The 72,089-nt window shown below is 39.4% G+C and overlaps 1 protein-coding gene across 1 annotated transcript; it reads left to right on the top strand.

Annotated features, from left to right (window-relative positions):
* Positions 1 to 27,253: 27,253 nt before the first annotated feature.
* Positions 27,254 to 67,229, top strand: EEIG2 (EEIG family member 2; the record flags this gene model as incomplete). The annotated part of the gene is made up of 10 exons (XM_032155198.2): positions 27,254 to 27,379; positions 33,733 to 33,762; positions 39,719 to 39,835; positions 44,264 to 44,310; positions 52,676 to 52,779; positions 56,234 to 56,329; positions 56,462 to 56,651; positions 56,744 to 56,871; positions 57,658 to 57,727; positions 63,003 to 67,229. Coding segments are annotated over 10 exons (951 nt in total), but the record flags the coding sequence as incomplete, so codon positions are not given.
* Between the last annotated feature and the right edge of the window lie 4,860 nt (positions 67,230 to 72,089).

Raw genomic sequence — 72,089 nt, 5'->3', positions numbered from 1 at the left:
AGCTTTTAAACCCTAAGCTTGAAAGTAGAAGAGTTACAGCCTGCAAGTGGCAATGAGAGTGCTGGCACTGCCTCTGGACCTGTGGAAGATGGGGGTGGAGAATAAACATCACATCTCTGCTGTAGGGGTACAATACAGCTAGTGTCCTCGTGATATAGCCAGGTTTCAGTAAGACAATAAGAGGAGTGTTCTGTGAAGAGACTGAGAGTATGAGGGTTTGTTTAATCCTAGAACAGAGGTTTCAGGTGGTATCGTGGAATGAGTCGGGAGAGAGAGGAGCAACAGAATGAGTCAGAGTGAGGAAGAACAGAACAGTAGGACAGAGAAGATTGAGGATTAGGGAGAATAGGTGACCAAGACTTTCATCTTAGATTTTTCCTACAGATTACAGGGATGAAAGGTATAATTTGAACTGACTGGCCTCAAAATTTTCAGTGTGGATATGAAATAATTTAATGTCAAGTGATACGAGACAAGTTTCTCTGGCTGCTACTTCTTGGAGTGTAAAAATGAGGTTGTGTTGGGTCCTGCCGCCTACTTCCTAGGAGGTCGTGCCTTCTTTTATTGTCCATCCCTTCTCCTTACTGTCTCACCCCTCTACTGACAAACTTAATCTTCATCCTCACCAGTCTTTTAACTGTTATTTCAGAGGATGAACTATTCTTCCTCCTCTTCCTTGCCATTTCTCTGTATCTTTGATCCTATCCTTGTTTACCTTCCTTCTCCTTCTCTATGCAATTCTGATACAAACTTCATGAGAAAAATAACTACATTTCCTGTCTCTTAAGCATTCCTCCTCTCCCCTCAATCCTGCACTCTGACTGCTGCCCCAGCACTCAACTAAAACTGTTTTTGATAATACCATCAGTCATCCCTGATTGCCATGTCTAATCAGTATTTTCTCATTTGTACCTTTGTGCTGTGTTTGAAACACTCTGAAAATTACCTGTTTCTTGAAACTTGACTATCTTGACTTCCATGAATCCTATTCTTCACATCTCTAATTCTTTCTCTGAATTGCTTGAAGGCACATCTTCTGCTTGCCCTCTTTTTTAGACTTTATTTTCAGAGCAAAATTGAATGGAAAATACACAGAGTTTCCATATACCCACTGCCTCCCACTCACATAGCCTCCCCCACTAGCAACATCCTGCCACACGGTCGTACATTTTTGCCAGTAGAGAACCTACATTGACCCATCATTATCACCCAAAGTTCACAGCTTACATTAGGGTTTACTCTTGGTGTTGTACATTCTAGGGGGTCGGCAAGTATCTAATAACATGTATTCACCAATCTAGTATCATACAGAATAGTTTCATTGCCCTAAAAATCTTGTGTGTTCCACCTTTTCATTCGTCTTTCTCCTCTAATCCTTGATTTATTTTATTTTTTTAATTTTTTTATTTTTTTTATTTTTTTATTTTTATTTTTATTTTTTCGAGACGGAGTCTCACTCTTTCACCCAGGCTGGAGTGCAGTGGCGCGATCTCGGCTCACTGCAACCTCCGCCTCCCGGGTTCAAGCGATTCTCCTGCCTCAGCCGCCCAAGTAGCTGGGATTACAGGAGCGTGCCACCACACCCGGCTAATTTTTTTTGTATCTTTAGTACAGATGGGCTTTCACCATGGTTTTGCCTTTTCCAGAATATCATATAGTTGGAATCATGCAGTATGTAACTTTTTCATATTGGCTTCTTTCACTTAGTAATATGCATTTAAGGTTCCTCTTCCTTCATGGCCTCGTAATTCATTTCTTTTTAGCACTGAATAATAGTAATTATCTGGATATACTATGGTTTATCCATTTATCTACATATCTTAGTTGCTTCCAAGTTTTGGCAATTATGAATAAAGTTGCCATACATTTGTGTGTGCATGTTTCTGTGTAGACAAAAGCTTTCACCTCATTTGGTTAAACACTGAGGAGCATGACTGCTGGGTCATATCAGAAGAGTATTGCCCACCCGTCTTTAAAGGCTTCTACAGAATTTGTGAGGCAATGAGGGCAATTGTTAGGATTCTACTTTGCAAATAAATAAAGATCAGAAAAGGCAAATGATTTACCCAATATTATACTAGTAGTAAGTGATAGAGCAAGTCTAAAATTCAAGATTCCTGCCAATTTGTCCAAGACTTTTTCATTATCTTATGTGACCTCTTTATTACGTAACAGAGAAATAGAGCTTAGATTTCTCACCTGGAGGTCCAAGCCAAAAACTGCTACACAACCCTTGAAAAACTGCAGTACCTCATATAGCCTTGGCTGGGAAAGGGAATAGGCTGGAAAAGTAACTACAGTCTTTGTTAGAGCCTTTAGTGATGAGGATATTAGAGTCTCCAATAAATCCAAGAATTTGTTTGTATTTACAATGTATTAGGCCAAGAGTGAAAAGGCAACTCATAGAGTGGGAGAAAATATTTGCAAATCGTGTATTTCATAAGAGATTGATATCAAGAATAAGTAAAGAACTCCTACAACTCAACAACAACAAGAACACCAAACAACCCAACAAAAACTGGACAAAGGACTTGAATAGACATTTCTCCAAAGAACTTATACAAATGGCCAGAAGCACAAGAAAAGGTACACAGCATCACTTATCATTAGGGAAATGCAAATCAAAACCACAGTGAGGTATCACCTCTTACTCATTAGGATGGCAACTATCAAAAACAAAAAAAATAACAAGTGTTGGCAATGATGTGGAGAAATTAGAACCCTTTTGCATTGTTGGGAATGTAAAATGGGGCAGCCGCTATGGAAAACAGTATGGTGGTCCCTCAAAAAACTTTAAACCAGCAATTCTTCTGAATGTATACCCAAAGAATTAAAAGCAGGGACTTAAATATTTGGACACCCGTGTTCATAGCAGCATTATTCTAAATAACTGAAAGGTGGAAGAAAACTGAGTGTCCATCACAGGATGAATGGATAAACAAAATGTGGTATATACATACAGTGGAATATTATTCAGCCTTAAAAAATGAAGGAAATGCCAATACATGCTACAACATGGGTGAACATTGAGGACATTATGCTAAATAAGCCAATCACAAAAAAAAAGACAAATACTTTATGATTCTGCTTAAATGAGGTACCAAAAGTAGTCAGAGTCATAGAGATAGAAAGTAGAATGGTGGTTGCCAGGGGCTGGGGTAGGGAAAAATGAAGAGTTTAATGGATATAGAGTTTTGGTTTTGTGAGATAAAAAGAGTTCTGGACATTGGACACTACTGAACTGTACACTTAAAAATGGTTAAGATGGGCCAGGCATGGTGGCTCATGCCTGTAATCCCAGTACTTTGGGAGGCCAAGGCAGGCAGATCGCCTGAGGTCAGGAGTTCAAGACCAGCCTGGCCAACATGGTGAAACCCCGTGTTTACTAAAAATACAGAAATTTAGCTGGGTATGGTGGCAGGTGCCTGTAATCCCAGCTACTCGGGAGGCTGAGGAGGAGAATCACTTGAACCCAGGAGGCGGAGGTTGCAGTGAGCCGAGATCGTGCCATTGCACTCCAGCCTGGACGCCAAGAGCTAGACTTCTTCTCAAAGAAAAGGGGGGTTAGATGGTCAATTTTATGAGTATTTTACCACAATTTTTTAAATGAATAAATATTTCAGCCCCTCCAAATTTTTATTAGGCCAAACCAATTATTTGTACATTAGTATATTCGACTAATGTAGACTCCATTAAAAAAAAGTTTTCTCTTTTTTAAACTTCATAATTTAGGAACATTTCATCATGAATTTTTCTGCAGTAGCAATGATGAGTCCCTGCAATCTTTCTATCAACTAATGTGATTTAGTAGAATATACACATATGGGCTTAAACAGTAATTGATTTTTATTTAACAGTTTTAGAAAAATCCCTCTGTCATATGATAACTGTTTAACATCAGAGGAATTGCCAGACTGTTTTTCAAAGAGGCTACACTGGAAAATGCTTTCCTGATGAAGATTCAGTGTTGCTATAGCACTCTTTAAAGTGGTTTTTCACAATAAGCACAAGTCAAAATGTTATTAGAGTCAATGTCTGACATTCTATCATCCCATTTTTCCCCTTCCTGGTTAAATCCTACTAATCCTTTAAAGCTTATCGATGCCACCTCTTCTAAGGAGTCTTCCAGAATTTCTCAGCTAAAATTAATAGCTCCCTTCCTTCTGGGAACTTTCAGGGATTGGTAGGACTTAAACAGAAAAGGGAAACAGTTACCATATGACTCAGCAATTCCACTGCTAGGCGGAATGAAATTCTGTATTCAAGAGAAAAGAAAATATAATGTCACACAAAAATGTGTACATGAATTTACTTAGCCCCGTTATTCATAACAGCCAAAAAGATGAAACAACCCCAGCGTCCATCAACTGATGAATGGATAAATGAAACCTGATGTATCCATAGCATGGAATATTACTCAGCAATAAGATGAAATGAAGTACTGCTAAATGCAACAACATGGATGAAGCTTGAAAACATCATGCTCAGTAAAGAAGCTAGTCACAAAAAAAACACATATTCTGTGATTCAATTGATATAAAACATCTGGAATAAGCAAAATCTACAGAGACAGAAAGTAGATTAGTGATTGGCTAGGGCTGAGGGATTGGAGAGAAATGGGCAGTGACTGCTAGTGGATATGAGGTTTCTTTTGGAGCTGATAAAAATGTTCTAAAATTGACTGTGGCGATAGTTTCACAAACTGAATATACTAAAAGCTATGGATTTGTAAACTTAAAATGAGATATGATATGTGAACGATGTGATATGTGGACTATATCTCAATAAAGCAGGCTTTTCCATTTTAATGTTACTTGTTTTGTGTGTGTGTGAGAATGGAGGTATCACTCTTTGCCCAGGCTGTTCTCAAACTCTCGGGTTCAAGCAATCCGCTCGCCTCAGCCTCCCAAGTAGCTGGGACCACAGGCACGCACCACTGTGCCTGGCTCCTAATAAAGCTTTTTTTAAAAAGCATTTTCTGACAAAATTCCCCTAAACTAATATAATTCCTGGGCAAATTCATTTTTTAATTTAGCAAATACCTGCTTACGGTAATATCTTGTTTTATTCTGCTTCACTTTATTGTGCTTTGCAGATACTGCATTTTTTTAATTGAAGATTTGTGGCAACTCTACACCAAGCAAGTCTGTCAGTGCTGTTTTTCCTTGTTTTTCGTGTGTGTGTGTGTGTGTGTGTGAGAGAGAGAGAGAGAGAGACAGAGAGAGAGAGAGAGGGAGAGAGAAAGAAACACGGTCCCACTCTCTATCACCCAGGCTGCAGTGCGATGATACATTCATGGTTCACTGCAGCCTTGAACTCCTAGGCTCAAGCAGTTATCCTGAGTAGCTGAGACTACAGGTGGATGCCACCACCCCCAGATAATTTTTAATTTTTCTGTAGAGACAAGGTCTTGCTATGTTGCCTGGGCTGGTCTCGAGCACTTGGCCTCAAGCCATCCTCTCACCTAAGCCTCCCAAAGTGCTGAGGTTACAAGTGTGAGCCACCGTGCCTGGCTCAGTGCTATTTTTCCAACAGCGTGAGCTCACTTCATATCTCTAGGTCACTTTTTGGTAGTTTTCGCAACATTTCAAACTTTTTCATTATTGTTATAGCTCTTATGATGATCTGTAATTAGTGATCTTTGATGTTACTGTTGTAATTGTTTTGGGGAGCCATAAACTGCACCCAGAGAATGTGGCGAACTTAGTAGTGTTGTGTGTGCTCTGACTGCTCTACTCACTGGCCATTCCCTCATCTCTCTTCCCCTCTGGGACCTCCCTATTCCCTGAGACAAAACAATATTAAAATTAGGCTAATTAACTCTGCAGTGGCCTCTAAATGTTCAAGTGAAAGGAAGAGTTGCACGTCTCTCACTCTAAGTCAAAAGCTAGCAATGATTAAGCTTAGTGAGGAAGGCATGTTGAAAGCTGAGATAGGCCAAAAGCTAGGTCTCTTGCACTGAACATTTAGCCAAGCTCTGAATGCAAAGGAAAAGTTCTAGAAGGAAATTACAAGTGCTACTCCAGTGAACACATGAATGATAAGAAAGTGAAACAGCCTTATTGCTGATATGGAGAAAATTTTAGTGGTTGGACAGAAGATCACACCAGCCACAATATTCCCTTAAACCAAAGCCTACTCCCTAACTCCCCTCAATTCTATGAAGTCTAAGAGGTGAGGGAAGTGCAGAAGAAAAGTTTGAAGCTAGCATAGGTTGATTCACAGGATTTAAGGAAAGAAGCCATTTCCATAACATAAAAGTGCAAGGTGAAGCAGCAAGTGCTAAAGTAAGAGCACAGCAGCTTATCCAGAAGATCTAGCTAAGATCATTGATGAAGGGGGCTATGCTAAACAACAGATTTTCAGTGTAGACAACACAGCCTTCTATTGGAAGGAGATGCCATCTAAGACTTTCATAGCTAGAGAAAGTCAATGCCTGGCTTCAGAACTTCAAATGACAGGCTCACTCTCTTGTTAGGAGCTAATGCAACTAGTGACCTTCAGTTGAAGCCAGTGGTCACTTATCAATGTGAAAATCCTAGAGTCCTTAAGAATGATGCTAAGTCTACTCTGCCTGTGCTCTATAAGTGGAAGAACAAAGCCTGGATGACAGCACATCTATTTACAGCATAGTTTACTGAATATTTTAAGCCCACTGTTGAGACCTACTGCTCAGAAAAAAAAGATTCCTTTCAAAATATTACTGCTCGTTGGCAATATACCTAGTCCCCAAGAGCTCTAATGAACACGTACAAGATAAATATTGTTTTCATGCCTGCTAAAACAACATCCAATCTGCAGTCTGTGGATCAAAAAGTAATTTCAACTTTCAAGTCTTGTTATTTAAGAAATACATTTTGTAAGGCTGTTGCTGCCTTAGATAGTGATTCCTCTGATGGACCTGAGTAAATTAAATTGAAAACCTCCTGGAAAGGATTTACCATTCTAGATGCCATTAAGCATGTTTGTGACTTATGGGAGGAGGTCAAAATGCCAACATTAACAGGAGTTTGGAAGAAGTTGATTTCAGCCCTCATGGATGACTTTGAGGGGGTCAAGACTTCACTGGCTGCAGATGTGGTGAAAATAGCAAGGGAACAAGAATTAGAAGTGGAGCCTGAAGATGTGACTGAATTGCTGCAATCTCATGATAAAACTCGAATGGACAATGAGGTGCTTCTCTACGTATGAGCAAACAAAGTGGTTTATTTAGATGGTATCTATTCCTAGTGAAGATACTGTGAAAATTGTTAAACTCACAGCAAAGGATTTAGAATAGTTCATAAACCATAAACTTAATAAACAGCAGGGTTTGAGAGGATTTTTAATTTTGAAAGAAGTTCTACTGTGAGTAAAATGCTGTCAAACATCACATGCTACAGAGAAATATTTTATGAAAGGAAGAGTCTATTGAGGCAGCAAACTTCCTTGTTCTCTTATTTTAAGAAATTGCCACAGCCACCTCAACCCTTAACAACCACCACCCTGTCAGTCAGCAACCATCAACATCAAAGTTTGCTACCAACAAAAAGATTACTACTCACTGAAAGCTGAGGTGATTGTAGGCATTTTTTAGTAATAAAGTATTTTTAAATTAAGGTATATACATTTTTTAGACATAATGTTGTTATACACTGCATTTTTTTAATTGAAGATATAGTATAGACATATCTTCTTTATGCACTGGGAAACCAGAAAATTAATGTGACTCACTTTACTGTGATATTTGCTTCACTGTGGTGGTCTGGAAGTGAACCCATAATATCCCTGAGGTGTGCCTGTATTCCAGGCCGTTGAACTATTTATATTATTCTTCACTGCAATTTTCTTTACATTATGAGATTATTTTTTAGTGTTCTATTATCTGCACAAAGTATAAAGATTGTAATATCTATCTTAATTTGTATTAATCTGTCATAATATATATAGTGGCTATAATTTTTATTAAATTCAGTTTTTCAGGACTAGATTTTACATATCTAAATTCTGTTAAGAATTCTTAATTTTTTTTGTGGCAATTTATAGTCAAGAGCAAATGCTATCATGTGTCATTTTAGCCAGTGAGTTTTATGTTTGTTATTACTACCAATAATAATCATCATGGATTGGATAAAAGACTTAACGGAATTTTTTTCTTTCTTAAGCAAATCCAAGAGAGAATTTTGAGCATTGCCCTCCAGCTCTGTAGCAGGGTTTAGGCAGCAAAGATCTTCAGGGTAGAAATGTCCTGCTTTGGGGTAGGACAGAAACAGACTTGATAAGCACAAGAACAGATACATTGCAGAGAATATGGTGGCTGAGTGGGGGAGCAGAGTAGAGCATATTTGGGGGATGCAGTGAAGGACAAGACTGGAAAGGTCCATTGGGAACAAGAATTTGGCAGGCCTTGGATGCCATCACATGAAGATTGGATTTTATTCTTTAGGTAATATGATTTGAACCCCCCCTACACACACTTTTTCCTGATCAGCATACAAAATGTGGAAAATATATAAAATAGAAGAAAATGTTATCTATCAGAGGTAATCACTGCTAATATCTTAGAATATAGCTTTCCAGTTTCTTCCATTTTGTGTTTTACACAGTTGAAACCAAATTACATACATAATTTTTTATCCTGCCTTTTTTTTTTTTTTTTTGAGACAGGGTCTCACTTTGTCATCCAGGCTGGAGTGCAGTGGCACAGTCATAGCTCACTGCACCCTTGACCTCCCCGGGCTTAGGTGATCCTCCTGAGTAGCTAGGACTACAGGTGCACACCACCACACCTGCTAATATCGTATTTTTTTGTAGAGATGGAGTTTCGCCACATTGTCCAGGCTAGTCTTGAACTCCTGAGCTCAAGCAATCCACCTACCTCGACCTCCCAAAGTGCTGGGATAGGAATGAGCCATCGTGTCCAACCCTCCTGCTTTTTTTTTTTTTTAACTGAACATTGTAATATAAGCATGTCCCATGTTACTGAAAACTTTAGTATACTTATTTCGATAATACTATGCATATTCTTTAATGGATGGAGTGTAAATTAACAGTTCTTCTGTTTTGGTTATTACTGTTGTTTCCTATGTATTCCCTTTATTGCTAATTCTGAGCTGTTAAACATTTGAGTGTAAGGAGCAAGCAAGGTTTATGACAGTATGTGGTAAGTGGCTGAAAGTTTAAGTCTGAAAACAGACAGAAACTGTTAGGATTGCAGAATAGTTAGGATCGCAGACCTAGATTTTAAGATAATCCACTGGGACAAGATAATAAAGCCAACGATAGTATGCAGAACAAAACACAAGGGCCAGAGGACAGAACCTTGGTAGAAAAAGACCTAATTAGGGCCAATGAGACCAAACATTGGGAAGGTATGTGGTATCACAGAAGCTAACTATGGAAAGTACGTTAGAGGACAGGGTGTTCAGCTCTGCCATAGTGTGGAGAGATGGGGTAATATGAGAGATGCTTTGTTTATTTGGCAATCAGCAAGTCTTCAGTGAATTCTGAGAGAAAAGTTTCAATGGAGTTGTAGGAACAGAAACCAGGTTTCAAGGGGTTAGAGAGCAAGCAGATGGTGAAGGAGCAGAAGCGTGGAGTGTAACTTCTTTTGGAAGCCTTGTTAATGAAGAAAAGGAGAAAAATGCAATTGGGTAAAAGACAAGAATAAACAGCAATATTTTATTTATTTTTAGGAGAGGGACTTGAACATGATTATACGTTGAGGCAAAGGATTAGTGTAAATGAAAATAGGGATACAAATATTAAAAATAAACTCATGATTGAGAGTCTGTATGCTTTCTTAAAAAATATTTTTTTTTCTGTCTTAAAACCTGATTACTAGTTTAAGAAGAAATTCCCATACTTTTCCTAATCAAATGCTATTTCCAAGCATTGTGGGTTAAAAAATGGCTTACACCCAAGGCTTATTTTATCTTACTGAAATGAGGAACTACCCATAGTATCGATTTTGGACTTTGCATGTTTGCTTTGTTTTATTTAAGTGAGTCATCGCTAGCATAGCATGAGAATAAACGCATTTAGTGACATTTTATTTCTAGTTAACATTTTCTGTATTTCCTTGTTCGCAGATTACAACCACTTTTCAATGGCAATTTCTGAGAATTCTCTAGTGCTGGTGTCTAAACATGGTTATTAACATTTTATCTGCTATTGTTACCTTTTTCAGGCCAGTTCAGGTTACCATAAGGTTTTGTATTGTTAAAGTGTCACCTCTGTATACCATCCCAGGCATCTTTATGGTTAAGAAATGACTTACAGGAAGTGCACCTGAATATCTTATGTGGACAGTTCTGTGGACATCACTATTTCCTTTATGTATGAGGCAGAAATACATAGAAATAGCTTTAGAAATAGCCTCAGGAAATAGTTAGGAAAGATTATTCATCGTCCTTCCAAAAAAAGGTAATTGGTTGCAAGATTTTGCTTTAAGTTAAATCAATAATCTCTTATAAGCAATCATAAATTACCTTTATAATTTCTGTTAATAGAAAAGTAAACAATCATCAAACTAGTAATACAGATAATATGCATTTGTAATTATACACAATTGAAAACTGTAACTTCCGTCATTATGCTAATCAAGTGTAAGCCTTCCTGAAGCAACTAGGAACTCAGTAATAACTGCAATATTAGCTCTTACTGTTTGCTCATTCAAGAAACTGAAAATTATTACCAACTGGTAGTAAGTCAAAATGAATTCAAAAGCTATTTTTGCTAAGATAACTTATATAAACCCTAGCTGCCACATGACTCTGCTGGTACTGTATTGCCTTCAAAGGAACATCAATCCAGCATTCAAAATAGAGTTTCTCTAATTCACCTACCCTGCTCCCTCTGGGGTTTCCTTCTATGTGAGGAGTGGTGTCAGATAGGTCAAGTAACACAATATAAGGCATAAACATGAAGTCTGTTTACACTGGCTATGATCAATATCAGCAGGAGATACCACAGCAGGTCTGTGCCACTCAGGGAAGGTCCCAGCATGTATGCTCACTACAGTCCTTTTATATACAGCCATCTATAATCTCATCCTTTTACCAATGCATATGATCCCTTCCATCTCCTCCCCAGACCTTTCTTCAAAGTAGAGCTATATTAATAGTAGGCTGTGCTGCTGTGCCTTTGATTATAAGTTACTTCATCCGCATAAGTTCTGAATTATTGTAATATCATTAGTATAAGGATAAGCAAGACAACCAGAGCAGAGCCTTCATGGTACAGTTTGTAATAACTCTTTGTGCTGTTTTTTCATACCCTGGCCATGTCGTTGGCTCATTTCTCTCTTGATCTCAAGAATGTAAACACCCTGCCATCTTCTTACCTATATTTCCAAGTATGTCTTGGTGACCCGAACATATTCTTTTGAACTTACTCCTTAATATTTCTGTTCCAGAAAACTGATACGTTTTCCTCCTCTGATATTATAGAGCTCCCTTTTGATAATTGTGAAAATACCAACGGAGGAATACTTTCATAATATGTAGCAATATTTTTCACAGTACTGGAGGATGGCAAAATTAATAATACATAGCAAAAATTTCATTAAACTCCTATTTCCCTTACTCTCAGTAGCTTCCATTTGCAAGGCAGCTACTCCAGACATGCATGCAGAAGACTCCAGGAGTTTATAGGAACCAGAGAATCATTTTACCCAAGGTCTCAGGAAATGCATCATAGGAAAAGCTTTTGAGCAATGTCTTGAATTATAACACTTGGTGGTTTACGCAGAGGTGTGTGCGTGTGTGTGTGTGTATGTGTGTGTGTGTGTGTGTATAATGCCATTTAATTTATAGGCATTTTAGATTCAGACAACATATGTTTACCAATTTGTACCTGACTATAAAACATTTCATAAGAGGAAATTTATACAGGGGAAAATAATTACAAATTACTTTCAACATCCCTTCAGTGTTGAAATTAAACTTGAGCTCAGATCTGCTGAGTCTAAAATTTGTTCCCTCCTCTTTTTACCATGTAGGTGAGGCTGGATACTAGGAAAGGATAAGAAGACACTTGGGAGGGCATCCTAAAGGATGGGAAAACCACGAAGGCAGACATGCAGGTGCATAGTGCCGGAGCAGAAAATAGTGAAGAAATGTAGGGGCGCAAATTTGAGAGGTTGAAGGGAGAATATTGAATACTAGCTGAAGAGTTTGGTTTTTCATGTACATAAGAAGCCATAAATGTATTGATTTGGAAACTGGCTGATTGGAGCTGTAATTGAAGAAACTGTTTACAGCTATTATTTAACCACACCTTTTTAGAATATTTACAAAGAATAAAAAGTCTTTTTGTTCAAAAGTAAAGTCTCTTTGGAAGAACAAGTAACCTACTAATTTGGTTTCTTGCCTTTTCTTGATTTGTTATTTAAATTTCCTACACAACACCAGTGTACCTTTTCCTGTTTCTTAAGATCTAGCTTGTAATTCATTTTTCATTTCTTCAAGTGTTTTATTCAGAACAGGTACCTGGGTGATAGTTTTTTGCCTAAGAGTTATCTTTCTTTCTCCTTCCTACACAATGCTTAGTTTGGGCTGGGTGTAGAATCCATAGTTCATATCAACTTCTGGGTTTCATGAAGTTATTTATTCTCTGTGTCCTTGTTTTTAAGAGTTGTGGAGAACATATTTTCATTTCTATGTGCATAATCTGATTTTGAATAGACTGTTTTTTAGAGCAGTTTTAGCATCACAGAAATTGAGTGGAAGGTACAGAAATGTCTCCTATACCTCCTGTCCCCACATACACACAGTATCCCCCAGCTATTAATATTCCTAACCAGAGTGGTGCATTTGTTACAGCTGATGAACCTTCCTTGACGCATCATCATCTAAAGTACTTTAAAGTTTACATTAGGCTTCACACTTAGTGTTGTCCATTCTGTGTTTTGACAAATGTATAATGACATGTACCCACCATCATAGCATCATACAGAGAAGTTTCACTGCCCTAAAAATCCTCTAAAAATCCTCTGCACTCCACTTGTTCATCCCTTCTACTCCCAACTTCTGGCAATCACTGATTCTTTTCTATCTGCACAGTTTTGCCTTTTCCAGTATGTCATAGTTCATAAGCTAATTTTAATTTCCTATATTCTTGCAGGATTTTTACCTTATTGGTAGGAAAATTTTGTGTAGTTTTCATCAAATTTCCCAGTCTATGTTGTGTATTCTGAAATTTTCAGTATGAAGTCTTTCCTTAAATTAATCTAGGAATGTTTTTTTCTCCTGTTATTTCATTTTTATTGTGTCCTCTGCATCTGTATTGTTCTTTCTAGAAAGTGGAGAGGTGATGCTATGTAGAATTTGCATAGTTAGTGCAAAATAAATTTTATGAGTTTGACTTTTTTAGGTTCCCCATATAAGTGAGATTATGTGATATTTGTCTTTCTGTGCCGGAGTTATTTCACTTAGCATAGTATCCTCCAGGTTCATCTATGTTGTCACAAATGGCAGGATTTCCTTCTTTTTTAAGGCCGAATAATATTCCATTTATATATATACACCCCACATTTTCTTTACCCATTCATCTGTTGATGGACATTTACATTGTTTCCATATTTTGTCTCTTGTGATTAATGATGAAATGAACATGGGGGTGCAGATATCTCTTCAAAAAACTAATTTAATTTCCTTTGGATATATACCCAGATGTGGAATTGCTGGGTTATATCATGGTTCTATTTTTTATTTTTTGAGGAATATCCATACTGTTTTCCAAACTGTACCAATTGGTGTTCTCACCAGCAGTGGCAAGGGTTCCCTTTTCTCCATATCCTCACCAACACTTTGTCTTTTGTCTTTTTGATAATATCCATTGTAATTGATAGGAGTGTTAACTCACTGTGGTTTTGATTTGCATTTCTCTGGTGATTAATGATGTTGAGCATCTTTTCACATACTTCTTGGCCATTTGTATGTCCTTTTTTTTTTGTAAATTGACAACTTGTAATTGTGTAAGTTTATGGTATAAAAAGAGATGTCGTAATTTATGAATACAATGTGGAATAAACTAGTTAATGTATTCATCACCTCAGATACTTGATGTTTTTTGTGGTAACGTTTGAAATTTACTCTTAGTGTTTGTCTTCTTTTAAGAAATCTCTATTTGGGTCCTTAGCCCATTTTTTTTTTCTTTTTTTTTTTTTTATTATACTTTAGGTTTTAGGGTACATGTGCACAATGTGCAGGTTTGTTACATATGTATCCATGTGCCACGTTGATTTCCTGCACCCATTAACTCGTCATTTAGCATTAGGTATATCTCCTAATGCTGTCCCTCCCCCCTCCCCCAACCCCACAACAGTCCCCAGAGTGTGATGTTCCCCTTCCTGTGTCCATGAGTTCTCATTGTTCAGTTCCCACCTATGAGTGAGAACATGCGGTGTTTGGTTTTTTGTCCTTGCGTTAGTTTACTGAGAATGATGTTTTCCAGTTTCATCCATGTCCCTACAAAGGATATGAACTCATCCTTTTTTATGGCTGCATAGTATTCCATGGTGTATATGTGCCACATTTTCTTAATCCAGTCTATCGTTGTTGGACATTTGGGTTGGTTCCAACTCTTTGCTATTGTGAATAGTGCCACAATAAACATACGTGTGCATGTGTCTTTATAGCAGCATGATTTATAGTCCTTTGGGTATATACTCAGTAATGGGATGGCTGGGTCAAATGGTATTTCTAGTTCTAGATCCCTGAGGAATCGCCACACTGACTTCCACAATGGTTGAACTAGTTTACAGTCCCACCAACAGTGTAAAAGTGTTCCTATTTCTCCACATCCTCTCCAGCACCTGTTGTTTGCTGATTTTTTAATGATGGCCATTCTAACTGGTGTGAGATGGTATCTCACTGTGGTTTTGATTTGCATTTCTCTGATGGCCAGTGATGATGAGCATTTCTTCATGTGTTTTTTGGCTGCATAAATGTCTTCTTTTGAGAAGTGTCTGTTCATGTCCTTTGCCCACTTTTTGATGGGGTTGTTTGTTTTTTTCTTGTAAATATGTTTGAGTTCATTGTAGATTCTGGATATTAGCCCTTTGTCAGATGAGTAGGTTGCAAAAATTTTCTCCCATTCTGTAGGTTGCCTGTTCACTCTGATGGTAGTTTCTTTTGCTGTGCAGAAGCTCTTTAGCCCATTTTTTAATCAGGTTATTTGATTTTTTTTTTTTTTTTTGCTATTGAGTTGTATGAGTTTCTTATATATTTGGGATATTAACCCCTTATCAGCTATGTGGTTTGTGAGGTTTGTAAATGTTTTCTCCCCTCTGTAGGGGACATACGTTTTTTAATGAAATTTTTCGTCAAGACATCTGTCAGTCACTGAATAAAAACCCTGCATGAAGCTATAAGACTTTTTGTAATATAGAAGATTATAAACAAGTATTCAGCAAGTATTCATTTGAGGACCTACTGTGTGCCAATTAGTGCTGTGTTTTTATATGAAATTTCTCATTAGAACAGTTCTAGACAATGAACAGTTGTCTGCTGACAAAGTTCCCTGCATTAGAGCTCACTCTTTTCTTTTTGTCGCCTCATGATGGAAGAGGAGCCTCTTCTCCTGTTCAGGGCCAGTCCCCCTAATTATCACCTGGATCCCATCCTCTGGCATTCTCAGGGATGGACCTCCTCTGGCACCATTACTCATACCCTCTCAAATCTTTTCTCCTCACTGTTAGTGCTGACAGGTTCTTTAGTATCAACACTAAACCATGCTTAAGTTCTTCTTACATGTTAAAATGAAATCCTCACTTTATGCATATCCCCATTTGGCTGCCACCCTAATTTTCTCCACTTTATTACTAAAATATTTGAAATGTCTGTGTTCCCTGTCTCTGCTCATAGTAATCTGGCTTCCATCCCTCCTTTTACTGAAACTACACTTGCTAGTGTTATTAGTGAATTCTTTATTGCTAAATTTTTTTTTTTTAGCCTTTATCTTACCTGACCTCTCTGCCACATTTGATAATTCAACAATTCTTTCTTTAAAGGTTTTCCCCTTGGCTTTGGTGACAACGTAATCTCCTTTGCTTCTCCCACTGTTGACATGTTAGCCTCCTTTGCCTGTGCCCCTTCTTCTCCTATACCCTAAGTGTTCGTGATCCTTGGAGTTCCAAACTCTGCCCTTTCCCTTTCTCCTCTGCCCACTCTCCCTGAATGGCCTTATGCTGAGATCTTTTTGTCCTTTTTTTTTTTTTTGAAACAAGATCTCAGTCTGTCACCCAGGCTGGAGTGCAGTGCACTGCTCACTGCAGCCTCAAACTCCCAGGCTTAAGCAGTCCTCCCACCTCAGCCTCCCAAGTAGCTAGGATTATAGGTTTGAGCCATCATGTGCAGCCAGTCTTTTACATTTGTATTTTCAGCCCTGACCACCTTTGAGTTCTAGGTCTATGTATCTGTCTGCCTCCTAGACATTTCCAAATAGGGGACCCACAGGCTCCTCAACCTCAAAACATCCAAAACTGGATTATCATTTCCCTCACTCCCTAATCCCGCTATCAAAATGAATGAGTGAATAAATAAGAAATAAATAAAACAAAATCTTCTTGTGTCCAATTCTTCCCAATGAATTTATATTACTTTTCACCTATTTACTCAAGCCAAAAATATCTCTGATGTATGAGATGTTCATTTATCCTTAGTGTTGTAATTAAAAGTCACAATTTTGTAGATCTGATTTATCCTTGGAGTATTAAAATACGTGTTTTTGCCTCTGTTCCCACAGGTTTCTTTTTTCTCAAGAGTCTATATCTTTTAAGAAGTAGAAATCTTCATTAATATTGAAAAAAAATCTTTCCTTGTAAATTTGACCGTTATTTCACTCTGGTGGGCAAATTGAGGTGGACTATATACATCCTTGATAATAACTTGTAACATTTATTATTGAGATACACTGTAAGCCAGCCACTGTACTAAAGTCTGTGTGTAATAATTCATTTGGTTTCCCCAAATTCCCATGAGTTGTAGGTATTGTTACATCCTGTTTCACAGAGGAGGAAATGCAGAATGCAGAGAGGTGAGGAATGTGTCCAGCGTGATAGTTGGAGCAGAGGCAGGATTTGAACACAAGAAGCCTGGCTCTGGATCCTTTAAGCTCTTAACCTCCATGCAATACTATCTGGCAAACAGTTTGCATTCTTCATAGCAGTTTCTTATCACTGTTTTTAAAAAAGTTAAAAATACACTGAATTACCAAGACATGGCATAATTTTATTTTATTTTATTTTAAAGTTTTTTTTTTTAATTATACTTTAGGGTTTTAGGGTACATGTGCACAATGTGCAGGTTTGTTACATATGTATCCATGTGCCATGTTGATTTCCTGCACCCATTAACTCGTCATTTAGCATTAGGTATATCTCCTAATGCTGTCCCTCCCCCCTCCCCCCACCCCACAACAGTCCCCGGAGTGTGATGTTCCCCTTCCAAGACATGGCATAATTTTAAATGTGTACCTAGGGTATACATATGCAAGTTATTCTGAGAATAAGTAATGCATTTTGCTGATATAGTAATTAGTCACAAAAAAATGGATCCATAGTTTTCCTTTTATATTGCTTTTATTTTTTAAAGACTTTCTAGATTTTCTTTGACTCGTTTGAAACACAAGGCCACAGCAACATTATCTTCTTCTGAGTCTTCTGCTTATTTTATGTCAGCAGCTGTATCACTTTATCTTAGAAATGCTTGGGTTTTCACAGTATCAACACAAATCATATTCTGTTGCTTTGTTTCTGGAAAGTGGTTAAGCAACTGTATAAAAGTCATAGGAAATTAATGACTCACATAACGGAAAGCATTTACTAATGTACTTTTGTCTCAGATGCCAAGTAGTCTGAGTTTGTTTCCATGGTAACCCATCAGTATAACAAATGGTCGCAAACTAACTTTGCTACTTTTTTGGTTGTTTGTTTCATTTGGACAGCTTTCTGACAGCTGTGTGTGTGCGTGTGTGTACACATTAAAGATTATCACACACAAAAAAAATCTGAGTAATTGCCTTAGTTGCACAGACAAAACCTTTTTTTAGAGAGATTGTTTGAGAATCCAAGGCTATTATTTTGATGTTACAAAATGATAAAGATTACTTAACATATCTTTCTACTTCAGTTCCTATTAAGAAAGGGCACAGTCATCAATTTTTAAGCCCATACATTTAAAAAATTCATTTATAATATTTGTTTATTTGAAATATGTCAATCAGACTCTGCCAGAAACAAGGCAGAGAGAAAGGGAAATGAGGACGCTGTCTTGGGAGACTGAAGACTGAGTGAATGATGGAAGAAGTGGAGGCAGCCAACTCTTCCCTGCCCTTCCCCGGGGGACAGTGCTCTAGGGTAGGGAAAAGAGGACACTGAGAAGGGAACCAAGGCAGGCCTGGTCATATGGGACACCGAGTTGCAGAGAGATTTCTAGAGGAGGTAATGACTAAACTAGATGCATTAGAATTAAACTGGTGAGTGTGGGAAGTTGAGAGTGGATGGAATAGAAGGGAAAGAAAAAATCATGAACAAAGGCATACATATGAGAAATAGTGTGAAGTAAATGGGAATGACAAACAGTATGAGACAGAAAGAAAGGGTCAACAGATAAGACTAAAGACAGGCAAGGGCTTAATCATAAAGAGGGCCCGTTAAGGAGGTTGAACCTAATCCTGTAAGAGGAAGCAGTGAAGGATTTTAAACAAATGACATTATCAAGTTTGTATTTTAAAAAGAGTTCTCTGGTAGCAATGAGGAAGATAGATCTGAGTGGGGACCATTAAGGAGGCTGTTGCCATGCTTCAGGGAAGAGATACTGAGAGTCTGAATTGTGGTGGTGCTAGACACAGGAAAGGGCTTGATTTACAAATAGGAAGTAACACAGGCAAGAATTGATAGCTGGAACCAGTCATTTGTGGCCCATGCCTGACTTCAGTTATGCATTTGGCCAACAAATCTTTATTGTTTCCTGTGTTTGGCAAATGATTAGTGTTATGCTGTACTCTTTCCCACCTTTATCATTTCTGGATTTCTTCTCCATTAAGGATTCTTTGTTTGCACATCATGAGGTAATTAATAGACAACTGCACTTTGCACAGCTCTAGTTCATCCCAACCTGATCTCTTGTCTTGGCTTATTTGACTTTCTTACTCACAGAAGAACCTGTTTCAGAGTCCTAGCACATTTGTCAGTCTACTACTTGGGAGGCAGTATCTCTGTGTTTGGATAGGGGCTTATTGCCCAGGAAGTGAATTGTAGCTTATTTGTGTCTTCATTGGGTGGGACTCTACGGATCATGAAAAATATGTACAATAGGTTCCAATGTATTTCATCTGTATACTTAAATGAGGGGAACAGAACTCTGGGATGGACCACCTACAACAATGTGAATAACATTTGAACTTTGCAGATTTGGAAATGGTAAGACTTAGTCTATGTCAGTTAGGATTTAGTTCAGCTGCATATAACAAAATCCAAAATAAGCATTTTAAATAATAAGATTTAAGAAGTTTGGGCCAGGTGTGGTGGCTTGGCCAGGCACGGTGGCTCTCGCCTGTAATCTCAGCACTTTGAGAGGCCAGGGTGGGCGGGTCACTTGAGCCTAGGAGTTTGAGACGAGCCTGGCCAACGTGGTGAAACCCCATCTCTACAAAAATTAGCCAGGCGTGGTGGTGCACACCTGTAGTCCCAGCTACTCGGGAGGCTGAGACAGAAAAGTTGCTTGAACCTGAGAGGTGGAGTTTACAGTGAGCTGAGATCACACCACTGCACTCAGCCTGTGTGACAGAGTGAGACTCTGTCTCCAAAAAAATAAAAAATAAATACATAAATAAAAGGAGTTTGGAGGGAGACAGTCCAGGGCTACATGTTTCTTAGAGACCCACCTTCCTTCTGGCTCTGCACCATCATCACATGGCTTTTCCTGAGGGTAACCTCGCGGTCCAAAATGACTGTTGAGAATCTAATCATCATCATGACAGTTTTCCAGGCAGAGGAAAGAATAAAAGGTAAAAGGGTACATTTCAACTATCTTATTCTGCCTTTCCAAAAGTTATACCCAGTAACCTCCATTTATATCTCATTAGCTTGTACTCCATCCCATGCCTACCCTGTAGCTGCAAGGGAGATCAGGAAAATGCAGTCTTTTAATTGGACATATTGCCAGTTTGAGTAAAATCAGAGTTCTCCTTTTAAGGAAGAAGAGAGACTGAATATTGGATAAGTAACTGACAGTTTTTGCCACATATGCTCCTGGGCAAACCATTTGACTAGTCAAGCTGGTAGGTTACTTACTAGCCTGCTGGGAAGTACCATGATAAACAGATGTCAGAGACCTAAAGCCTTACCTAGAGGCTAGGACTAGTAGGTGGGTTCACCAGTTAACATGTGGATATATGAATCTGAGGACTAAAGAAGAAGACTTTGTTTTGTTTGTTTGTTTTGTTTCTTTTTGTGTTTGTTTCTTGAGATAAAGCCTCGCTCTGTTGCCCAGGCTAGAGTGCGGTGGCGCAATCTCGGCTCACTACAGCCTCAGCCTCCTGGGCTCAAGCAATCCTCCCACCTCAGCCGCCCGAGAAGCTGGGACTACAGGCGTATGCCACCATGCTCGACCAATTTTTGTATTTTTTTTGTAGAGATGAGGTTTCGCCATGTTGCCCAGGCTGGTCTCAAACTCCTGAGCTCAAGCAATCCGCTTGCCTTGGTCTCCGAAAGTGCTGGGATTACAGACATGAGCCACCGTGCCCAGCCTGAACACTTAGATTTTTAAGTTCTCAGTACATGCATAATAGTTAAGTCCATCAGAGTAAAAAAAAATGAGAAAGCCAAGGATAGAAGCTTGGTGGACATCAACATTTTAAGGAGACAGAGGAGCAAGAAACTGCAAAGAAATAGTCACATAAATACCAAGGACAAGAATATTGTAAGAATGTATAAGAAGGGTCAAGTATGATACTAAAAAATTACCCTTGGATTTGGCAATTAGTTACTCATGAGCAGTTTCAATGGAATTGTGCAAGGTAGAAGCCTGATTAAGAGGGACTGAAAAGTAACTGGGAGGTGAGGAGATGGAAAATGTCTATACTGTAGAGACAGTTCTTCAAATTTCAGTTCCAACCTTTCCTGCTGAGTGACCTTTGACAAGTCACATAATTTCTGTGTATCTTAGTTCCTTTATCTATAAAATGGAGTTAGTAGTATCCTCCCCATATAGTTGCTCTGAGGATTTGGTAGTTAATATGTGTATTTTTTAATACGTGTATTTACAACAATGCCTGTAATAATAAGCACTCAATAAGTGCTGTCATCGTTATCCTTAGTATCATCATCTTCAGGGAGCTTGGACCTGAAGGCAGAGTGATAGTAAGTAGATGAGGACATGGAATTGTGGGAAGTGTATTTTTTCCCTTAAGATTAAAAGACATGTCCTGTATGAAAATCAGTTCTCTATCTCTATTTTACACTGTAATTCCAATTACCTGTCTGTATTTATAATGCTGTGCTGAAGTTTCTTAATCTCTTGTTTTTTTCCCCAAGCCCATCAAACTTAATGTTGGCTTCCTCCACTCTCTAACTAAACTAGATTAATATTTCTGCGAATACTTCTTTCCTGCTTGTCTGGTTTGTTTCTTAAAAAAAAATTCACATACAGAGTTCACTTGATTTCTTTGGTTTTTATTACTCAGGCGAAAGCTGCCCTCCATTTGTGCAAATAATAACATATACGATTAGGCATGTAAAAGCTACTACATTATAAGGGCATTTAAAGTATTTATATAATAGTATTGCCAAAGAATTCCACTTATTTCACAAACAAATGAAAAGTGACAATCATGCTGCTGTACTTTAGCCTGGGCAACAGAGCAAGACCCCATTTCAAAAGAAAGGAAGGAAGGGAAGGAGGGATGGAGAGAGGGAGGGAAGGAATAAAGAGAAGAAAGAAGGGAGGGAGGGAAAGAAGGAAGGAAGGGAGGGAGGGAGGGAAGGAAGGAAGGAAGGAAGGAAGGAAGGAAGGAAGGAAGGAAGGAAGGAAGGAAGGAAGGAAAATGTAGTAGCTTTTACAGAGGGAGAGAGGGAAGGAGGGAGGGAGGGAAGGAAGGGAAGGAAGGAAGGAGTGAGCTTTTACGGAGGGAGAGAGGAGGAAATGGAGGGAGGGAAGGAGGGAGGGAGGAAGTAAGGAAGTAAAGAAGGAAGGAAGAGGGGGGCAAAATGTAGCAGCTTTTACATGCCTAATTGTATGGAGAAAGGGAGGGAGGGAGGGAGGAAAAAAATGTAGCTTTAAAGGAGGGAGAGAGGGAGGAAAGGGAGGGAGGGAGGGAGGGTGGGAGGGAGATGTAGTAGCTTTTACATGCCAAAGGAAGGAAGGGAGGGAGGGAGGGAGATGTAATAGCTTTTACATGCTGGAAGGAGGGAGGGAGGGAAATGTAGTAGCTTTTACATGCCAAGGGAAGGAAGGGAGGGAGGGAGGGAGATGTAATAGCTTTTACATGCTGGAGGGAGGGAGGGAGGGAAATGTAGTAGCTTTTACATGCCTAATCATATATGTTATCATTTGCACAAATGGAGGGCAGCTTTGGCCTGAGTAATAAAAACCAAAGAAATCAAGTGAACTCTGTATGTGAATGTTTCTATTAAGAAACAAACCAGACAAGTAGGAAAGAAATATTTGCAGAAATATTAATCTAGTTTAGTTAGAGAGTGGAGGAAGCCAACATTAAGTTTGATGGGCTTGGGGAAAAAACAAGAGATTAAGAAACTTCAGCACAGCATTATAAATACGGACAGGTAATTGGAATTACAGTGTAAAATAGAGATAGCGAACAGGAAGTAAGGGAGGCAAGGATTAGGACTTTGCTTTTTAAGATACTATCCAATTTTCATATATTAGACAATAAAGAAAATTCTTAGTGGGTTTTTTTTTTAGCAATTAGGAAAAAAAGGCTTCTACAGTTATATACTTCTGTTCCCATTTTTATTCAGTACTTGACAGTGTTTTTGAATTTGTTTTTATTTTAACAAAGTCATAAATACAAATAATTTAGAGTCTTAAGTGCTACAAGGCATATTATGGAAAAGCACAGTCCCCAACAACCGACCTGTTTCTCACATGGCCCAACAGGGAAGGAGCCAGGAGAATAAATGCATCAGTTTCCCTCCCCTCCTGCCCTCTCTATCCTTGCAGTGTTTGTCACGTTAGCACAATCAGAGGTAGAGGGCAAGGGAGCTTGGTTGAGGTAGTTCACAAGACTGGCCTCCTGGACCACAGAGAAGGGTAGACTGAATCTGGAATGACAAAATATCAAGCCGAGTAGTTTGGATTTCCATGAGCATTTTAATTCCCTGTATGCTTTTTTTTAAATATAGCATCCTATTCCTGTATGGTAGATGCAGTTTCTTTTTTATATCACTCAGAAATTTTTTTCTTCTTCAAGCACAGGCTCTGTTTTGTTCAAGTTGCTATTTTTCTCTCTTTTTTTTTTTTTCAAGACTGTGTCTTGCTCTGTCACCCAGACTGGAGTGCAGTGGCACACTCATGGCTCACTACAGCCTTGAACTGTTGGGTTCAAGTGATCCTCCTGCCTCAACCTTTTGAGTAGCTGGGACTACAGGTGCACGCCACCATAAGTTGTAAATTTTTTGTTGAAGCAGGGTCTCCTGTTGTTGCCCAGGCTGGTCTCAAACTCCTGGCTCAAGCGACCCTTCCACCAGCCTCCCAAAGTGCTGGGAATAAAGGCATGAGCCCCTGCAACCAGCCAAGTTAGTTTTTTTCTATTCATCTTGGTTTCTTTCATATTAAGAGACTTTCCTCACTTATCTGCCCATATTTAACTGTGAAGCACTAAAAGTTGATTAGGAGCTTTGTGTATGTGGCGGGTGCTTGTCATCTCAGATTTTTATTGTAGGCTGATTTGGCTGGCTGTGTCATTGGGAACCCTCAACATCTGTCTCATGAAATCTTTTATTTGAGGCTGGTTGGATTCCCCAGAGAATATTCTTCCCACATCTTGAAGAACAGGTGCCTGGTTCTGGCATTGTGAGAAGCCAGGTTAGGGGAAGAAGGTTGGAAGTCTCAGCATTAAGTCATCTTTCATTACCCCAGCCAGCATGCTTTGTGCTCTTTGTGCTCTTTCTGATACCTGCCCTCACTTCAGGCTGTCCAGAGATCCTTCTGTTTCATCTCATCAGGAGAATACATCTCAGTCATCTGCAAGAGTCAGGGAAGGAGAGGTCTGCAGTCTGACTATTTCTAAAACAGTTTTTGATCAATCCTCTGCTGTGTCCCTCCTTCATTCAACTTCAAAACCTGTTCAAGTTTCCTACTCTTGGCTTTTACTATTGCCAGCATGAGGTTCAAATTTCCTCAGTATGCTAAATTAGTTATCACTTGTCTGTCTGTCTCTGGCCACTTATTTTTGTCTCTAGTTCTCTTTGTCCCTGTGAGATAATGGCTTTGCTTGTTTTTATTTAGTAGGTTTGGGGAGGGAGCAGAGGCTAATACATGCACTCAACCTGCCATGTTTAACTATAAATTTGTATATAATTTTGTAAGAAAAGTAACAGAGTTTTATTGCAAATGTTATTTCTTGATATCTGCTCCTATATCAGTAGTCTCAGTGACAGCAACAACCAAGCGCCTTGATGCTCAGTGGACCCTGAAGGGTCCAGGACATCAGTGTTTCTACCTATATCTCCTTGTTGGGAGCTCCGGACACCATAGCTGATGCCTCCAGCAAGTCTTGAGGCCAAGAGATGTTGGGAGAGAAGCAATAATAAAAAATTCTAGGCCGGACACAGTGGCTCATGTGTATAATCCCAACAATTTGGGAGATCGAGGTGTCCAGATCGCTTGAGGCCAGGAGTTTGAGACCAGCCTGGCCAACATGGTGAAACCCCATCTCTACAAAAATACAAAAATTAGCCAGGCATGGTGGTCACACCTGTAATCCCAGCTACTGTTCAGGAGGCTGAGGTATGGGAATTGCTTGAGCCCAGGAGGCGGAGGTTGCAGTGAGCCAAGATCGCACCAGTGCACTCCAGCCTGGGCGACAGAGCAAGACCCTGTATCCAGAAAAAAAAAAAAAAAATCTGGATTTTTTTTCTTGCTTATTTTTATTATTATTCACGATTTTTTAAATGTATTTATTTTTGAGTATACAGGTTAGCAGCTGCCCTCCTTACCAGGGAGTCCTCCAGATGCCTGACGAGTACCTCCAGGTCCATCCTTTGTCAAATAACACTCATCTCGCCTGCGTTGTGACTGTACCAATAAATTATACCCTGCCTGGATTTCAAGGGAGACTTCACTGTGAACCCACACATACATTCTTCATATCATGATTCATTAAATAACTTAAGGGTTCCTAAGGAAAAAAAAATGGCCAAAGTTATCATAGTAGAACTGGTGGTAAAATGCATGTCCTCCTCTCCCATTTGTGTGTCTGTTTAGAATATAAAAGTAAACACAAGTGCAAATATGACACACAAATGCATACTTGATTTTTAAATTGTTTGGTTTTTTTTTATAATTCCTGTTCTTGGATTTCTGTGTACTGATGGAAAAATCAGAAAAACCAGGCCAGGTGGCTTACACCTGTAATCCTAGCACTTTGGGAGGCTGAGACAAGAGTATCGTAATCCTGACACTTTGGGAGACTGAGACAGGAGTATCACTTGAGCCCAGGAGTTTGAGACCAGCCTGGATAACATAGAGAGACCCATCTTTACCAAAAATACAAAAATTAGTCGAGTGTGGTAGTGTATGCCTATGGTCCCAGCTACTTGGGAGGCTGAGGGGGAAGATCTCTTTGGCCTGAGAGGTCAAGGCTGCAGTGAGTTGTGACTGCACCACTGCACTCCCGCCTAGGTGACAGTGTGACAGCCTGTCTCAAAAACAACAACAACAACAACAAAAACTGATAGATCGTAATAAAAATCTATTTTATTCCCTGAGGTAGCTATAAGTTTGACTGCCTGTCACATTCACCACAGTGGTTTTCCTGTCTCTAAGCCTTTATCTAAATTTTCAACTCACCTACCAGTCCTATCAGTCCATAGACATGACTTATTACTCCCCTAAGAAAATCAAAACTTTTCAACCTGGGCTCTCTTGCCATTCTCTTTTGCTTTCTCTAGTTTTCTCTTTATTTCATCTGTTATCTTTGTCTCCTTCCTATGTTAGAGGAATGGTTATCCTTTTCTAAGGTTGAGCACCCCCACCCCAATACCTACACACGATAGCAGAGAGAACAGTATGTACAAAGGCCTGGGAACTTGAAAGAGCAAAGTTGTGGAAAAATACAGATTCTCCTTTGTGGACAAGTGGACTTTAGAGTTGAAACAGGCCTCGTTTGAATGCCAGTTCTTCTCTACCACCTCCTACTTAAATGACCTTGAGTTCACTTCTATCATCACACTTCATTTTCCTGATCTTTAAAGTGACGAGGCTCACGCCTATAATCTCAGCACTTTGGGAGGCCGAGGCAGGTGGATTACCTGAGGTCAGGAGTTCGAGACCAGCCTGGACAACATAGCCAAACCCTGTCTCTTAAAAACACAAAGGTGGCAGGCGCCTGTAATCCCAGCTACTCAGGAGGCTGAGTGAGGCAGGAGAATTGCTTGAATCCAGGAGGTGGAGGTTGCAGTGAGTGGAGATCACACCACTGCACTCCAGCCTGGGTGACAGAGCAAGACTCCGTCTCAAAATAAATAAATAAGGTGAAGAAAATGCCAGCTACTTCACAAGTTTGTTGGGAGATTTCACAGCATATGGTAAGCTCTCAATAAATGGTAGCTGTTCTTGCTGTTATGGCTGGAGTAAAACTATGACAGTAGTTCATCTTAAAATAAGAATTTGCTCATTCCTAGAATAATCATTTGTTCATATTTATGCCTCTTGCATTAACTATGAATATAATCCCTACAAGGTCAGGAACTCTGTCCTCATCTTTGTTTTAAACATGTACCACATGCGCAACATATAAAGTAAATGTACATTATGTGTTGAATGAATGAATGAATGGTGTAGCCTAATGTATATTTTGATTGAATTGATAAGTAAATTCACTTTTTTTCCAGTTTCCTGTGGATAATTAAAACCTCCCAAAGATTTTCAGATCACATTGTTAGGAATTTGCTTCCTTCCTGTTACACTGTTTACAAATACTGGCTTTTAACACATTACTTTTGCATGTTAGACTTGAGTGAAAGTATGGGTGTGCTTTTTAACATGTCATCAATAATAGTTAATTAATTGGTTCTTCTTTTCTTTCCTTCAGGGAGGTGGTACAAGCAAACTGTGTTCGCTGGAGAAAGAAGTTCTCATTTATGTGCAAAATGAGTGCAAGTGCTGCCACAGGCATCCTAGATCCTTGTATCTACAGAGTATCTGTGAGGAAGGTATAAAAATAACCTATTACTTCTTCCCTTTCAGAAACCATAATTAGTTCCATAGTCACTGGCTGGCTTTGTTTAGCTCTGCTTTATCTGTTTCATTAGAACTGTATATGCATTTTACTTCACACTTGCTGCAGTAATTCAAATGGCAAATATGATGAAGAATCTGAGGTTATACATTAAAATTATTATTCAAGAACCTTCATCTCACTGTCACTATACATATAAGTATTAATCTTATTTGTGTTAGTTTGGGGACTATATATATCTATATCCACTATTTGTTAAATTCCTAGTTTTTATTAGGCATTGTTCTGAGAACTTTATGTGTAATATATCTAATAACCCTGAAATTAGGTGTTATTTTCTTCATTATCAGGAAAACCAGGGCTCAGAGAAGTTACTTGCCCAAATTTACATAGTTTATAAATGGCAAAGTAGGGACTCAAACAGAGTTTTCTGATTCCAAGTCTGTTTTCTTTGCTGTATATTTTCTTCCCCTGTATTAGGTTGAAGCAAATTACCAATAATCTAAAAAAAATGGTAATTTCATATGGTTCAACTTTGTTTGTGTGTGTGTGTGTTTTTGCGTGTGTGTGTGTGCATATGTTTTACTTACCAAAATAATACATATAATGGTCAAAATTAAATAGAGAAGAAAGATTTAGAATGAAAGCAAGAGTCTCTGGCCTTTCTCTTTTCCACACCAGTTCTGCATCCTTCTGTATCAGAATACCATTGCCATGGTATTTTAAGTATTATATAAAATATAATTAATATATTAATGTAATATACTAAATAATATTTTAAGTATTATATAAAAGAAGCCATGAAAGAAAAATTGGCAAACTCAACTATATAAACATTTTATGCATTGCAAAATATAACATAAATAAAGTCTTAAATTAGGGGAAAATAGTCACAAATTGTGACAAAGGACTACTTTCTTTAGTATAGAAAGAGCACCTTCAAGTAAATTAATTTTAAAAATCAGCCCTTTAGAAAAATAGGCAAGGGGCAGAATGAACACTTCACAAAAAAACTATAAATAGCTTTTAAACATAAAAATATGCTCAATCTGACACAAATTAAAACTACAAATAAAATACCATTTTTTACCTATAAAGTTGACAAAAATAAAAAAGTTTGATAGTGCGCTCTGTTGCCTAGGACACAGGGAAGCAATCAGTGACCAGCCAGCGGTACTATTCCAGGCACTGGGAGGACAGTGGTGAACTGGAATGAGTTCCTGCCCCCAAGGACTTTACTTTCTGGATGGAGTTGAGGGAGGTGTGATAGGAAAGACAGAGACCGTAAACATGTAGCCAAATAAGATTATTTGAGGTCATGATAAGTTTTGTGTGTAGGAAACAATTCAGTAATGGAGAATAGCTTAGGCAAAGGAGATTATTTTAGAGAACTGAGGCAGGAGTCGGTGAAGACTTCTCTGAAAGGTAACATTTGAAGAAGAGGCAACCATGTAAAGGTCTAGGGAAAGGCCATTCTAAAGGAGCAGGACCTGAAAGCAAAAAGCCCCTGTATTAGTTTCCTAGGACTGCTATAACTAAATAGCACACTCTGGGTGGCTTTAAACAACAGAAACTTATTGTCTGAGTTATGGACGACAGAAGTTCAAAGTCAAGGTGTCAGCAGGGCCATGCTCCCTCTGGAGGTGCTGGGGGAGAAACTCTCACACCTCTCGCCTAATGTCCAGCAGCCTCAGGCATTCCTTGACTTGTGGATACATTATTCCATTCACGTGATTGTTTTCTCCCTTTGTGTCTTCACATCATTTTCCCTCTGTGCATGTCTGTTTCTCTGTCAAAATTTCCTGTTTTTATAAGAATACCAGTCATATCAGATTAGGACCTCATTTTAACTTGAGTACCTATATGAAGACCCTATTTCTGGCCAGGCGTGGTGGCTCACACCTGTAATCCTAGAAGTTTGGGAGGCTGAGGCAGGCAGATTTCTTGAGCCCAGGATTTTAAGACCAGCCTGGGTCACATGGAGAAACCCCATCTCCACAAAAAATACAAAAATTAGCCAGGTGTGGTGGCACGCACTTGTAGTCCCTGCTACTTGTGAGGCAGAGGTGGGAGGATCACCTGAGGCCAGAAGGCTGCAGTGAGCCATGATCATGCCACTGTACTCCAGCCTGGATGACAAAGCCATACCCTGTCTCAAAAAAAAAAAAAAAACAAAAAAAAACAAAGAAGATCCTACTTCCAAATAAGGTAACATTCTCAGGTAAGAACTTCATGTCTTTTTTTGGATGAGGGAGAGAGGGGACATAATTCAACCCATAACAGGCCCTAAAGTATAATAAACATGGAGATTATTTTAATACTTCTGAAATTAATGGACTAGCTTGTTGCAGACGACTGCTCCCTCTGAGAACTATTAGAAAAGCTAGACATAATATCCAAAACAGCTGCTTGAAGGCATCGGAAGCTACTGAGGTAGTAAGGACTTGAAAGGCTTAGAATCCATAGAGAAGGGAAGCATAGAGATAAGCCTGACATTTGGTATTGCTTTTACCCTCAAAGCATTTGCTGATTTGCAAGTAGTGGCGGAGAAACTGAGCACAAAAGAATGGCTGAGCAGCAAAGACATTGAGTTGAGATTGCAGCAGTCTTACAGATCTAAAGGAACAAAAACTGGAATCTGGGGACCACCAAAGAGGAAGGGCCTTGATAAACACCTCAGGCTTTCAGTTGGGACTCACTCTCTGAGAGTTTCAACCTAGTAGGAAGAGTGTAATACATACAGATCAGCCTTACAAAGACTGAAACCCAGCCTCCAATCAGCTCAGTCCCGTCTTGGATGAAGGTGATCTGCCTCTTCCTTACTAGTTGCCAAAAGCAAATGTATGCCTTCTCCTATATCACATCACTCTGAACCTCAAATTATTTCTTCAAGTTTTCATACACAGTTATCAAGCATATGAAGAGACATGACTATATGACCAAAAATCAAAAGGAAAGGTATAAAAAAAGACCCATGGAAGATACAGATTTTGGAAAGATCAAAGACAAACTTTTACAATAACTATAATTAGTGAACAAGATGGAGAATTTCATCAGAGAACTGAAATTGTTAAAAAAAAAAAAGCAGCAAATTAAATTCTAAAACTGAAAAGTACATTAACTAAAATTTAAAGCTAAGTAAATGAATAAAACTTCAACAGATGGATTTAACAGCAGGTTTACCATAACTGAAGAGAGGATTGGTAAATTGGAAAATAAGACAGAAGAAAATATTCAGGCTAAATCACAGAGATAACAAGGGTGGAATACACAAGAAAGAAGGTAAGACATGTAGGAGACAGTAGAAAGGTCAACTGTATAAGCCCTAGGAGGAGAGACAAGTGAGTGTGGCTGAGAATCTTTTAAAACTGACCAAAGATATCAAACCACAGATTCAGAAGTACCGTGAACCCTATGCAGTGTAAACAGCAAGTCTGGCATGGTTGAAATGACAAGACCAGCCTGGCTGTGGCGTGGGAAACAGAGAGGCAAAGTTCTTGGTAGTGGGATTGGATGTACTAGATCAGGCCAGGCCTTATGAAGAGTTTAGATCTAATTATAATTGGAAGTATTGGAGGATTTTAATAAGGAGAGACATCATCTTCTGTAAGATCACTTTTGCTGCTGTGTTACATGAATCACAGAGACCGCCTAGGTGGTTTGTGATAGTTGAAGGGAGAAGTGCTTATGTTTTTTTGTTTTTTTGTTTTTTTTTTTAATTATACTTTAGGGTTTTAGGGTACATGTGCACAATGTGCAGGTTTGTTACATATGTATCCATGTGCCATGTTGATTTCCTGCACCCATTAACTCGTCATTTAGCATTAGGTGTATCTCCTAATGCTGTCCCTCCCCCCTCCCCCCACCCCACAACAGTCCCCGGAGTGTGATGTTCCCCTTCCTGTGTCCATGAGTTCTCATTGTTCAATTCCCACCTATGAGTGAGAACATGCGGTGTTTGGTTTTTTGTCCTTGCGATAGTTTACTGAGAATGATGTTTTCCAGTTTCATCCATGTCCCTACAAAGGACACGAACTCATCATTTTTTATGGCTGCATAGTATTCCATGGTGTATATGTGCCACATTTTCTTAATCCAGTCTATTGTTGTTGGACATTTGGGTTGGTTCCAACTCTTTGCTATTGTGAATAGTGCTGCAATAAACATACGTGTGCATGTGTCTTTATAGCAGCATGATTTATAGTCCTTTGGGTATATACCCAGTAATGGGATGGCTGGGTCAAATGGTATTTCTAGTTCGAGATCCCTGAGGAATCGCCACACTGACTTCCACAATGGTTGAACTAGTTTACAGTCCCACCAACAGTGTAAAAGTGTTCCTATTTCTCCACATCCTCTCCAGCACCTATTGTTTCCTGATTTTTTAATGATGGCCATTCAAACTGGTGTGAGATGGTATCTCACTGTGGTTTTGATTTGCATTTCTCTGATGGCCAGTGATGATGAGCATTTCTTCATGTGTTTTTTGGCTGCATAAATGTCTTCTTTTGAGATATACATGGTCATTATTGTGCAGCCAGATATCCAACTAAAAATAGAGGATTCTGTTACTATGGAGGGGGTGGAAATGGATGATTGGGATCTGACTAGCATTTTTTCTACAGAGGTTGAATGAAGGAATAGGTTCAGCAAACGAGAGTGAGGAGTTGCCAATGAGGTAGGAATAAAACCAGGCAATTGTGGTACCGTGGAAGTTTAGCGAAGAAAATGATGCAACAAAGGAGGTGGAGTGGCCAAGCCTGTCACCTACTACTGAGATGTCGAATAAGATGAAGACTGGGAGTCTTTGGCTTTAACAAAATGAAGATCATTGGTAATCTTAAGAGTTATTACAAAGAGCTGAGCACAGTGGTTCACACCTATAATCCCAGCAATTTGGGAGGCCGAGGCCGAGGAATGAGGACTGCTTAAGGCCGGAAGTTTGAGACAAAACTAGGCAACATGACAAGACCCCATCTCTCCAAAAAAAAAGAAAAGAAAAAAAATTAACTGGGTGTGGTGGCACGCACCTGTAGTCTTAGCTACTCAGAAGGTTGAGGTGGGAGGATCTCCTGAGCCCAGGAGTTTGAGGTTTCAGTGAGCTATGGTCATCCCACTGCACTCCAGCCTGGTTGACAGAGAGAGACCCTGTCTCTAAGAAATAAAATAAATAAAAAATGAAAAAGAACTATTGCAGAGGGAAAATAAGAATGAAACCCCAATTGGAGTGGATTGAAGAGAGAGTAGGATATAGCAAATAAAGATAAATCTTTTGATGAGTTTGGCTATAAAGGGGAGCAAAGAAAAGAATTAGCTAGCAGAAACAAGGATCATCTGGAGAAAATTTTGTTTTCTTAAGGAAGGGCACTATTAAGGAATATGACAGCGACCTAATGAAAATATGATCATTCATAATGGGGTAGATGTAGTGGGATGGCCACACCTGAAATCAGTGAAGCAGGGAAGGGGAGGAACAGCAAATATTCATGAATGATAATAGAGTTTATCATAGATTGTTCCTTAACATATTTGTATTCACCACTTGAAAGATGGAAATGATAGATAATGCATTATGTATCTGATTTATGCAAGAAAGATAAGAGACAACACCATCCAGCAGATGCATTTTTAAAAGTAGGTAGGGAGTGGGGAGTTTGGCCCTAATAATAATGACAAAGACATATATACAAACACATACCATGTGCTAGGTATTGTTCTGAGTGTTTTACACTTAATTCTCACAGCTGTATGAAAACAAATCTAAAGATTTGGCAAATTTATGTACAGTGACATATTTTAAGTTAAAAAAGACACCTATCTATTATTTTTTATTATTTTCCACTTTGGCCAGCCTTGTTCACATTAGGTAAGAGGGTTTGTACTATACTAAATGTACACTTTTACATGCATAGAGTATCTCTTCAATGATTCATAAAAACTGGTTGTCCCTGGGGTGTGGTTTCAAGTGCTGTTGAAATCTTTCTATACTATATTAGTATGCTTAACTGAGTAAATAATTTAACCTTTCTTTGGTGATTCAGGTTTTTGTAGTGAGTCCACAACACTTTTTGACCATTTCTTCTTCAGCAAATAGATAAAATATTAGCTTATATTCTCACCATTTGTCTCATTTAGATTAAAGTTAAATGCTAAATAAAAATTCTGGTCATTTGGGGGGCTTGTGGGAGTCTAAATAGTTCGATTTAAGATCATCAGAATTTTACTGTCTATGATATTTGCCAGCATATCTTCAGAATTATTTGACATATATTTAATTTTAAATCTTTCATTATATGATATCCTTATAGTATTTTCTGTCTTTGGCAGGAATTAAAAGGTGGAAAAGCTTATGCAAAGGTAAGCAGATGTTCTTTAACTGTTTTGGAACATGTATTGTTGCTTATTGCTATTGATAGGCTTAAAAATTAAATTGATTACTCTTCTAATATCTGTTCAAGCTTGGCTCTTTTTATATGCAACTTGGAGATTGAACAGTTGGATCTAACAGTAAATTATAGGCATATTCTTTCTAAATGCTGATTATGGGATATTATTCTTTAGATTCAGCCTCACTGCTAGAGGATGATCTCTAGTTTGCATTAAGCCATAGCATGTAATAACTCAAAGGATCTCACCTAGGAAGTGTTGCCAGGCCCACCTCCCTCCACTGTAAGAGGACCTGTCCTTTATGCTGTCTTAGCACTCTGTGTATACATGATCAGTACTGCTGATTTTTACTTTTGCTAGCTATGTGGAATTACTAGTGAATGTGCTCACCTTTTTGCTGACTAGAAGGAATTAGTAACAACATTACCAGAAATTCACATAGTCCTTTTTTATTTCCAGTCTCTGTGAATGATACCTCCATCAATCCAGTCACCTGAACTGAGAGACTGTACACTAGTCTTTTTTTTTCCCCTAACTTTTTAAATTTTGTTTTTTATTTTTGTAGAGATGGGGTCTTACTATGTTACCCAGGCTGGTCTCGAACTCCTGGCCTCAAGTGATCCTCCTGCCTTGGCCTCCCAAAGTGCTGAGATTACAGGCATTAACCACCATGCCTGGCCCCTGTACACTAGTTTTAACCTCCATATCTACCAAACACCCTAAATCTAGTTGGTTGCAATGCCAGGATGTTGTTTGTGAAAGTAATAGAAAACCTTCCTCAACTAGAGATCTTTTCAATGTTACCAAACAAGGAGATGTGAGATAGACTTGCTTCAAAACTGGTCAATCCACTGACTGAAGAACATCATCAAGAACTCATATTATTTTTCTCTTTCCATTCTGACATTCTCTATGTGAGGACTTTGTTCTTGGCCGGCTCCCCTCCTGGACACCAGGTGGCTGGCTGCTTAATTTTAAGTCAACACATTCACATATGACAAAAATCCAGCTGCTTCTCCCTGTATTACGTTTTTTTTGAGTGAGGAAACGTTTCCTAGATGTCCCTCAGAGGGTTTTCCTATACCTTTCATTGGCTGGAACTGGATTATATGCCCACTCTGAACTAGTCGTAGGCAATAGGAATGGATTGCCTTGGTTAGCTTAAACTAATCACAATCTAACAATGAGCTAGGGTTTGGGTTTCCTTCCTTGTACACATGGATGAACTGAGGCTGGACACCTGAATAAAACCAGGGTTTTGTGGCTGGGCATAGTGGCTCATGCCTGTAATCCCAGCACTTTGGAAGGCCATGGTGGGAGGATCACTTGAGCCCAGGCATTCATGACCATCCTGGACAAGATGGTGAAACCCTGTCTCAGTAAATAAATAAATAAATAAATAAATAAATAAATAAATAAATAAAATAAATCAAGGCTTTGCTATCAAGGAATACCAGGGCATTGATTCTGGGCTAGGCAAACAACAAGGTCTGCTGCAGTTGACCAGTCCTCTTGATTTTTCCCCTCTAAAAAGGTCTTGAAACCATACCTTCTCTCCATTCCCAGGGCCACTGCCTCGGGTTATGCCTTCATTATTTTTTATTTACAGCCTGCACTAGCCTTCTAGAGTCTGTCTCTGTTATCTCCCTCCATCCTCCATATTATTGCCAAAGTAATCTTTCTAAAATTAAAACATGATCATACCATTCCCCCGTTTTTAGTCCTTTAGCAGCTATTCATTGCTTATGAAGGAAAATTAAAATTTCTTAATTTACATGTGTCTGGCATGTAAGACACATCTTGTCATCTCTACTGTCATCTGCACATGAACACACACATAAACACTCATACACTCATCCTTATACCTCACACATACCACCCTCACAAACCTCCTGGAGTATCCCATGCTATCTTAGCCTTTTGATTTGTAACTTGATGTTTTTTCCTGCCATGCTTATATTTCTCCCTCCTCTTGTCCTGTCAACTCATGTATCATTAAAGACTCAGCTTAGGCATCTCTCCCCACTGAGAATTTTTCTTTTCCTCTCTTTCTTGTAACTGTGTCTTCCTCTATCACAGCACTTTCACACTGCATTAAAGAATCTGTTCACTTTTCTGCCCTCCCCTATTAAACTATAAGAGTAGGAATGACTTCCATATTACCTGAAATGTGGATGCTGAAGATTATTTCATGAATGAATTAATATCTGGGACAAATACAGCTAGCGTTTATGTATATATGCCATTTCATGAGACAGTTACTCAGTGAAGCCAAAGAAAAAATCATAAGGAAACATAGACTTTCTGGTTCTTCATTAGAATATAAGCTCTTTCAAGGCAGAGTAGGTGTCCTATTCATCACTGTTTCCCAGTGTCTACAACTGGGCCTGTCATATAAAAGATGCTTGATAATATTGACTTTACTCATTAGTAACTTTTAGCCTGAAATATCACATTGACATGCCCCACCTTTTAACATACTTTCTTCATAGGGGCTGTCTTAGTTAGTTTGGGATGCTATAGCAGATTACCATACATTAGGTGATTTAAACAACGTTTATTTCCCACATTTCTGGAGGCTGGGAAGTCCAAGATCAAGGTGCTGGTGGATCCAGTCTGGTGAGGGCCTGCTTTCTGCTTTGCAGATGTCTGTCATCTCATGGTGTCCTCAAATGGCAGAGAGCAGAGAAAAAGGAAGCAAGCTCTCTTGTGTCTTTTTAAAAGGGCATTAATCCATTCTTGAGGACTCCACTCTCATGACCTAATTACCTCTTATAGGCCCTGCCACCTAACCCTTTTGGGGGTTAGGGTTTCAACATATGAATTTTGGGGGGACATAAACATGCAGGCATAAGAGGCATTGATCAGATTCTCCCCTTTTTTAACTTATTGACATTGTAATATACCAACATTACAATAGTAGATGGTAAGCCAATGAGCTATTCTTTTATTCAACAAATATGTATTAAGTGCCAGGCACTGTTCTTGGTACTATTCTAAGTACTGGAGATACAGCAGTGAACAAAACAGACAAAAACCCCTGCATTTGTGGAGCTTACATGCTAATGGGAGCAGGGGTCGTTGGAGGGACAGACAATAAGCAAATATGAAATATGTGTGTACATGATGTGATGGTAACTACTAAGGAGAAAAACAGAGCGGGTAAGGGGTGGAAGGCGGTAACTACAGGGTAAGGGAGGGAAGAGGGATGTGATATAGGATGGTCAGGGAAGGCCCCTTTAGAGAGATGACTTTTAAACATTGACCTGAATGGAGTAAAAGACAAAGCTATAAGAAAATCTGAGAGACAGCATTTCCCGCAAAAGAACAGTAAGTGCTGAAGGCCTTGAAGTGATCTTGGCATTTTCAAGAAAGAGGACATTGTGGCTGCCAGAGTAAATGAGGAGAAGGAGGAAAGGAAGTTGGCCAGGTAGCCAGGCACAGAGGAATAGGAGACCGCAGAGAAAACTCTTTCAAGAGGAATGAGATCATGTCCTTTTCAGGGACATGGATGGAGCTGGAATCCATTATCCTCAGCAAACTTATGCAGGAACAGAAAACCAAACGCTGCATGTTCTCACTTATAAGTGCAACCTGAACAAATGTCGATCACGTGGACAGAGGGAGGGGATCAGCACACACTGGGGCCTGTCGGGAGGGGGCGGGGGGAGCAAAAGCATCAGGAAAAATAGCTGTTGCATGCTGGGCTTAATACCTAGGCGATGGGTTGATAGGTGCAGTAAATCACTATGGCAAACTATGTGACAAACCTGCATATCCTGCACATGCACCCCAGTACTTAAAATAAAATAAAATAAAATAAAAACTCTTACAAGAAATTTTGCTGTAAAGAGGGCCAGAAAAATGGTTCAATAGCCTGGAGAGAGACAAAGGGTGAGGTTTTGTTTTGTTTTCTTTTGTTCATTAAAGTAGAAGAAAATTCAGCATGTTTGTGTGCTTTTGGGAACGATGCAGCAGAGAAGGGAAATTTTAGAATGCACAAGAGCAGAAAGAATAACTGAAGTGATTAACGTGAGTGGGCAAGAGGAGAGTGGTTGGCCTCAGACAGTACTGTAAGTGGGAAAGCAAGCATGTGGGCACAGATGCAGGTAGGTGAGTGGATGTCACTGGCAGTAAAAGCTTATGGAAGTTAAGTGCTCTTTTGATTGCTTTAATTTTCCGATTGAAATAGGAAGTAAGGTCATCAGCAGAGAGTGAGGATGAGAAAGCAATGTTGGAGGGTCAACGAGAAGGATAATGTATGAATCATAATAGGGTGCACTGATAATGTGTGATCAGTCATTTAAGTATTCACATGCCCAGTTGGATATGGCTTTGTCCTGGACATATCCAGGCTTTTTCTGCTGATCTTTTGCCCCTCTAAGAGAGGCAATAAGACAGCCGGGCGCGGTGGCTCATGCCTGTAATCCTAGCACTTTGGGAGACTAAGGCGGGTGGATCACGAGGTCAGGAGATCGAGACCATCCTGGCTAACACGGTGAAGCCCCATCTCTACTAAAAATACAAAAAAAAAAATTAGCCGGGCGTGGTGGCGGGTGCCTGTAGTCCCAGCTACTCAGGAGGCTGAGGCAGGAGAATGGCGTGAAGCCGGGAGGCGGAGCTTGCAGTGAACCAAGATCATGCCACTGCACTCCAGCCTGGGTAACAGAGCGAGACTCCATCTCAAAAAAAAAGAGAGGCAATAAGACTAGAGTAACCATGTGCAACTTAGGTGGGTATTACTGCTGCCTGATGTGTGTCTGACTTACTGCATTTGGGGCTTGTGGCCCTTCAACTGCTCTCTGGGTTCTTATTCTTCATTCTTTTTGTACCAATTAAAAGCTATTAAAATAATGCTCCGGCCTGCAATTAAAATATTCATCTTGAATGCCATTTATATGTGCCCACTGTGTGTTTTAAAACCCTAAGGCAAACAACTTAGAATCACAGCAGTTTTTGAAATGTGTAATACTTTTTATTGTGTATTTATGGAAACATGCCTAATAAGTTGCAACTCAATTCATTTTTTTGTTGTTAATAAAAAGACTGTATATAGACTTAGGTTGCTCAAAAAATGATATAATGATATAATGGGGTTGATTTGTTGTACCACATGGAAATGAGAAACAGGGTTGAGCAACATCAGAGGAAAGACTATAGGGCAACCTTTGGCGCTGCAGAAAATGAGGACTGAACCTGGGCAGTAATAACAAGAAGGAACAGGTTTGAGCTGAACTTCTGACAGCAGCGGAGAGGGTTGATGTGGGGCAGAGCTCTGAGAAAGGGAGGAATTAGGTTTCATAAAGAGAGATTCAGTTTAAGGATGATCAGCAAGGCAAATGTGGAAGGCAGTGAAAGAGAAGGCACTGCTACCAAAGAAAATAGGTGATTCACTTAAGTCACTCCAGCTCTTGCATGGGGAGTGAAAACTTAATAACTTGCAACTATCTGCCTTCACCAGTGGTTAACTTGGCATAGAGCCGGACCCAGAATAGGGAGAGAAGAGTCTAATCATTCTTCTCTGGTATATGCAAATTGTCACTCTTGGTTTGCTAGTATTTCCCACAGGGTGGTGTAAATGCCACTACTTGCAATGATTTTAGCTGTTTGATATATATTATTTTTACTTTAACAGTAATATATATTTTTTAGTGTATATAGAAAAAATATATTTACCACATCAAATCTGATTTCAAAGATCCTGTTGCTGAACACAAGAGTAGAATAAATAAATAAATTCATATAAAAGGTGAACCAATTTAAAAACACAAAGCAAATAATAGAACAGGTATTAAGATGTCAAAAATTGCAAATAAATGAAGTTGGAGAAAACCTGTCTAGGGTACGGGTTGAATATTTATTTTAAGGAGCATATGATAGAAGCCTACTAGATAGTCTATTAATATAATTCTCTTTCTTTTCATAGCTGGGCTTTGCAGATCTAAACCTGGCAGAGTTTGCTGGATCAGGAAATACCACTCGCCGCTGTTTACTGGAAGGCTATGATACCAAAAATACAAGACAGGATAATTCCATTCTTAAAGTAAGCACGTTTCAGGATTTACTTGTCAAGAAATAAGATTATCTGCCTTTAAATAAGCATATGTATATATTGTCAAGGACAAGATGTGAATCAATGCTGATATGATAAACTGAGCATACCACTGAAGTATTCATCACCTAGGGAAAAACCCCATCTAAGTCACAAATGCAGTGAAAAGTAACAAATGTTCACCTTCATGGTCCTAAGGTATTTTTCTTTGCTGTTTTGAACATTCAGAGAATACACACACCACTACAACATAAGAGCTCATTGGGAGGAAGGAGCATGATGAATTAATGAATACCTTAAAATGTTTGTAGCTCCCATAAGGTGATTTACAGAGCAGCTGTGATGGGTACATAGAAGCCACTGGGTTCTCTTGTAAACTAGTGAAGTGACAGATGGAACCCACTTCTGGGCATCTGCCCGGCTTTTTCCAAGTACCATCAGGAGCCATGTACTCTAGTAATGAGTGCGAACATATACTTCATAGAGTTAACTGTAGTGTTAAATGAGATTAATTGAGAAAATATTTGTAAAGTACTTTGCACCTAGGAAACCCCATTAGATAGACCTTTTGCAGTGTTTCAGTTAGGTTACCCCTAACCTAATGATAAGTTATCTAATAAGAAAGGAAAATAATTCTGAATAAAAACTGGTGTTCAAAAGCTAGTGAAGCAAAGAATTACCTTATACTCTACAGTTTTCAAACTTTTTTGCAGCAAATCTTAAGCTCTGAACATATGAAAATGTGTAAAATGGTTATTATAGCCAGTCTAATGCATTAAGTGGTTTTTGTAACCCTCACACAAATTTAGCAGCTGGAAAGAAAGGTGGGACAGAGAGTTGATATGGGAAGGAAAATGTTCAGAAGACAAGGAAGAAATTAGAAACGTACCACAGTATAAACTGCTGTACACATCATGTGGTTTTATAACTCTAAAAAGTTTTCAAAGCACTTGCCCATATCTCCATAAGATGAACAGGGTTAGACAGATGAGGATAGATTGTTACTCATGTTTGATAGATGAAGAGCTGAAACTATCTCACAAAAGTAGTCAGTGGCAGAGCTGGGACCAGAGTGCATATCTTCTGCTGCCTGGTCAGGGTTCTTATTTCCTCATATTTCTTTTTGGTTTTTGTTTTGTTTTGTTTTGTTTTGTTTTGTTTTGAGACAGAGTCTCGCTCTTTCACCCAGGCTGGAGTGCAGTGGCGCGATCTCGGCTCACTGCAGGCTCCGTCCCCCGGGGTTCATGCCATTCTGCCTCAGCCTCCCGCGTAGCTGGGACTACAGGCGCCTGCCACCTCGCCCAGCTAATTTTTTGTATTTTTAGTAGAGATGGGGTTTCACCATGTTAGCCAGGATGGTCTCGATCTCCTGACCTCGTGATCCACCCGCCTCGGCCTCCCAAAGTGCTGGGATTACAGGCGTGAGCCACCACGCCTGGCCATTTCCTCATATTTCTTATATGAAAAGATGGATAATTCTTCTCTGAATGACAGTGTTTTCATTGGAAATTTAAATAACTTTTTAATTTCAGACCCTCACATTCCTAAGAGCCAACTCATGGAGTAGTTTCCTTTTGGCTTCCCATTCATCCTTCCACACCATGTCTCCCACTTTGTCTTACCAAAAAAAAAAAAAAAAATACTCTTTGAAGATCACGCCATTCAGTTATAATACTCTCTCCTTTCCTAATCTCTGCCATCTCCTGACCCCTTAGATACCTTCTCACTCCTATCCATTGATGAGTTAGCTCCTGGCTCACAGTTTTTCTCTATATCTCTTCTCAGGTCACCATTTTTCCATGGCTTCACCATCTGTGCGGGCAAGCTAGCCTTGTGGACTACCTTATCTATGTTTTCTCTCCTGATAGCTGATCTTCTATGAGTCTAAGGCTTCTCAGTTCCTTAAACTCCCTATCTCCAGCAATATTTTCCTCCTCCTCATCTCAGTTCCTACTCCCATGGTCACACTCTAGAGTCTAGACCTTTTTACTCCTAGAAACTTCACCCCCCAAAAAATTTCAATTTAAAGTTTTCTTCCTCCTACCACTATCTCTTATGTTTCCAGTCCTCTTAGTCTCCTACTCACTTAGCTGTCTTTAACCTTACCACTTTCCCACTATCCATCAGCTCTGACTTGCTTCCACTTCCCTGTTTATCCAGCTTAAATTGCATGGTTCCATAAGGCCAGGAGTTCAAGACCAGTCTGGGCAACATAGTGAGAACCGCATCTCTTAAAAAAAAAAAAAAAAAAAAAATACTCCTGGCTCCTCTGTCCCTGTCTCCCTGCATTGTCTGAATAATCCCCAACTTTTGTTGAACTCAGTTATTAAATATCTACCCTTGCATGCTGAGCATTGCTGAAGAGAATCACACAACCAGACTAGCTGCCATTACTGAAGCCATGCCCACTGCCATCTGGCAATCATACTCTACTTTGTTCATATGCCTCCTTTCTCAATTTTAGATATTCTGTCTCATAACTTTTTTCTCCTCATATCCCAACACATTATTCTTGCTCTCAGATACTGACCTTGCATTATCCTATTGAGAAAACAGAAGCCATTAAACTCAAATTCCCTCATTTTCCCATCATAGACTTTACCTGCCTCTCCCGCCTTATCCTTTTCATCTCCTGTTACAGTGGATGGCATGTCCCCTCTCCTGTCAGAAGTCAGTCCTTCCTCTTGGCTTCTGGAATCCAAAGTTTGCCTAATCAAGAGCTTTACCCCTTAGTTTATCCCCTCCTCTCATCATCTCTACCTCGAATGAACCGTCCTCATCAACATATAAAGAAACAGCTCCACTATCTCCCATATTTATAAAAAAGGACAAAAATTAACCTCTCATCTTCTCCAACTACTGTCCCACATCTCTGTTCTACTTAACTATTCAGTTCCTTAAAAGCTGTATGTGCCATCTTCATCTCCTTTCTGAGAGACATCTGTGATATTCAAGAGTGCAGTTTTGATGGAGCTGGAAAGCAGACCTCAGGGTTCTATGAAAGAAGAGATGATGAGGAAATAAGTGCAGCAGGATAGATTTGGCATTTAAAGAGAAAAAGAATAGTCATGGAGGTGCTGGGATGAGGAGATAGGAATGAAATAAGGCTATATAAGATACATGTCAGCCAATAGCTGGAGAACATACAACAATGTATATATCCTTTTATTCATTAAGACTATGAATTTTGCTATGTGCAACCCTGGGATCACATTTCAGCTCTGCCCTTTTTACTAGTTATCTGGTTTTTAAAATGTCACTTAATCTCCCTGAGGTTAAAATGAAAATATTGCTCTCTCATAGGAATACTGAAAATTAAAGGAAATAATGCATATTAAACACATAGCTTTATGCCTGGCACATAATGAATTCTCAAATCATGATTGTGGTTAATGTTGTTACTATTACTATTATCATTATTATTCCCATAAGAACATAAAGAGGTCCTATGACTATTAAAGATAGTCAGCAACTAGAGAATAGCAGCATCTTAGAAAGTATTAGAAAAGCTTTAAATCCTGGCTGGGCACAGTGACTCACATCTATAATCCTAGCACTTTGGGAGGCCAAGGTCGTAGGATCACTTGAGGCCAGGAGTTCAAGATCAGCTTGGACAACATAAGCAAGACCCCATCTCTACAAAAAAAAAAAAAAAAAAAAGAAAGAAAAGAAAAGAATTAACCAGGCATGGCATGCACCTATAGTCCCAGCTACTCAGAAGGCTGAGACAAGAAGATCATGAGCCCAGGAGTTTAAGACTGCAGTGACCTGTGATAGCACCACTGCACTTCAGCCTGGGTGACAAAGCAAGACCTTATCTCAAGAATTTAAAAAAAAAAAAAAAAAAAAAAAAAAGCTTTAAATTCTGATCTAAAGCTGGAACAAAGGCCAGAAGCTTTTTACTCTTAGAAGCCACCAGCCGGCATCCCTTGAAAGATCAACGTGGCAACTTGAAGGAAAACATTACTAGAGACTTAGGCACCACAGGAATTTGGGAATAAAGACAGATAGATTAGCACAGCCACATACCCGCAGAATTATTACTGGCGAATTATTATTGCTATTCGTTTCCATTATTTCCATTCTGATTTTTGCAATTTTGAGGTTTTAAATGTTAAAAATGATTTTAATCTATATGGAGCAGTAATTTAATATTGAATATAACTCACTTTTTTTTTTTTAATAGAGACAGGGTCTTGCTCTGTTGCCCAGGCGAGAGTGCAGTTGCATGACCATAGCTCACTATAACTTCAAACTCCTGGGCTCAAACAATCCTCCTGCCTTAGCCTCCCATGGATATAACCCAATTCAACAATCATTTAATTTAATGCTTTCCCAATAGAAAATATTGGACTAGGTGCTGTGAAGGAAGCATTTTATAATTTTTTATAATCATGATATTTCTTGTTTTATGTTTAGGTTTTGATCAGTATGCAACTGATGTCTGGTGACCCATGTTTTAAAACGTAAGTTGATACCCAATAAATGGATTGTGTATCTAAAAGTATAAGAAAGATTTATTCGTTTAAATTTTTACATTAATATTTTGTAGCACTTATAGGAAAATACCAGTTAAGGGATAGTTTCTTCCCTGGGAGACTGACCTGACCCTCTTGGAAGTTATGTTTACCTATTACCAAATGATTTCTCCATACTCTAAATTATTAATGCTATAGGTCTTTCATCATCTTCAGGTTTTGGGTAAAATTATATAAGCAAAAATTTTTAATACAGCTTCAGTGAACATATTCATTTCTTCAATAAATACCTATTAAGTGCCTTACCATTGTTAGGCCATATTCTAGATACCAGAGAAACATCAGTGAACAAAATAGATTAAGTCCCTGCCATCTTGGAGCTTATATTCTAAGAGGAAAATGGACAATAAGCTAAGAAGTAAGCAAGTCACACCGGCATTAGGGGAAAGAGTATTTGAGGTAGAGGAAACAAGGACAAAGACCTTGAGGGAGAAGTGTTCTTGGCACGTTCCTGCCTGGAGAGCAGCAGGTCTAAAGCAGAGTGAATGAAGAGGCGGGTGATAGGAGATGAGGTCAGATGATAAGGAGTCTTGTGGCCATTATAAAAAGGACTGCCACTCACACTCTGAGATAGAAAAGCTATTGGAGGTTTTGAGCAGAGGAGTAAAATTATCTGACTTGTGGCTGCTAGATAGGGAATAGACAATCTGTAGGACTAACAAAGGGGACAGGGACACAAATAAGTAGATAAAAGGTTGTTTTCAGTTAATCCAGGGTTTTGAGCCTGAGTAACTGAAAGAATGGTGCTCTCATTTGTTGAGATGAGAAAGACAAGAGGAACAAATTGGGAGCTTGGGTGTTAGACGTTTTAAATTTGAGATCCCTATTTAACATCCAGCGGGACATATCATGTAGGCAATTGGATAGATCAACTAGAGTCCAGTGGGGAGATCTGGGCAGGAGATAGAAGTTTGAAAATTATTACATCATCAGCATACAGGTAGTAATTAAAGCCATGAGACTTGAATAAATAACTAGAGGGAACAAGTAGAAATGGAAAAGGACCAGAGACTGAGGTGGGGACACCCCAGCGTGTTAGAGGTCGGAGAGATTGGGAAGAAGAACTAGCAAAGAAACCACCAGTGTGATTGGAGGAGCAAAGCAAAGCAGAGTCCTGTCCTGAAAACCAAATGAAGAAACGGCCTCAGAAAGGCAGAAATAAGCACCTGCGTCACGCACTGCTGGAGTGGGTCTCAGAAAATGAGGACTGAGGATTGAGCCTTGGAATTTGCAGTATAGAGACTATTGATGACTTTGGCAGGCACTTTGGTAGAATGCCCTTAGACTAAAGCCTTTTGAGTGTGGGTTAAAGAGAGTTTGGGAGGAGAAAAATTGGAGACAGTGAGTATAAACAATTCTTACGAGGGGTTTTGCTGTAAAAAAGAAACAGAAAGATGGGGTCACAAGTAAAGAGGATTTGGAGTAGGGCAGGTTTTGTTCATTTTTAAGATGGAAGATGATATAGCATATTTGAGTACTGATAGTATTGGCTCAACAAGAGGGAAAAACTGATCATCCAGAAAAGGGACTGTTGCTAGAACAGCGCCCTTGGATTGTTGGAGGGAGGAAGGCAGAGAACATGGCCACTGACACAGGTAGAGGAGAGATGGAAGCATATAGAAGTTCTTTTCCAATTGCTCCTGATTTCTTAGTGAAATAGGAGACAAGGTGCTCATCAAAGAGCAAGGACAGGGAAGATGGAGGAAGGAGTTTGAAGAAAGGCGAAGGTGTGCAGAAGTCCTCGCAGAGAGTGAGCGTGAATGGAATGGGGAAATGCAGGATTGCCTGTCAGCAGCCTTGAGGACACTTAATGATTAAAAATGAAAGTTCATTGATATCATTGAAATATCTGAGAAAAATAGACATAGAAAACCAAAGAAAACATTACCTCCCTATATATCAACTTCATGTTTTTAATAGCTGTAACTTAGAAAGCAACATCTGGCTGGGCACAGTGGCTCACGCCTGTAATCCCAGTACTTTGGGAGGCTGAAGCAGGAGGATCACTCTACAAAAAATACAAAAATCAGGCGTGATGATGCACACCTGTGGTTCCAGCTACTTGGGAGGCTAAGGGGAGGATTGCTTGAGCCTGGGAAGTAGAGGTTACAGTGAGCCAAGATTGCACCACTATACTCCGGCCTGGGTGACAGAGCAAGCCCCTGTCTCAAAAAAAAAAAAAAATCAATTATTGATTAAAACCACACATCTTCCTATAACTTAGTCTTCCTGTGCTGTCTTCTCATAAACCATGGTTTCCTGACTTCTTTATTTTCTGCTTTCTTGGGATTAAACCAATTTTGCTATACTATTTTTGGTGTCTCAGGTAACTGTTTTTCTAGTGGAGTAAGATTTAGGGTAAAATAAGAAAATGAGCAGCAAAACTTAGTAGAAGAAAATAATTTGATCATTCCTTCTCATGAACTTTTTATGGATATTCCCTTTCTTGCCCTTTCTCTTCCCTTTTCTCTCTCTACTTAAACTCACATATTGAAGAGCTTGAAAGTAGATCATCTAATGTTTTATAGTATCTCCATAAATTTAATTCTGACAATCTGGAGTTTATATTTAAAGAGAAAGACTTTTGTAATTCATAAAAATAAGCAGACATTACCTAATTCCAAATACATAAAAGTATTTTTTGAGAGAATCAAACCCTCAGTAGCTTTTTTCTCTTTGAAATTGTTCAAATGTCATTGAAAAAGGGGAAATTCTAACACATTCATACACTTGCACATACTGAATATGTACTGAACAGAAAAACATTTTAACTACTGATGTAAAAAGTAAATTAGTTTTATCAAGGTATGTTTAAATATATGTCAAATATGTAAAACCACATTACTTCAGAGCTGAAAAGAATGTTGGAGGTTGTCTAATCCAGTGATTTTTTTTTAGACCATTTAGCTACAAAATCCTTTGCTCAAATATATTATGAGGCCAGGCACGGTGGCTTATGCCTGTAATCCCACACTTTGGGAGGCCAAGGCAGGTGGGTCACTTCAGCCCAGGAGTTCATGACCAGCCTGGGCAACATGGTGAAACCCTGTCTCTATCAAAAAATAAATTAAAAAATTACCAGGCATGGTGGTGCGCCTGTAGTCCCAGCTACTCAGGAGTCTGAGGTGGGAGGATCCCTTAAGCCCAAGAAGCTGAGGTTGCAGTGAGCCAAGATCATGCCACTGCATTCCAGGCTGGGTGACAGAGCGAGACCTGTCTCAAAAATAAAGCAAATGTATTATGAATCCTAGTACATAAAATTTTACTCTATATCCCCTCCAACTTAGGTAAGATAAGAATAGATTTTCCATTGAGCACACTCCCCTACCTCCTTCCAGAAGTCCCTAAAGGAGATCATGAAACCAGTTTTAAAAGTGTTGGTGTAATCCAAGTTCTCACTGTACAGATGAGGAAACCGAGTAACAGAGCAATTGCGTGACTTTACTCAGTATCTTTGTCCAGAATGAAAATGTAAATAACTGCTGGAGGGCTTCATTCTACTATTCTGTGCTTTTGTCTATCTTTAAATTTTTCATGATATAAATTGTTTTAAATTTACTTGAGAAACAAGAGTACAGCAGATCCTTAGTCTCAAGTTTAAATCCTAGTTTTAATATTTTCTGAGCAGAAGATCTGTGACATAGATTGTATAATTCTTCTGAAGCACCAATTATATACCATAAGGCCAGAATTTATGAAGAAGACAGCTGGTAAGTCAGCCTAACCACCTACCGTAAACTTTATTGCATAGTTCTTTACAACTCATCAAATACCCACAACTCTTGTAAAAGAATGAAACTCAGTCTGAAAAGTGCTAATAAAGAAAAAAGATATTTTGAGAGAGAAATTGTATACTCTGCTGGCATTTGGGAATCTGGTGGCAAAGCAGATCTAGGGGTGATATAAGTCTCTTGAATAGCAAGGTTCTGACGTGTTCATATTCCAAAAGGAAGGAAATTATCATTTGTGAAAATGATTTCACGAATGTTACTGTCTCTCAATTCTTAAAACAACTCTGTAATGTAAATATTATCCATATTTTTGAGTGAGGACATCGAGACTAAGAGGTTAAGGAATTAATTCTTCCAGGGTCCCAGGATGCAGTCATTCATTCAGTACCTGTATATTGATTGCCTGCCACATGCCAAGACTTAACAAGCTAGAAAAGACCAGCCCCTGCTCTGAAGGGATTCACTGATTATGTGGGAGACAGGCACACAGCATACAGTGTCACTGGGGCACACAGGATAGGATCCCTAGCCACAGTTCTTTGAAAGCCAGGGAAATCTTTACTGAGAAGGGGACACTGAGCTAAGTTTAGGGGATGACTAGGAATTTACTAAGCCCAGGAGGTAGGTAGGGACACCCCAGGAGAGAAAACAGTGTGCACAAGTTTATGCCATCGTTACAGGGCATTGAGTATTTAAGAAATGTCAAGTAGGTAATGTTGTCGTTTTATGAGGTCATTTTTCACATATTCTTAACATTACTATAAAGCAATCAAATTAAAGTAATCCCATCTCTTTTTCTATACTTGATCCACATTAAGTGATTTCCAATGAGGGACGTAAAAGCATTTTCAGAACAAAAGGGGTAATAGAACAAAAACTGGCACATGGCAAGCACTCAGTGATTATTTATTCAACAAGACTGAGTTGTCCAGGGAGGTAAGAGAGCTGCCAAGCCCCAGCTAAGATTTTGGATTCTAAATTTGCTTTACTATCAGTCCCCATAGTCAGTGAATTTTCTCCATAATGCTTAGTTGCCCCAGTAACAGAGCAGTTAGTATAGATGGCTGATATTATCAAGGGTTGCAGTTCTTTGGCTTTTTTGAGACTGCAGAACAAGGGGTGCCAAATTGAAGGTGTTGCTTAAAGAGTTGTGGCTGTGGAATCAGGCTGGAAGGGAGAATGGAGCCAGAGGGGAATAGAAAGGGAAGGAGCCGATGTTTGGGAGTTCTGAGGGTTGGAAAACAGGTCTAAGACATAGAGGGGATAGAGACACTGTAATCAGGTCACCTGTGAAGGAAACTGGCATTAAAAAGGTAAGAATTTTTAGACATGCAGGCATGAGTCAGCCGTTAGTGATTAATGACCATGACTATAGGCTCCATTCTTTTTTTTTTTTTTTTTTTTTTTTTTTTGTGACGGAGTCTCGCCCTCGCCCAGGCTGGAGTGCAGTGGCGCGATCTCGGCTCACTGCAGGCTCCGCCCCCCCTGGTTCACGCCATTCTCCTGCCTCAGCCTCCCGAGTAGCTGGGACTACAGGCACCCGCCACCTCACCCGGCTAATTTTTTGTATTTTTAGTAGAGACAGGGTTTCACCGTGCTAGCCAGGATGGTCTCGATCTCCTCACCTCGTGATCCGCCCGCCTCGGCCTCCCAAAGTGCTGGGATTACAGGCGTGAGCCACCGCGCCCGGCCTATAGGCTCCATTCTTTGTGTTTCTTCTGTATATTAGTTTTTCCCATGAAATATTTAATGCAGGGTTTTGTTTTTTTTTTCCACAAAGCTATTTTACATTATATGAAAATACAGGCCGGGTGTGGTGGCTCACGCCCAATCCCAACACTTTGGGAGGCCAAGGTGGATGGATCACCTGAGGCCAGGAATTCAAGACCAGCCTGGCCAACATGGCGAAACCCTGTCTCTACTAAAAATACAAAAATTAGCCAGGCATGGTGACGGGCACCCTGTAATCCCAGCTACTCAGGAGGCTGAGGCAGGAGAATCACTTGAACCCTGGAGGCGGAGGCTACAGTGAGCCCAGAGCGCACCATTGCACTCCAGCCTGGGAAACAAGAGCAAAACTCTGTCTCAAAAAAGAAAAAAGAAAGAAAGAAGAAAATACAGCTGTTGGTAATTGAAGAAGCAAGTCTAGGCCAGACTGCAAATTCTAAGGGATTTGAGTTTTGTGCCGAAGGAGCTATGGAAGGGTTTTAAATAAGAGAGTAACATGTTCAGAGGCAAGTTTCAGAAAGACCACAGTGACAGTAGCATGGAGTAGAGATTGGCAGACCAGCAAGGAGACCCTTGCAGTCAGCCAGGAGAAAGGTACAAAGGCCAAAACTCAAGTAATTAGTGGAGATGGAGAAGAGATGATGAATAGGAAAAATACTAAATGAGGATCTGAGATTTGGAAATTGATTGGACATGGGAAAATGTTACTAGGAAGGAGGCAGAGGTGATATCCATAATTCTAGTTTTGGTGACTTTGTGGATTGCAGCAACATTTACAGAGAGAATACAAGAAGAAAACAGTTTTGGGAAAGATGAGTTTAGTTGGGGATATATTGAGTTTCATGTACTTGTAGGACAAATACTTGAAAGCGTCTCAATAGGATATTTAAGTCTAGAATTTAGGAGATCCTAGGCTGGAAATAGTCAATAAATGCAATAGATTTAATAGCAATTGTAATGTCTCTACCCCAAGAATCCTAGTAGCCTGAGAACTCCATTAAGAATAACAGGGTAAGAATTTAAGAATTGCCATAAAGCAGGTCAGCTGCATGATTCCTTCAACTACCTCCCTGTTTTATCTCTGGTCACCAAGGGATAGTTTCTAGGAAGATGTGGTTTTCCTCTGCAATATCAGCCTCAAAAGGTTAGGGATTGGCTGGGCATGGCGGCTCACACCTGTAATCCTAGCACTTCGGTAGGTCAAGGTGGAAGGATCACTTGAGACCAGGAGTTAGAGACTAGCCTGGGCAAAATAATGAGACCCTGTCTCTAAAAAAAAATGTTTTTAAAAGGTTAGGGATGTTTTCTAATAAAAATCCCTATGTTAAAAAGGAAACACAATAGGATCACTAGTCAACAATAATTTATGGTACGTTTTAAAATAACTGAAAGAGTCTGGGCACCATGACTCACATCTGCCATCCCAGCACTTTGGGAGGCTGAGGCAGATGGATTGCTTGAACCCAGGAGTTCGAGACCAGCCTGGACAACATAGGGAGACCCCCATCTCTACAAAAAAAATTTAAAGTCTCTACTAAATGTAAAAAAAAGCCAGGCATGGTTCTGTGTGCCTATAGTCCCCGCTAACTGGGGGGCTAAGGCAGAAGGATTGCCTGAGCTGGAGAAGTGGAGGCTGCAGTGAGCCATGATTGCACCACTGCACTCCAACCTGGGCGACAAAGCGAGACCCTGTCTCAAAATAAATAAGTAAAAAATAGAAGAGTATAATTGGACTGTTTGTAAGAAGGGATAAATGCTTGAGGTGATGGATACCCCATTTACCCTAATGTGATTATTATGCATTGCATGCCTGTATCAAAATATCTCATGTAACCCATAAATGTATATACCTACTATGTATCTACAAAAATAAAAAAAAAATTTTTTTTTGAGACGGAGTCTCGCTCTGTCACCCAGGCTGGAGTGCAATGGCGCAATCTCAGCTCACTGCAACCTCTGCCTCCCGGGTTCAAGTGATTCTCCTGCCTCAGCCTCCTGCATAGCTGGGACTACAGATGCATGCCACCACACCTGGCTAATTTTTGTATTTTTAGTAGAGACTGGGTTTCACCATGTTGGCCAGGCTAGTCTCAAACTCCTGACCTCAGGTGATCCACCCGCCTTGGCCTCCCAAAGAGCTGAGATTACAGGCGTGAGCCACTGCACCCGGCCAAAAATTTTTAAAGAAAAAAAACTGTTAGAAATTAAACTTACCCCTCCTTGCTTCTCAGCTTTTATGTGGAATAGGAGTTTGAATTAACAAATGAAAATAGATCCATTACTACTCCCAGAGAACCCAATCCAAAAAACAAATCTAAACAACTGGGCCTCTCTGTAGACTCTCCCTGGGCAGGTGAACTGTTTACAGAGATGAAGGTAGAAGATAAAACCATGGATACTATTTGAGCACAGGCTCTGAAGCAGGAGGCACGAGGCATTCTCCTCCCAGCCTGATTCAAAAGGGCTTGGCACTGCCTTCCCCAGCTGAAAGGTGCCTCCTGAGTTGACAGTTAGAGCAACCCTCCCTTGACCAGTGCTGGGTTCGCACTGACAGAGGCCTCTCTTTTTAGGACTCTGTGGAGACAAAGCCCTTTTCTTGTTATGTAAAAAAAAAAAAAAAAAAAAAAAAAAAAAAAGCCTTTTTCTCTTATGAATTTTATTCAAGTTTTGAAAAGATGCTTATACGTTATTTGCTGATCTTTATTACTTTCACTCTCAAAGGGGTAACATCACCAAGCAGTTTATGCCAAGGCTTACTAAGCTCACCAATCAATAACAGTATTGTAAACTTTGAGGCTTCCCCACAACTCCAGTTCGTAAATGTTTATTTACAGGCCTCCCTCCACTTCAATGTCTATACCAATTGCTGGTGAATCTGAATCTTTGCAAGAAGATAGAAAAGGTGGAGAGACTCTCAAAGTGCATCTTGGAATAGCAGGTATGGATGTGTGGCTTACTGGATTTTTAATTTCTGAGAGACTACTTGATGCCCTAAAAATTCCCAAAGCCCTTCCAGATTTAAAATTGTGTGGGTATTTGACTTGAAACAGGCCAATAAGAATCAGCAGTTTTAATTATGTAATTCTTGGTTGATCCAGTGCTTTATTTTGTCTGAAGTATTGTGCTCTGATAGATTAAAAACTAGATGTTACAGTGACACTCCCCTCACTGTATGCATCTACTCCCCACAGGTACAACAGAATACTACAGGATTTTTTCCATTTTTCCCATTCCATTACCCTGCAACTTCTGCAGTGCAACTTCTGCCTCTCGGGTGTCGCTCCTCTTCATGAATCGCTTTCCCTCTGTCAGTGGTTCTCAAGCCCTAGTGTGCATCAGAGTCACCTGGAGAGCTTGTGAAAACACAGGTTGCCGGCGGCAGCAGCCAGAGTGTTTGATTCAGTAGATCTGGGTTAGAGCCTGAAGTTTTGTATTACTAAGGCATTCCCACAAGACGCTGATGCTGCTAGTCCCTGACCACACCTTGAGATCCACATTTCCAGACACACTTCTGGCAGCAGTCAGAGTCTGCTCCGGAAGTAAAAGCATGGTGGGGATAATGTCAAGGTTGCAGGAGGAAAAGGACTTAGGAGCTTCCTTCTTTCTTCAGTATTATGTGAACAAGATGTATTGTTTGAAAGAAGGGAAAGGTGAAGTGATATAATTAACCCTTTCACTGCCTTTTAAAATATGCAAATATTTGGTTTCTTTTAAATAATGGTGACTCTGAAATTTCCTGTTTTGGGATCAGTGGATCTTTTGGGAACTTGTAACCATTCCATTAGCTCCTTCTCTTCAGCATGTAAAATATTCTGAATTCTTTCTCATATTGAAAAAATGAAAACAAAAACTCCTTAGCCCTACATCCTTCTCTATCTACTGCACTCCCTTAGGCTCCAGCAGGCTGGCGCATGTGCTCACATGCTCTCTCTCTTCCCCCACTCCGCCCCAAATATATAGAGAGACCTCTCTCTCTCTCTCTGTGTGTGTGTGTGTGTGTGTGTGTGTGTGTGTGTGTGTGTAGAGAGAGAGAAAGAGATCAGCAAGAGATGATATATGTACCACACACTTCTTATAGCCAAACTTCTAGAAAGAATATACTGTTCATTTATTCCTAAACACATTAGCAATCTGGCTTCCATCATCTGCCCTCTCTTGCTGCTATCCCTAGATACATGATTGTCGAGTCCTGTGGACATTTGTTCTGGTCTCATCTGATGGCCAGTTATTCATTCTTGATGCTTTCTCTTCCCTTGGCTCCTACCTCTCTGACCTTTCCTTTTCTAGCTTCTTAGAGGCTTCTTCATCTTCCTCCAATTTCCCTTTACATATTGATGTTCCACAGGGTTTGGTCCCCTCACTTCCTTGAGCAATGCCATCTATACCCTTGGCTTTATCTATCACATAAATGTAAATGTGATTGTGTGATGTAAATGTGGTCAAATGCTTTGGGGAAAGGTCCACTTCATACCAAATGTAACACTGAAATCCATCTGTTTCTCTTTCTACCCAGCCAGAGTCTAACTAAGTTTTTCATGATCAGGTCTTATTTATCTCTATCCCCAGCAGAAGGCCCGGGACACAGTAGATATTGAGTGACTGTTGAATAGGCATCCTCAGGTGTCTCTAATTCCGCATATCTAGCACAAGTCTTCCTACCTTTTCCTCCTGTCTTTTCTACCTCAGTTTTCCTGACACAAACTTCTGCTTTCTTACTGAGTCCTGCTATTTGTGCCTATGAAACATCTCTCACTCTCAGCTGGATTATTATGAAAACCTTCACTCTTATGCCCCCTGTTTATCCTGTTGCCAAAGTGTTCTTCCCAAAATGTAGATTTGATCATGTCACACCCTTTCTTAAAGCCACTGAACTGTTTTCTTCTTTAAACTTATAGAAGGTTCTTCATCAACAGGCATCTACTCATCTTTCTAGCCTCTTTTCCCTCAGTTATTATACTCCACTACCCTATATGCCAACTTTACCAAACGATCTGCTTCCCTGCAAAGAAGGCATGCTCTTCCCGGTGCCTTTCCTTGCTCATCTAGCTCAGGAGTTCCCATACGTTGCTCAAGTCCTGGGGTTAACCTCCTCTGTGAGGTCTTTCCCCCATTACCAGGTTGTGTCAGATGCACTGTCTTTTGGAGCTCTTAATAGCTGCTTTTTGGTGCTTGTATTTTTGTACTTACCACATAGTATAAGTTTTGCTTCTACCTCTAAACTCTAAGCATGTATTTTGTCTTATTTATTTTGTACTTCCTATACCTTGTACAGTATTAGGCACCTGACTTGGTAAAATATTAATAAATATTGATTGAATGAATAAATTTTGAAAACCAGAAGATATGTGGATGACTTAAGATCTGGGCCAAACCCAGAAGTAAAGAGAGCTGCATAACTCGATATGAACCAACTTTTTGAGTTCGGATTTTGCTGAATGTTTGCGTTTGGACCACTGTAGAGATGCTTGGGCCACTTATACTGTGTCCAGAAATGAGAAACCTTTGCAGAAGGACCAGGTTACTCCAGTGTTTTCCTTGTTTTGCAGCATTTGTTGGTCCAACTGCATGCAATATCATTTATAGAATAGCTGCTATAATAGCTATGTTACTCAGTTGCTTTCCTTCTGCTTCTAAGTTAAAAACAGTTCTTGTTTCCAAATATGATTTTGTCCTAGGGAAAATGGTCACAGTTCTGCATTCTCTGGAAGAAGCCTGGTTCTGAAAATATATAATTGGCACGTGGAACATACACATGATCAGAAACTATTAGAAATGGCTTTGACACTGCCTTTTGTACATTTACTTTGAATCTGAATACTATAATCACCTTCTTAAGAACTTTTATTCTCAGTACTACATCCCATGCTGTGTTGATTTAAGCCACAGACATTGCCCAAATTGTAGCCTAGCACTAGCAACATTAACATTAAAGTAATAGAGTACTCTTTAGCTTGCTGTTGTGATGGATTTTTAAGGAAGCAGTATTTCCTTAGAAACCACACTAAAACCTACCAATTTTGTGAACATTTATAAGAATACATCTGAGTCATTTTTATTAGAGAAATACTGAACACTAAAACTGTAGCAATTTAAAGATAGAGTTAAATGTTTTGGAAAACAGTTTATTGCATAGACTGAACTAATAAAGGACCAAAATAAATTTTTTAATGTTATGAAAAATATAATTCTTTAGCAAACTAAGGTATTTAAATACTCTGTATATCTTGCAATACAGTTATTTCCATTGTACTGACTTAAAAGGATGTCCCTCATTTTGTAACTTACTGTTTTGATAATGAACTTGCGGAGTTTATAAAGTCTGCAGATTAGAATACAAATTGACCATTAACTTTTTGGCAATAAGAATGACATCATGTTATGACATATTACAGATCTTTCAGCAAAGAGTGCCTCTGTTCCAGATGAACTTGGTGCCTGTGGACATTCTAGAACATCAAGCTATGCAAGCCAGCAGTCAAAAGTATCAGGTAGAGGCTGACAGTGAAGTTGAATTCCTTATTGTTTCAAAGGGACTTGAAACTGCTGTGGTGTAGGGGAACGATGTCAGATTGCAGAGTGTTTGATATGAGTATTATATCCAAGGTGATTTTCTCTGACAGGGTATAGCACGTGTCACTCCCGGTCATCTAGTTTCTCTGAGCTCTGCCACAGGAGAAATACCTCAGTGGGAAGCACATCAACAGGAGTTGAAAGTATCCTAGAGCCATGTGATGAAATTGAGCAGAAAATCGCTGAGCCAAATCTTGATACAGTTGATAAAGAAGATACAGCTTCAGAAAAACTCAGCAGGTATCCTTTTAGTTTAAAGAATAAATTTTAATTTTTAAAAAACTTTGTTTTCACAACATGATAAAAAGGAAAACATGTAATTCTTTTCAAAGATGCCCAGTGAAACAAGATTCTGTAGAATCTCAGCTGAAGCGAGTTGATGACACCAGGGTGGATGCAGATGACATTGTAGAGAAAATATTACAAAGTCAAGACTTCAGCCTAGATTCCAGTGCAGAAGGTGTGTAGATAACTGTCAAGCATAGATTCCTGCAATCCAGGTTTTTGTAATCTGTGTAGTCAGCAGTAAAGAGGCTCAGAACATCATGATACTGACTGTTGCATATTTGTATAGTAAATTTCATGCCCATAAAAATCTCAAGATAACTTTATAGCTCATTTATTAATGAGAATGAATTTTGAATTTAGAAAAAGAACAAATTTTAGTTAAAAGTTATCAATTTTAAAGAAAACATTTATTGTGTTTTTAATTATGCCTTGATGTCTACAACGTTCGTATACCCAATGATAGGTATCTACATCTGCTTTTGTTATAAGTGCTTTAAGCCACTGTTGTAATTTGGAGGTGGTCTTGGAACAATAGTGAATAATGGAATCCTTCATTCCCTCCTTAGAATTTTCACTGAAACTGAAAATTTGTATGCCACCAATTTGAAAGGTATAATTATTCATGTTGATGTGAATAGAAAGCACTTAACAATTGACTTATTTTCATTATGTAGCTGGGTGTAAAGAGAAATAATTAAACCTTACTTTGGAAATTTGTAGGAAGAGCTATCTCCATTACTCGGTTACAAGAAAAAGAGCTTTAGAAACATTGATGAGAAATAACCTTTAGAGTATCTTTTAAATTGCCAATTTTAAAACATGTATGTAACTTTGGTTTTTAGGTTGTTTATTTCTCTAATAAACTGAATTGTAAAATATGAATTATTACAATATCAATACTATTTGACAATAGTCTAATAATTGTACATGTAATAAACATTTTAAATGTGTATTGCAGAAGAAGGACTAAGGCTATTTGTGGGTCCTGGGGGAAGTACAACCTTTGGCAGTCATCATCTTCCAAATAGGTAAGTAGTACAAATAGTGTCTTATTAAAATATAGACTAATTTTTTTTTAAAAAATCATGAGTAGAGTATGATGGTTGCAAAGTTTGTATTAGGCTGAAGCTAGGAAACACAGATAGTAGTAGTTACATGAGAAGAGTTACAGCTCTTAGTGTAGCTCTCAGTTTCCTTAATTCTGGGTATGTTTGACATTATATTTTATAAATTAGTTTTTAATTTCCTTAGCAGTATTTTTAAAGTGTATTAGTCAAGGACCAGTAGACCATTGGGAAGGTTACAATATAAAAGGACATTTGGAAAAGAGTTCTTAGTCTTTTAAAACATTAATTTTTTATTAATTTATTTTCTAGAGACAGGGCTGTTGCCCAGGCTGGAGTGCAGTGGTGCAATCATAGGTCACTGTAGCCTCAAACTCCTAAGCTCAAGTGATCCTCCTGCCTTAGCCTCTTGAGTAGCTGGGACCACAGGCATGTGCCACTGTGCATCGCTCGTCTGATATTTTAGGAAGAGCAAAGCAAAATTACATTTTCAGTCAATGGTCTTATCTTTTCTGAGCAGTTACACAGCCACTGAGCAACTTAAGCTGCTGTTAACCTTTCTTATATTCTCCTTTTCTCCACCCCACTGCCATGCATATTAAAACCATCATTCTCAGCAAACTATCGCAAGGACAAAAAACCAAACACCGCATGTTCTCACTCATAGGTGGGAATTGAACAATGAGAACACATGGAGACACGAAGGGGAACATCACACACCGCGGCCTGTTGTGGGGTGGGGGGAGGGGGGAGGGACAGCATTAGGAGATAAACCTAATGTTAAATGACGAGTTAATGGGTGCAGCACACCAACATGGCACATGTAAACATATGTAACTAACCTGCACGTTGTGTACATGTACCCTAAAACTTAAAGTATAATAATAAAAAAAAAAGAAAAGTTCTGAAAAACCAAATAACATTTTGCTATTTATTCAGATGCAGATGAAGAAAAGTCACCTGCCAAACTTACCACTGATTATCAGCACTGCAGCAGATAATAGTAAGCACAGACACCGAGGACAGTATAGGAATTCTAATCACTCCCTTGCTCCTTAACAACCTGCTCCCCACACTTCTGTGCACCCCTAATTCCATTCCATGTCATATTTATGTAGAGTCCCTGCACAATTACAGAGTGAGTCACAGTTGCAGGCGGGGAGCCCCTTGGACCAAGACAGTTATTGCATTATCTCGTGGTCAAAACCTAAAAGAATTTTGCATTCATTTATTTTATAGTACTCATTTTAATGAGTACCTCCTATTTGTCCAGCACATTACAAGGCTCAAAAATAGACTAACAGCAAAAACCTACATCAACGATTAACTACAATCAGATATCATAAGTAGGTAAGAGAGAGACATATAAAGCTACTTTCAGGGAGTAATGTGAAAAAGGATTTACAGAAGATGTAACACTATTTAGATCTTTGATTGACTCATCTGCTTATTAAATTCAGTAACTTTTTCTTGGGCCAATTTGTGGGTAAGGATGCAAGTAGAAAAGACCCAGCTCTTACCCTCTGCTGGCTTATGGTCTAGTACGTGGGGCTGGCAGGCTATAGCCCGTAGGCCAAATTGGCCCATTGCCTGTATTTATAAAGTTTCATTGGAACACAACCATGCCTGTTTATTTGTATAGTGTTTACGGCTGCTTTGACGCTACAGTAGCAGAGCTGAGTGGTGCAGCAGAGACTCTGTGGCCCATAAAGCTAAAATATTTACCATCTGACTCTTTTTTACAGATGAGATGGACAAACTAAAAATCGTAACATTATAATAAATACTGTAATAGAGAGAAGTAGAGGGAAGTTTGAGAGAACAGAAACAGGACCTCAGAGTTCACACTTGAAGAGAGACTTTGGGAGACTAAAGAATAAGTGGGGGGCTTATAAGGTGAATATGATGAATACAAATACTCCTGGTAACAAATAGAATGAGTTTATAAGTACAGTAATTATAATATATAATTATATCATAATAAACATATAGCAACTATAGGTAGCATTGAGGATTTATTAGTTATGTGCCAGGCACAGGTACATATATATTTTTTATTCAATTCTTGTGTAGTAGTATCTTTCTGTGCTCACAACATACTACAATTAGTTTGGTGTTTTTTTAATAGAAAAAAAGATACAAAGAAATAATTTTAGGCTGGACGTGGTGGCTCACACCTGTAATCCCAGCACTTTGGAAGGCTGAGGCGGGTAGATCACTTGAGATCAGGAGTTCAAGACCAGCCTGGCCAACATGGCAAAATCCCATCTCTATTAAAAATACAAAAATTAGCCGGGCCTTAAGACTAGTAAGTGGTAAAACCAAGATTAAAACTCATGTCTCTTTGAGTCCAAATCCCATTGTACTTAACCAGTATATCTTACTGGCTCATTAATAATATAACATAGTTCAGGTTCTTCTGAGGAGGGGGGGTTGTGAAAGGGTATTTAGGGGCATGAGATTGGCAGGCATCTCTGAGCTAGGTTGTAAAGGGCCTCACTTGCCATAACAAAGTTTCTTCTTCTCATGTGCACAGTGGGGAGCCATTGGCCATCTTTGCAGGGAAGTGACCTATCAGATTGGCATTTTAGAAAAATAACTGGCCGTAATTTGAAGGGCAGATCAGAGCAAGGAAAGACCAGTAGCAGGGGGAACCAGGTAGAAAAGTAACATTTATGAGGACAGTGGTATGAATGATGGAGAGAACATGTGTTTTTTTAGTTAGAGACTTGGGTTCACATCCTAGCCAGACCACTTTTGGGGCCTGAGTAAATCACTTAACTTCAATAGAACTTTAGTTACCTCTGCTGAAAAGTAGGAATAACCATGCCTATCTCATGGAGTAATTTTAAAGGGTAAATGACATAATATACTCAGTAAGCCCTGGCTTTATTAATTTAGGTAGAGGAACAGCAGAAAATATAGTTCCAACCAAATGGAATTTTTTTTTCTAAGAGATAGGGTCTCACCCTGTCACCCAGGCTGGAGTGCAGCAGCACAATCTCGGCTCACTGCAGCCTTCAACCCTGGGCTCAGCCTGCTGAGTAGCTAGGACTACAGGCGTGCACCACCATGCCCAGCATTTTTTTTTTTTTTTAATAGAGACAGAGTCTCACTGTGTTGCCTAGGCTAGTCTCAAACTCCTGGCCTCAAGTGATCCTCCACTCCAGCCTCTCAAAGTGCTGGGATTACAGGCATGAGCCGTTGTGCCAAGTCTTCAACCAAAAGCAATTTAAATAGTAAATGGTCAAAAGCATGGGCTGTCTTATCAGACTGCCTGGGGTCAAGTCCTAGCTCTTCCACTATTGATTGATACTGTTGACCTCTGTAAGTCTCAGTTTCCTTGCCTATAAAATGAGAGTGATAAATAAGATACTGAACTCATAGAATGTAAGATTAAATTAGATGACTTATGTAACGTTGTTTGGTTTTCATTTTTGAAAGACAAGGTCTCACTCTGTTGCCCAGGCTGGGGCGCAGTGATGTGATCACAGCTCACTGCAGCCTCCAATTCCTTCACTCAAGCAAACCTCCTGCCTCAGCCCCTGAGTAGCTAGGACTACAGGTGTGAGCCACCATGCCCAGCTTTTCCTTTTTAACTTTTATGGAGACAAGGTCTTGCTATGTTGCCCAGGATACAGCCTGGCCCACTTGGGTTTTCTTGCTGGGACCAGCATGCACCTGCCTGCTTGCCTTTAGAGACATTAAATTTTTTCTGACAAGAAGTCTGCCTGTATTTTTATTTTATTCTTCTGTATGTAATTTGTCTTTCATATCTGGTTGCTTTTAAGATTTTCTCTTTATTACTGGTTTTCAGCACTTTGGCTATGATGTGCCTTGATATGTTTTTCCTTGTGTTTATTCTGCCTGGGGTTCATCAAGCTTTTTGGATCTATGGGTTTACAGTTTTCATCAAATTTGGAATTCTCCAGCCATTATTTTCCCCAACCCCTCCTTCTGTTATTCTGATCTACAAATTCTAGTCCCTAGCCCCTCCGAGCTTTGATCTCTGACTCCTCCACTCAGAGAGACCAGCAGGCTGTGTTTGGGGTCTTCCTCTCTGCACTCCAGGCTCGGAAGATCCTGAGGGAAACTGCTTCAGGCAGCTAGCTGGGGCAGTTGTCGGGCTCTCTTCATTTATTTCTTGTTTCTTGGGACCACAGTCCTGCACTGCCTGTTGTCTAGTATGTGCAAACTGTCATTTCACTTATTCTATCCGGTTTTCTAATTATATAAGGCAGGAGGGAAAGTCTGGTTCCTCTTACTTCATCATGGCCAGAGGCAGAACATAATTAAAAGGGCATCTAAAAGCCAGTGTGCCGTGCTGCCCACACATGGTTTCTTCAAATACTGATTTTCTGTAGGTATGAATGGGTGCTCACTGGAATTCTGTTGAGGAAGTTCCTATTTCTTCTGTAGAATGAATCTGTGAGAACAGGAGTTTCTGGGCAATCAACTGAGAAGTCCAGCCAAGTCCATGGTGGGCTAGTAATCACTACCTTACTTCTGTTATTTAGAATTTCCTCTTAAAATGCCATTAAGGGGAGACACTAGTCATGGTGGTTGCTTCTGGGCTTACTAAACTCAGGCACACTCAGGGTAAAATGACAAGTAGTAGGGTATACCCTAACATCTTGACAAATTGGGAAATGGGTACCTGATGATAACTTCAGGCAGTAATAGGCCAGGCATGGTGGCTCATGCCTGTAATCCAGCACTTTGGAAGGCTGAGTTAGGAGGATTGCTTGAGCCCAGGAGTTCTGGTTGCAGAGAGCTTCAGTCACGCCACTGCACTTCCGTCTGGTCAACAGAATGAGACCCTGCCATGAAAATGCCACAATATTATGACACCTGAAGACCATCATCAACTCAGTGCGAGTCCTGATGCACTGCCAGAGTCAACATATGCTCTTGGATGAGACCTATTTTGGAATGAATATATAAACATGTTTGAAGAGCATTTCTTGCCACCGTTTGTCGATAGGTCAAGAATTGGGGAATTCTAATAGATTATTGTGGGAATAAGTGTGAGAGAATCAGGATCTAGGCTAATCCAATGTTTTAATGATAAACATTTGATATTTCACATAGTTTCTATCCGTGATGCCTTTAAACCTTGTGGAAATCAAATCTAGTAGAAAAATACCCAGTGCCCCATCTCTCCAGGGGCAAGGTTACTTGGAACAGTTTCAAACACTACAGCTCAAAATTTTGAAGTTTTTTTCCACTGCTGTTTTAGGGTGGGGTCTGGAGCTTATGAACAAGTTGTGATCAAACGCTAGAAGTCAAGCCGGTGAAAACATTTCCTTGTGGATTTAAGATGTGAGTAGTTGATGTATCAAGGCATTTTATTCAAGCACTTAATAGAAAATGAACCTCAACTATCAAGAGGAAAGCCAATGCTGGTTTCTTCTCTGGAAGGACCCACCACCATCCTGTACCAACCACCAAAGGAGAACATCTGCATGGCAGTCTCTAGGCACTGTGCCACTGCGTGCCTTGGAAGCACCTGGCTTCTGTGGTCACTGCACATCATAATGAAAAGCCTGCTTTTTCATTCAGAACACCCCAGTGGAGAAAACAGCATTATTCACATTGGAGTATCATTTTAGGATTCAAGTGTAAAAATCTGTGATCAAGATGCTCAATAGATTTGGGCTCTATGGTTTGTTTTTTTTAGTTTGAGAGACAGTACATGAATATAACTTAAACCCTATAGATTTTGTCAAGATAGTTATAATTCCTGTTCTGGAAATCTTCCCTATTACACTACCTACAGCATTGTATAAAGTGTGGGTGTTCATGCTTTGGGAAAATGTTAGACTACAATTTAAATATGTGATGTGCTTATTCATAATTCTCAATGTGTCAGTCATAAATGAAATAACAAGTGCATTTAAGTCTGAGATACGTGAATGGATGTAATGCCGTTATTATGCAGTATATATTGTTAATTGTCATTAATATTAGATGAGCTGCAGAACCAACCCCAAGCACTACATGAAAGACTCAAAATAAGTTTAACACTTACTGTGTTGGGCACCCTAACAGAAGAGCTATCCTAACTCATTGAATATTAAGATCTGCTAGTTTCAGCAGTCAAAATGTAGAAAAAGAGGAGAATTGTAATATGGTCAGAAACAGAGAAGCCTTTTCTATGTAAATTCAGACTTATCTGAGGCTAACAGTTTTCCGAAGTGGTGGTGGGTAGCAGCATGACAGCTGCTTGCCATGACTGATGCGGACTGGTAGGTTTCCATTTTAGCTCTCTGTAGGTACTGTTTTCTTCCCCACTGTGTCGAAAGTGATTTGTTTTGAGGCAAGAGTAGAATATAATATATATCAAATATAGCTTTTAAAATAAGAATACCTGGTCTGGATCCAGTTAAGCAGCACAGCAGATAAACCTTAGAGTTTTTCTGTTCTTACATGACAGTTTCCGTGTGGAAAGATCTAAACTTTCTTGGAATCACTATTAGTGAAGAAAAATGTAGAATTTGTATAACCGGGCATTCCCCAATTCTTACTTTCAAAGTCATATCCAAGAAAGACAATATGTCAGAATAGAATGACTTTGGTCTAGGTGTTTTCACGTTGGCAAAAATAAGGAGGCAACTGTATTATTTTAATATCCAAATTTAAAGGTTTTAAAATTTTTGAATAGTTAATATTAGGACTTTTGTTGCTGTTTTTTATATTTCAAGGATTGAGTATTCTGCATTAATCCAATACTATTCTAACAAAGAGCTTCTGGAAGTTTTTAAAAGATGATACTCTGTTTTATATTTTGAATGTAGAGAGACTCTGAGAGAGAGAATGTTCTGAGTTATTATACTTTTTATTTTTTAAGATTTATTTTTAAGAGTAAAACATTGATCTGAACATTTTAGCCTAACCAAGGGACTTAAGTGGTAAAGACTTGCATTCTGTCTTCACGTGAACTGATCCGTTCATTATATATTATGGGAAAAATCAAAGGAAGTTTTTTATAGAGATATAAAGATATTATTTAGAGAGATATTTATTGTGACATTTTTTAAAAACATATTTTTCTATTTTCAAAATATTATTTCTAGGCTATATTTTTATTGGTGCTGTGCAAAGGATTTTGCAGCTTTGGAAATGATAAAACTAGATTGTAAGTGGGGTTCAGTAAGGACATTCATCAGACACGTATGAGATGCTGCAATCAGGGTGATGCCCATCTTACTCATCCTTGGCTGCCCTTGGTCTGACACTTCTCTATACAAGACTGGTTCTCAGTATTTTAAATGGCACAGAATTCTTTTTAAAAAGTAGAGAGATTTTGAAAAGCATAAAAATCATGCCTTTATAATCTTAGCAGCCATCAGATACACCTTGATCTATGTAGTAGTAAATATAACAAATATTTTAATAAATAGAAACACTGATAAGGAAGAAAAAAAGACTAATGTCTATGTCTTCTGTAGTCAGCAAAAGTCTGTTCTATTTTGCGTTCCATTGGCACACTTTGTGTTCAAATTTCAGTGCAGTCCTTTCAAAATACTCGCTAAGGGTTGCCTAAGTGTCTGCCTTACTTTCTGATTTTCCTTTTCGGAGAGCATGGTTAAGAACATCTTAACCATATAGCTGTTGAAAAAATCTGTTTATTAAATAACAAGTTCACTTCTGTTTATGTTTTGAGTTTAGAAAATTTGACTTGAAAATTTAGATTATTAATAAATTTATTTTTAAATATTAAAGTCAAATTTCAAATCACCCAGTGGTGAAGAATTTGCAGATGTATACAATACTTTTTCTAATTATATCTTCTATCTCCATGCCTGGCTTTTTCTAATTATATCCTAGAGAAAAAGACTAATGGTATTTCAAAGCTGTGTATTTGTGTTGAGATAAAGAAGAGTCTTAAATATCTTGTTTGGGAGAATGCACAGGCTAGTCAGGAGACCCACCTCCTGTGCCCTGAGCTGCTGACTGAGACCCGACAGGTCATGAAGGCTAGTAAAGGGCAGAGAAGGCCCTGGGCCATCAGTTTACACTCGAATGGTTGACTCCCCTTTGTGGTGTTTTTGAAGGCTGCTTATACCAACAGGTAATGTGGATTAGTGCTTATGATCTTGAAAAAGTCTTGACCAAGAATCCTAAACTCCACCACTCCTCCCATTCCAGCTTAACACTATCAGAATAATATCCAAATTCCAGATTCTTTTTTCTTTTTTACTTTTTTTTTTTTTTCCTTTTTTAAGAGAGACAGGGTCTTGCTCGGTCACCTAGGCTGGAGTGTAGTGACGCAATCGTTGCTTACTACAGCCTCCAACTCCCAGGCTTAAATGATCCTCCCACCTTGGCCTCCCAAAGTGCTAGGACCACAGGCATGAGCCACTGTGCCCAGGCTAGTTTCTTTTCTATATGCTTATTTTACAAAAGTGTGAGCCACAGAGGTTGACCACTTAGCCAATTTGTTGCTAGAAGGGAGAAAAAAATCTCCAACTAACCTCCAGACAAAACATACTCAAATTCAAACAGCAGTTAGTTTTAATTAACATACAGAAGTAATTTTAGACTTTCAGATTTCTATGCTGACTAGAACACTTTGCAGGCTGAAGCTGACATTATTATTAAATACTTCATTTAAGTACATACTCTGAAGTGTCAGGCTTCCAGTATATATAGCAACGCTCTGAGAGACAAACTGGGCTTATATGACGGGGTTGCATTTTATTTTCTTAACAGGTCTTTAAATTGGGCAGTTGTGAAATTCTGTTTGGTCAGTTCTAGATGGTACGTCATGTGAATACAACCAAGTACTGTAGTTGAAATTGTGTTATCCCACTACTCGTATGTTGTCTTAGGTACTATGCATAATGTTAATAGCTGAGATATTAAAGAATTTGAAGTCTAAAATATAAAAGATGAATATACCTGTATTAATCCTATGTTAAGATGCTCTGGAAATAAAGGCCTTATTCCCTTACATATGCGATTTTTGTAAGATAATATATATACAGTATATTTTAAATGTTTGTGTGGGTGGTCTGTGTAGTTACTCCCCATATGACAAAGCTGACAAAATTTTTAATTGACACAATGTATTCTGCATTTTCAAATGTTTATCTTGTGTATATAGCAAAGAAATTATCTTACTGATACGCGTTGACCAAATCCCATGGAGAAAAGACATTTAGATACATCTCATTTGAGGCTCCCCTTCCTCTCATATGTTTGATTTTTTGGAAGGTGATACAGTGTGTGGGTAACCATGCAAATGTTTATGAATAACTTTATTGAAGTGATTCCATCAGTATTCTGTTCTAATACTTGGAGAATGACCTTCATATTTATATATTTTATTTCTTTGTTTCAACTATACAGTGATAATTCAGGAAATGTTTCCTTTTTTTTTTTACAAAAACTAATTTTTTATTTGTAAAATGTTTGTAATAATGTAAAGGTGAACATGTTCAATAAAAATCATACATTAAAAGTTTAGATGTTATCTTTTAAAATATCAGTTAAGATTCCATCAGAAAATTGTGCCAAGGTAAGAAAACAGAAATGAAAGGACCAAAATAACTTATCCCTGAGGGTTTCTTTATTTATTACAGGGAGCATGGGACAGATTTGGACGCCCTCAGTGGCAGATTTCTCTTTGAACCCTTGGGCAGCCCATGCAGTGGCATGGACTTGGGCTTTGGGTGAGACAAACCTGAGTCTGAATACAAATTCCCCTCTGAACCTGGCCTCAAACTCCTGAGCTCAAGTGATCCTCCCACCTTGGCCTCCCAAAGTGCTAGGATTGCAGGTGTGAGCTCATGCACCTGGCCTGAACCTATTTTCTAATCTAGGATGGGCATAACACCAACACTGTATCGGGTTGTGATGAAAGACGTGGGCATTATTGTTAAGAGTATGCTACTTTCTAGGCACTCGGTGGTCCGTCAAGCCAAAATTTGCCTTTGTATAGCATCTATACACATACTAATTTCTAGTGTTTGACGTACAGATGCTTATTAAATGTGCCACTATTAGTGTATACCCAAAAGAAAGGAAGTAAGTATATTGAAGAGATATCTGCACTTTCATGTTTATTGCAGCAGTATTCGCAATACCCAAGGTTTGGAAGCAACCTAAGTGTCCATCAACACTTAGATGAATTCGTAGAGAAAATGTGGTACATAAATGCAGTAGAGTACTACTTAGCAATAAAAAAGAATGAGATCCTGTCATTTGCAACAACATGGATGGAACTGGAGACCATCATGTTAAGTGAAATAGGCCAGGCACAGAAAGACAAACTTCACATGTTCTTACTTATTTGTGGGAACTAGAAACTAAGATAATTGAACTCATGGAGATAGAGAGTAGAAGGATAGTTAACCAGAGGCTGGGAAGGGTAGTTGGGGGATAGGGTGTGGGAGGTGGGCATGGTTAATGGGTACAAAATAAAAGATTAAGACGTAGTATTTGCTAGCAAAAAAGGGTGACTATAGTCAAAAATAATTTAATTGTACATTTTAAGAGTATAATTGGGCCAGGCACAGTGGCTCAAGCCTGTAATCCCAGCACTTTGGGAGGCCAAGGCAGGCGGATCACTGGAGGTCAGGAGTTCGAGACCAGCCTGACCAGCATGGTGAAACCCCATCTCTACTAAAAATACAAAAATTAGGCGTGGTGGTGCACACCTGTAATCCCAGCTACTTAGGAGGCTGAGGCAGGAGAATCGCTTGAACCCAGGAGACAGAGGTTGCAGTGAGCTGAGATCGCACCATTGCACTCCAGCCTGGGCGACAGACAGAGCAAGACTCCGTCTCAAAAAAAAAAAAAAAAAAAGTATAATTGGATTGTTTGCAACACAAAGGATAAATGCTTGAAGTAACAGATACCCCATTTACCCTGATGTGATTATTATACATTACATGCCTATATCAGCCTATATCAAAATATCTCATATACCCCCCATAAATATATACACCTACTATGTACCCACAAAAATTTTTTCACCATTACAGTTTAAGATCGTGACTTAACAAATGGTATTTAGTGTCACCTATATCCTCATACAGACTGTTCTATTCCCTTAGACCAGAATGTCCTCAGAGAGCAAAAACAATGCCAACAGTGTCCCTCTGCTGATATTCAAATTATAATGGCAATGTAATATTAATAAAGAACTATGGTTTAATGTCAGTTTGAACCCAGATTCTTCTCTGCAGATTGTCAGGGCCCCCCTGGACAGTGCAGATTTAAAAAGGTTATGTGACTAAAGAGAAAGCACCCTGTCTCTTGTCAGGACAGAGTAGGGTATGGACACTCTTAGGGGAAACCCTCCACCCTCCTCCCCAGTACAGAGGGTCACCCAGAATAATTTTGTACCAGATCACAGCAGAACCTGGCAGGACTCTGATCTGCCCCCTCAGACGCTGTCCACATCTCCAACATGGAATTCTCAGACCCAGCCTTCTTGTTTCAACTTGGCCCACCTTTCTTCAACACCTGGTGGTTTTCTTCCTCTTTCTTTGTCCTTCTCTTTCTCTTTCACCTGTTTTCACTTCTTCGCTTCCTGTACCTATGCATCACTTACCTGGTAGCAGCACATAATGAAATCTTTCCTTCCATTTGTATGATAGGTAGGAAATCACTGGTGGAATTAATCCATTCCACGTTATACAAAGTGTAACAAAAAATTAAGAAACCTAGGCCGGGCGCAGTGGCTCAGCCTGTAATCCCAGCACTTTGGGAAGCCGAGGTGGGTGGATCATCTGAGCTCAGGAGTTTGTGGCCAGTCTGACCAACATGGTGAAACCCTGTCTCTACTAAAAATACAAAAAAATTAGCTGTGGCCGGGCGCGGTGGCTCACGCTTGTAATCCCAGCACTTTGGGAGGCCGAGGCGGGCGGATCACGAGGTCAGGAGATCCAGACCACGGTGAAACCCCGTCTCTACTAAAAATACAAAAAATTAGCCGGGCGTGGACTATCCGAGAGCTGAGGCAGGAAAGGGTGAACCGGAGGGGCGAGTGAATGGCCAAGATTCACTCACCAGCCGGGGACAGACGGGACCCTCAAAAAAAAAAAAAAAAATTACTGGTGGTGGTGGGTGCCTGTAATCCAGTATTGGGAGGATGAGGCAGAGAATCATTGAACTGGAGGCAGATTGCTGAGTGAGTCGTGCCTTTATAGACTCTTGTCTAAAAAAAAAAAAAAAGATTAAGAAACCTAAACAGGCATAAATTTAGACATTCCCTGGGTCAGTGATCTCTATTCCATGTGAACCTATTTAATAGGAAATGTCAGAAAATTTCCCAAATGAATGTTTAGACCTCCTTCCCATGCATTTATAACCCAGCTAGGTTGAGGTATCACCTCAACCGTTTCTTAAGAAATTGACTTCACTGCAGATCTTCAAACCACTTCAACACTGTTTTTCCTTAGTTTATACATTGCAGAAAACCTCAAACCTCTGCAGAAAGTTGGCATGCCTGAGATTTTTTGGCATCTTGTTTTTTGAATCTTATATTGGGGAATCCTGAAAGCGAGTATGTGCAGCTACTTAAAATAGGAAAAGTGTGCCACCTTCTGGCCTTGAACGTCTGTTGATTCAGTTCAAGTCTACCTGTCTCAAGTGATGCTATCTGCTATTTCAACATATAGTTCATGAAATTTAGACGAAAGGAAAAACACATTTTGTATCTTGTCAGTAATTTTTAAAATTTGAAATAATTTCAACAGACTTTGAAGCATTGTACATTTTGCTTAAAGTAAAATTGTTTCCTTTGGTGTGGGATTAATGAAAAATTCTGTAAGTACAGTTCCATGAAGATTTCTACCCAAAAGCACTGCTTGGGCAGCATGGTAAAGAACATATGTACAAGGCCAGGTGGGAAACAGCAGTGAGAACACACAGAGCCTGTTCAGTGAAAGCAAAGGCTCTGATGGGTCAAGGGTGATGTGTGGGAGCAGGGAGTCATGTTGCTGGGTAAGACAATAAAATCAGATCACAGATTAATCTAATTCTAGCTTGAGTCTAGCATGCAGGATGAAGTGGAGCAGGTAGAAAGAAATGAGATTGTTGCAGCAATGGAGGCAAAAGTGTGCAGGCAGAGTACACACAATTCAGCAGGAACATTAAGAACCCAACAGAGAAATTGGGGACATGAATTGTTAACTTTCAAGATAAAAGGTATTAACACATGCTACTGGCTTCAAAAGCTTGTATTTAACATTTACTATACACATTTCCGACTTCCAGCTCCTAGCAGCTTGTTTACTAGACCTCAGCAATATTCCCAGCTGTCCCCTTTTTCTAGATACCTCCAAAGATGTGCATCATATATGTGAAAGGAAAATATCTGGGACCCCTAAAATCACTAAGCTGAAAGGAAAATTCAAACTGGAAACTGCTCAGGGCAAACCTACCTCCCATTCTATTCAAAGTCATCCCTCTGCTCACTGAGACAGATGCATATCTGACTGCCTCCTTTGGAAAAGCTTATCAGAAACTCAAAAAAATGCAACCATTTATCTCTCCTCTACCAGTGCCCTGGAAGCCCCCTCCTTGCTTTGAGTCGTCCCCACCTTTCTGGATGGAACCAATGTACTTCTTACATATATTGATTAACATCTCGTGTCTCCCTAAAATGTATAAAACCAAGCTGTGCCCCGACCACCTTGGGCACATGTCATCAGGACCTCCTGAGACTGTGTCATGGGAGAGTGTCCTCAACCTTGGCAAAATAAACTTTCTAAATTAGCTGAGACCTGTCTCAAATTTTCGAGGTTCACAAATATAATGACAAGCCATGTTTGATGTAGTTAGCACCTAGCATCCTCCATGAAGGCAGAAACCCATGGTTCTCAATCTTCAAAAGACCACATTGCCACTGCTGACGCTGCTCAGTCCCTGACTTCCTGTCAACTGCTCGACACACAGCCTCCAAGAGACCAGGCATAACGAGATAAAGATTTAATGTTCTTGGCACCCAAACTCTAGTTGAGGAGATTGCCTTTATTTGGAGTTCTCCCTTGATAACCACTGGCAGAACTGAGGGCTGAGAACACTTGAAGGGAGCTGAACTGCTGGGCGTGCCATGGGGCGGCAGGTTGGCAGTCACAGGAGAGGGGAGAGAGAGTGGGCCAAGCAAGGGCAGCTGGGGATGGTGAGCTGGGAGCTGCTGCTGGGTGAGGAGGAGGGTAAGGTGGGATGTGTCTGAGGAGCCTTGGGGCAGCATCGAAGGGGCTGAGATTCACATCTCAGTTGTATGGAACTGAACTTGAAGGCAGGCAATGCTGTGATAACTTAAACTTTTAGGAAATCATAGAAGTCTCAGAGTTTTGGAGTTACCCAG

This window comes from Hylobates moloch, unplaced genomic scaffold (genome assembly GCF_009828535.3).
Source record: "Hylobates moloch isolate HMO894 unplaced genomic scaffold, HMol_V3 SCAFFOLD_5, whole genome shotgun sequence".
In the NCBI taxonomy this organism is placed as follows: domain Eukaryota; kingdom Metazoa; phylum Chordata; class Mammalia; order Primates; family Hylobatidae; genus Hylobates; species Hylobates moloch.
The sequence above is the reverse complement of the archived record's forward strand: the minus strand, read 5'-3'. Positions and strand labels throughout refer to the sequence as shown.